Source organism: Ixodes scapularis, unplaced genomic scaffold, assembly GCF_016920785.2.
Source record: "Ixodes scapularis isolate PalLabHiFi unplaced genomic scaffold, ASM1692078v2 PGA_scaffold6__148_contigs__length_123643588, whole genome shotgun sequence".
Taxonomy (NCBI): domain Eukaryota; kingdom Metazoa; phylum Arthropoda; class Arachnida; order Ixodida; family Ixodidae; genus Ixodes; species Ixodes scapularis.
Genome location: NW_024609881.1, coordinates 119558791 through 119630879, shown reverse-complemented (window position 1 = coordinate 119630879; position 72089 = coordinate 119558791). Strand labels below are relative to the sequence as shown.

At 45.9% G+C, this 72089-nt stretch overlaps 2 protein-coding genes and 1 pseudogene across 2 annotated transcripts; 2 read left to right on the top strand and 1 right to left on the bottom strand.

The window, feature by feature from the left end:
- Nucleotides 1–16146: 16146 nt before the first annotated feature.
- On the bottom strand, nt 16147–22267 carry LOC120844545 (myoneurin-like). Its single transcript, XM_040216372.3, has 2 exons — nt 22130–22267; nt 16147–17943 (listed from the first exon to the last, which is right to left on the bottom strand). Exon 2 carries the CDS (start codon nt 17923–17925, stop codon nt 16345–16347), a length of 1581 nt encoding a protein of 526 aa, XP_040072306.3. The 5' UTR covers nt 17926–17943; nt 22130–22267; the 3' UTR covers nt 16147–16344.
- A 13036-nt stretch (nt 22268–35303) lies between these two features.
- On the top strand, nt 35304–36584 carry LOC115311120 (annotated as a pseudogene).
- A 21257-nt stretch (nt 36585–57841) lies between these two features.
- LOC115328235 (beta-1,3-galactosyltransferase 5-like) lies at nt 57842–60872 on the top strand. The gene is made up of 2 exons (XM_040216365.1): nt 57842–57871; nt 59805–60872. The coding sequence occupies exons 1-2, from the start codon at nt 57842–57844 to the stop codon at nt 60870–60872; spliced, it is 1098 nt and encodes a 365-aa protein (XP_040072299.1).
- Nucleotides 60873–72089: the final 11217 nt, after the last annotated feature.

Genomic DNA, 72089 nt, shown 5'->3' with positions numbered 1-72089 from the left:
TAGCCTGGAATCTACAGCCTGCACCACGCAGTAGTGATACGCATGCCAGTACGATGCTTTCTAGATCGAAATGGGCAGGGTTTCGGACTGAACCCAGGATCCCAGGGTTCTGCAGCGCAAGCTTTCGTTCCACGTGCTCCAAATGGTGTGCGCTTGCCCAGTCGGCCACCGACCCCCAACGCAAGGCAACGCAATGCACTTCTGTTGTAAACTCAGCATTCCGCTTACGAATGAAATGCGCAGTTTCCCTAGAGGCTTTCATTCCACGTGAGTGGCAACACAATTGCTAAAGGCCAGCCCATAAATGCAGTCTGTGTCAAAAACAATCCTAGCAGCAATAAGTTGATATTATATTGCTAACCTTACCATGAACAGCCTTGGTAGTCTTTCATGAAGCCAGGACTTCAGCAGGGGAGACTGTCATTTTGTGTCATCTCAGGTCACTCACATCAGGATGGCGAAAGTGAATGCCAACATCTAATTGGGAAAGGCTGCAGTAAGTACAAAGATGAGAACACAGATTAGAATATATGATAAAAAATATCTGGACCAACTTGAAAAAGTGCACAAAAAGACAAGGACGAAAATACAGGAACACGTAGGACGCAGATTGGTGTACAATCGCAACTCGATTGATTGTACACAAAAAAAAAATATGATGATGAGAGAAATCAGAAAGGCTGTACTCGGAGAATATGAGCTTCAGGAACCGGGATGTGAGGCAAAGATGTCAGGTAGATTGTTTTACAGACACTCTAGAACTAGCAACAGCCTTTCCATGTAGTAAAGCGGTGAGTTCATTCTGATTGAACATCTTGGAAAATAGTTCTCAAAAAACAAGGAATAAAGGCTAGGAATACATACGAGTGCAGACTCCCAACACACATACATTAGAAAAAAAAAAATGCGTTAGGAGCTTTAACGAAAGTTCGAACAGGTCCAAGTGGGCCGTGCTAATTCACCCATGTGCATAATAATGTAAAAACAATTTCCTCGGCAGCTCAGGTAACCGACGGATGTGCGGACACCATTGGTTGCCCCATACTGCGAATAAGAAAGGCCTAAAATAATTATCTTCTATGTTTTTTTAGTATCTGCTAATTATTGACGTTTTTCCTAAGGATGACATACAAGAGTAGTGTAAACAGTGCATAGGTATGTGACAATCCATTGTAGATTTTAGAGAGAGATTGAGCTCTCTTTATGTACTAGCCATCTATCCGTTACTTTCACTAACATAAAAAATATGTTTGTTTTTTAATCGGCTCTTGCTAACAGGTAAATCAGCGCGTTCCACTTGGGCCTGTGCTCGAGCCCTTCCGCATTTATATTTCTCCCTTCTCTGATTTATGAGAGTTCAGTTTGCGCTTGCATGAGGTCTATGTGTAACTTTCCCTGTCTCCTTGATTTTTTTGCGAACTATTTTTCAAGATGTTTCATTAGTACCAGCTCACCACCTTACTACAATCATGCAACAACTAAAAACGATTACAACTTGCACCATTCGCTAAAGGCAATACCAAACGAAAAAACAGGGATTTGGTGAGGTATGTCTAACACTATATACTTACACTGAAAAAAATATAGATACCAAAAACTGGCGAGACACGACCTTAATTCAGGACATGCTTGTAAATTTCCCTAGAAGCTTGTAATTAATACTTGATGGCCTCTAAAAAGCAGCAGTAGGAAAAGAATAAATGCTTCACCATTTAAAGCAGCCTGAGTGTTTCTGGAGCTGCGAAATTTGTTGCACGTGCGTTGGATCATACAAAACACGTGTACAGCAAATGATATTTAGAGCTCGACATTTCGCGAGGAATAAGTGCCGGCGTCAAAAATTATTTCGCGGGCACAAATATTTGCGATCGGAAGTGGTATGCTATGCATTAATAACCATGGGGTGAATTCATTGCGGCACCAATTTTTGGCAATTCTTTTCTTATTACGAATCGCGAAAATGAAATCGTTTGGAGACGACTGGACGGTGGAAGCTACGGGCTTGCTCGATCAATCAATCGCTGCTTTTTGTCGGGTCCAGCTCTCCGCATGCAAGGGCGTCGGCGATGGAGAGGCACCGCACCGCGCGCTTTTAGACATTCTAGTTTACCAGTAAACAACACGGCAGAGGGAGGCAATCAACCCCACCCCCTCCTCTTCCGCCTTTGACCCCTCCCCCCCCCTCCGTCTCCCAGAGTTCCGCCGCTACTGATGAACCTTGAGAGTACAGGCTCTGCATCGGAAAAAAAAGAAAAACAGCCTCGCGTAACGCCGTTCGCGCACAATTAATAATACTGGTAAAAGCAAGCGATCTACAGACAATAACAAGCTTTCTGAACGCAGGAAATAAGCTAGCCCTAACGAACAAAGAAACAAACTTACTTCGGTTCCCGTGCCATGATCTTGGCTGTTGAGCCGATTTGACGAAGTTCCACTTCTCACAGTCGCTTCCGTCTTTTTCGGACACGTTTGAAACTAAGACAAACTTCACGCATCACGACTAATCGAGAAATTTAACCGTTAGCCGGTCGTGAACGTAGGCATTCAAACGCACACGGCCGATACAGCCGGCAAACCGTGCGAAACATAGGCTGTTGATTCGATGAGATTGTTTTCGTAGCTTCAAAACGTTTCAAATAAAATGATAAGCAAACCGCACTATAAAACTCATAAAAGACACAGCAATAATAAATTAGTGCAGACGTCATTGTTGCCATAATATTATGAATAAGTCCTGAACACGTAGAAAAATAATAAATACAAAACCAATTGTACAACGGTTCAAAACGAATTCAACATACATGTATCCTTCCAGAAAGCACACTTGGACAGCCGGGCGTCATTAGCCTAGTTTGCTAACGCGCTATCTTGCAGAGCGTGCAGACGTTGGTTCGAATCCCCGACACACTCTTTTCTTATGTTTTTTTTTGTATTAGTTTTTAATATTTTAAATATTTTTTTACCTTTTGGTATTAGTTTTTATTACTTTAAATATTTTTTTTCTCGCCTACTTGTGTTAGTTTTTATTATTTCTAATATTTTTTTTTTCTTTTTCTCACTTTCTTGTATTAATTTTTATATTTTTAAATATTTTTTTTTCTCATCTTTCTGTTTTAGATTTTATTAATTTAAATATTTTCTATGTTTTTGCAGTCGTCGCCGCCGTTCTTTAGGGTAATAATCACGGAGAAGGTGAAAACAAAAAGTGCGAGCCTAAGTTTGAATCGTTGCAAAGCACAAACCGTGGCCCTCTTGTTTTGCCGGGATAATTCACTCCCGGCAAAACAAGTCCTTTCAAAGAAGAAAGAAATGTAATAACAATGAGCATGTTGCGAGCAAAATGGGAAAAATGTGTAAGTGGAAAAACTGCCACAGTAATGCAGCCGAAGTTTGTCTGAAAGCGGCCATCTTCACCCACTGTCGAATCAAAAATACCGTCATTTTAAGGCAGTAATTTAGCTGAGCTCATAGCGCGCTACGTATTAAGCACATCTCTTAATATTCTGACTTCCGGAAAGTAGTATTTAATTTGTTTTGGTAGATCTGTGCCGTCCCCCGCATGCCGCCAGGTTTTATTTATACAGGTTGCGCTCCGCAGTTTTACTTTTTTATCAGGCCTAGACACGTTTTTATTCCTGAGATTCAAGTGCAGCACGGATAATTAAACTAGCTTTCAGAAATGGCATCGTTCAACGTTGTAACAATTATTTTTCGTAACCGTCAAGGGGTCACATTCACAAACCCGGCAGTGTGAACATCCACAATGCAGTGGTGTTTCTCGCTTTTTTGCGTTAAAAAAAGAAGTTTTTATATTCGCGTTCCTCTGGAACGGTATGTCGTATAACGTAAGTTATCAAAGCGACAGATATCGTTTGGCTATGGGAACATTCGAAATATTTCTGTTAGATAATCGTAACTACCACAGAAAGCAGTTGATTCCTGTCTGAAATAGCATATTTTCGCACTCAATTTCGTAGCGTCATAAGCAATAAACACATCTCTTACTTTTCTAGTCTCTGGAAAGTAATGTTTATTTTTGTTTTTGTAACTCAAAGCGCGTGCTCAATCATGCCACGTTTTTTTGTTTTTTTTTCTTCATTTTTAGGCTCCATTACACCGTTTTTATTTTTTTATCAGGGCCAAACACCTGCGTATACCACCGGACCTTAAGTATAATACATCAAATTGAACTAGCTTCCTGAAAAAAAGTAATGTTCGGCGTTGTAAAATTTATTTTTCGTGGCGTAGGCGGTCACATTCTCAAATCCTCAGCAGCTAATTTACTTCACCGTATTGTTTTTTCTTGCGTTTTCGCGATAAAACACGTCAGTCTTGCCATGCTGGGATAAAATACCCTAGCGTCGGCAGTCATTTGGGAAGGATTGATCAACGCAAACATTTTCACTCGCTATCCATGAATTGCCACAGTTTGTCAGAATCTCAATGATTTGACTTCATAGTGAAAAAGGCGAAAAAAATAAAACGATGCCGGTCAGTAAACGGATCTTCCATGACGGGGCTCGCCAGCTTGAACACCAAAGCGCCGATGCCGGCCAGTCACTGAACTTCCATGTAAATACTGGCCATCAAAGGATATATTAGCTTTCACTTCACAAAATAATTTTAATTTTTGTGATTGTTTTCTGTTCAGATAAATTCTGGATCACGGTTAATATGAAACATACACTTAACGCCAATGTCAAACCGGTCACATTGTTTTTTCTTTCTGTGTTACTCAAAATTGTAACTAGCGACGTTTCAGACTAAATGAATACCAGGTTTTCTTTTCCGCCAGCTCTGCATGACGGTCAATTTACCTCGTTTCTTCATACTGGCTACTGAATGTCAGGAACAATGGTGGTTTTGATAGAACCGAATTGGATGGACATCTTTAGTTATTACACTGAAGGCGACACGTACTGACACATGTAACGATGTAGGAGTGTGATAGATTTAGAAATATACCTTTTTTTTATTATAAGCACGACTACTGATTCCAACCAAGTATCCTTAATCCTAAAGTTAGATTGAACGGAAATTGTATTACCAGATGCACCACTCGCTGAAAGTAACTCTGTCAAATTGCCATAATATTTCAAGATCCGTCCTCCAAGTCATACCTGAGAATTTTTTTTTTTTATTTTTCGGCTAATAATGGTTAAAACCAGTTACCGGTAAATACTTTACGGTCACGCTTACGGTTACGTTTTTTTTTTTTTTTTTTTTTAAATTTCAAATAACAATTTTGTTCCTGTTACGGTTACTGAAAATTTTCGTTCCTAAATGGTTTTCGGTTTCGGTTACGGTTTAAATCCCTGCTTTGCGTACCTATATTGATAAAAGCCCCTGAAATTGCCTGCATGTGCACCATAATAGAATGTTCAGCATGAAGGCATAAACAAGGAGACCGCAGGAAAGCTGTCAAAGATACTGAAATGACACTTTCCGATTGTGTGTACATCTAGCTGTGGCATCGAATTAGTTCTTGTTTTGTTTGTTTTTATGTGGAGAAAATTATATAAAAAAGGTTATTTGACAGTTATCAAGCGATTATTTAAAAAATAATTAAAAAATAACAAAACGTAGTTTAAGCATAATAATGAACAAGTATTGCAGAGTGCATAAAAATGCTAGATGGAATCAGATGGCGATGACTTGCACAAAAACCGCCGTAATGTCGCCTTTTTGGCGCCGCATATCAGCTGGCTGTCTTCTGCGGTCTGAGCTTTGATCGACGCAGCAGCCCGTACGTACGGTATCGGGATGGATTGTTTGCAACTTGATATTTCAACCATACGCTTGAAAGTCTTCGGCATCAGGCGGCCGATCCGATTTTTTTTCGAACAAGATATGGCAAAGTATGGTTTGTGAAAAGCGGATATTTTCAGTCTAGACTTTGTCCAATTTGTTTTTTAACCGAATTTGACAAGGAATGGTTTGTTCGAACCGCATATTCTGTGTCTGGAATTCCTTCAATTGTACTTTGAACCGGACTCCAAAAATCACGGTTTGTTCGAACCAATTAGGAAAATCACGGTTTGTGTGAACCGGAATTTGACTGTCTGGAATTCCTCCAATTTGACTTTGAAGCGGATTGGGAAAATCACGGTTTGTGCGAACTGGAATCTGTCTGTCCGGAATTCCTCCAATTTGACTTTGAACCGGATTAGAAAATTCACGGTTAGAACGAACCGGAATTTGCCTGTCCGGAATTCCTCCACTTTGACTTTGAACCGGATTAGGAAAATCACGGTATGAGCGAACCGGAATTCGCCTTTCCGGAATTCCTCCAATTTGACTTTGAACCGGATTTGAAAATTCACGGTTTGTGCGAACCGGAAGCCGCCTGTCCGGTGTGACTCCGGTTTGATCTTAGTCCGGATTTCACTTTCCGGACTGATTTCAAACCATTATTTTTGCTAGGGAAGGCCATTCTTCCCGCATCCCTCTGTCTTCTCTCCAGGAAGGCCCTTGTTTGCGATGAGAGGACGAGTACGCCATTTGCGTACGTGAGTCCCGGAACGATGGCCATCTTCCATAGACCCCTCACCACCTCGAACCTGTTGAACGTCCAGGTGATCTTCTTCGCCAGGACTCCTTTCCCCCTTATCGCTCCCAATCTCTTCTTCCGTTCATGGACCTTCAGGTAGTCGGGCTCCGCAGTCAGGGTCACTCCCAAGTATTTGACTGTGTTTCGTCTTGTCAACCTCCCTCCCTGCAGGTGCCACCGTTGTTCCTCTGGTTCCCGATTCGGTCCATCTCGGTCTTCCCAGGCTAGGACCGCACTCTTCCTCTGGTTGAAACGAAGTCTAAAATGCGTGGCGAGCTCCCCGCATATGTTCAGAAGCACCTGGAGGTCCTCAGGCGAGCCGGCAAGGAGCACCACATCATCGGCGTAAATGAGGGCCGGTATTCTCTGCCGCTTCCAGGCTCCCTCCACTCTGTATAATAGGTCGAAGCCCACACCCGACTGCTCCAGCGCTTTCTCCAACGGTGCCACATACAACATAAATAGCAAGGTGGATAGTGGACATCCTTGCCTCAGGCCCCTGGGTACTGGTAGACGCCTGGTCATGTGGCCCTCCCACTCAATCCGCACTGAGACCCCAGCATACAGTGCCTGCAGCAGATTCACATCTGCCTCGTTTATTCCTAGCCCTCGAAGTCAACTCCAGAGTATGTTCCGGTCCACCGTGTCGTATGCCTTGGAAATGTCCAGGAAAGCTGCGTAAAGTGGTCTGCCCTCCTGGACTGCCACTTCGATGCATTGTGTTACCACAAATAGGTTGTCTTCTATGCATCTTCCTGTTCGAAAACCGTTTTGCAGCTCTCCCAGCACTTCCGTTTCCTCGGCCCATTTCTGCAGTCTCGTTCTGATAATCTGAGTGCACATTCTGTAAAGCACTGATGTGATGCTAATCGGCCGGTAGTTACCGAGATCAGCCTTTTCGCCTTTTCCCTTGTACAAGAGCTTCATTCTTGTTTCTTTCCATGTCTCCGGTACTTGGGCATCCGCGAGGATCTCTGTGAGGTTTTCTGCCACCAAGGCTCGCATTCTAGGTCCCAGACCCTGAATAAGTGACATGGGGATTTCGTCTCTTCCCATTGCAGTCTTTGCGTCGACCCTCCGTGCCGCTCTTGATAGCTCCCCATCTGTGGGTCTTACTCTAAGCTCTGCCGGCGGCCCCTGGTCCTTATTGTCCACCTCAGGGATTTCCTGATCTCCCTCCACAGACATTGGTTCTTCTGCCCCGATCATGTTCCCATACCATTCTTCTATGAGGGGGATGCATTGTATACCCAACATCTCTGCTCCGGTTTCCGGCTGTTTCAATATCTGGGTGTGGTTCGTTGACCTGGCCTCCCACCGTAGTCTCCTCCAGAAGCGCTGTGGTGCACTCTTTCCCGTTCTCCGAAGTTCCTCCATAAATCGTCGATCACAACGTTGTATACTGGCCTGGATACATGCCGCTGCCTTCTGCTTGCAGCTTCTGAAGAGATCCCAGGCTCTGTTGACTTCCTCTCGCCTGCCCCTCTTTACGATTCCGCGGTGGTATCGGCTCGCCTCTCTTCTTCTCTTCACCGCCGTGTCCACCTCGTGGTTCCACCAAGCTTTCGGTCTTCGCTTCCGTCGGGGTCGTGACCGGATCTGCTCCTTCAGGGCCTTTTTCATTGCATTTTCCATGTCTTCATATCCCTTGAGAGGTATGTTCAAGCCCTCCAGTGCTGTTGCTATCTTCTCTATCTCCCTCTCTGTTGGGTGTCCTGTTCTATGCTCCTGTTTCCCCTTTTCTGTTCTGTCCACATGTGTCTCAAAGATCAACCTGAGGCGGTTGTGGTCGCTCCCCAGGTTGCCCAAGCCATCCTCATCTATTTTCATGCTCGTCAGCCTGTCATATATTCCAGGTGAGAGTAGACCATAGTCTATGCTTGAGCATTGATCCCTTGCTGTCCATGTGACGGTTCCCTCACATTTCTACTCTAGGTTGCTTACCACCAGGTTGTTTCGTCTAGCTAGGCTCATCAGTCGCCTGCCATTGGCGTCCATCTTTCCATCTAGCTCCTCCAGATGCCCGTTAAAGTCTCCCAACACATTCACCTCGTGCTGCCCTGCAGCTCTTGTATGTCTTGCATTAGGCATTCATAAATTTTCTGGTTCATTTCTTCTTGGCTCCCTGACCAAAAATACACCACTGCCATAACCACCGGTCTACCCATCTGCTTTCCCAGCATCCACATGTGCTCTTTACATTCAGGGGTCCTTCTGGTCCATTGTTGCGTTGTGATCCAGAGGCACCCAATGCCCCCTCCTCTTCTGTCCTCCGTTGTTCGGTTGCAGCCCTCCCACACAAAGTCTTGGTCATGAGGTGGTACCTCTTCCCCCCTAAGGTGAGTTTCCACCACCCCAAACAGGGCTATCCGCTCTTGCCGCATGTGGTTGTATATCTCTTCCCATTTCCCTTCTGTTCGACCCCCTGTATGTTCAAAAAAGCAAGATTGATTTTCTCCCTGCGTTTACGTCCTCTTCTATGTCTCTTTTTTCTGGTGCCTTTACCAAACGACTTCAAACTCACTCTCCTTAGTCTCCCTTGCTCCGCAGCCTTTCCTGGCCCCTCTGCCCCAGGCTCGTCGCGTCCTTCATCTACCCGCTTTTCAGCTGTTCCATCAAGGCTCTCAGCAGCCCTTCCAGTTGATCTCGTTTGCCTTCTTTTCTCCTCGGTGTTTTGGGCCCCCTTGGGGTCTCTAAAAAAGCCCGAAACCTTGCACTCATTCTCGTCATCACATGTTCTGCCGCCTCCTTCGAATACTGTGTCCCTTGCAGCCACCCTGGTCTATTCCACATTCCCGTCACTGGGACGAAATCCACTCGTGGGCCCATCTCTCTGCATAGTCTCCTCAGGCTGTCGTTAAGTTCCGTTGCTCTCTGTAAGGTCTCTTGCCCTCTTGTTTGTATCATAGGTACCGCACATATTGTATAGCAGTGCCATTGTGACTTCTCCAGCAGTTCTTTCAGTTGGATCCTTGTCGTTTCGATCGTGCTGGTGACCTCCTGTCCACTCATGACATCCTCCATGCCTGCGTGTATGACTACGAGGGCTCTTTTTCTTTCATCTAGTTCTTTCAGATCTCTTGCTTGCTCCAGTGTTTGTCCCAAAGTTGCCCTTGACTTGAACCACGTCTTCATTCTAGCATCCTTCACCTCCTCCTCCAGTACGGGCTTTAGTTTCTCCGCATTGGCATTGCCTAGCAGGAAGGCTATTTTTGTCCTTGCCCCTGTGTTGTCCGTCTTTTCTCTGTCCGTGCTAGTCACTTCCTCAGCTTTTGTCTTTTCTTCGTTTTCTACCCTACTTGCTTTCTCCCCATTCTGGTCTATCACTTCGCTGTCCCCGTCTATCACCTCCTGGGTTTCATTTCCCACCTGGGAGTTTCTTCGACCTCTCGGAGGTGCCATCATACCCTCTTGCCTGACCTGGCCTGTCTCCTGTATCCTCCCTTCCCCTTCTTGCGTCATGTGCGGGCTCGGGGGCCTCCTTTCCTTCCTCGTCTCACCTTGGATTGTCTCTAGTGTGTTGATGAGCTCTGCAACTTGTTTTTCTAGCTTCTCCCTTTTCGCTTTTTCTGCTGTCCTCAAAGTTTTCTCCTCTTCAAAAAGCGTCTTGAGACACTCCTCTCGTTCTCTCCATTCTTCCTTTGCCTTAATCAGGGCATTCTCTAAAATCTCCTGTAGTACCTCAATTTTGATGCACAGCGCGCATCTGTAGCGGCTTGCCTCTGCCTCCTCGAGTGCTTCGAATGACGTCGCCTCTAGATCTACCCATCGGTCGCATCCCTCGCACTTTACCATCCCTCCACCGTCATTCTCGGTCGTATTCGCTTGTTTCGTTGTCTCCTACAGCCTACAGCCCTCGGCCTCGGGTACTTCGACTGTGCGAGATTGTAACACGCTGACGCCACCAAGTGGCAAGACTCGTAACTACGGTACGCATGGCCCTCCGAGGCATGATGACGTCAAGACCACTGTGGTCAAGACTAGAGTAACTGTATAGGCTCTGCTTGCAGAGCCAGAGTATCGCGTTCCTTTTCCTTTCGCCGCCATCTCCGTATTGGCGGAGGAGTGGTCACGTGGGCAGAACTGGATCCGATCTTCGTGCGGGAAAGCGGCATTCCAGAGCGCCGAGCTTCGGGGGAACATATTTTCCGCTTTGAGTTCGCCAAATATAGACCCTAGACTAAAATCGAACGAACCGAAAGCTTTTTCAACTGGGTACAATACAATCCTGTTTTTTTTTTTTTTTATATAACGCGAGCGCTGTTTTAGGACATCCGTTTCCAAGGTATGCGAAGCAGACGACACGGACGACGATCGCGTTGCTCGCGTCTGCGGCTCTCGCGGAGTGATACGCGATACGGGACCGGCACATCCGGCCATCTTGGCGAGTCGGCGAGCTCTCGTGCGAAAGCGAGGGGACGGCGTTTTCGTCAGCCGCTGCGTCGTTTACCGCAATGAATTGACGACTTCACTTCACACGCGACCCGCAGGATCCGCGGGTGCGATTTGTGCAATCGAGACGGAAACAGGAAACGACGGGAAAACGATGACGGCGCCTGCGCGGCTCGTCGCCGCACGCCGCACTATTTTCCTTACGCAGCGCGCCGCAGCACGCCACAGCACGCCGCCTCGCGTCTGCGCCTTCGCGTCCCCTGCAAAAACCGACCGTGGCTTCCCGCAGTGCTTGGCTCCAGAATGGCACCATTGCGGTACTCTGCTCCGCAAGCGGAGCATATACAGTTACTCTAGTCAAGACCATAGAGTTAAGACCAAACCAGATCTCCCGAGATGCATCGCGCTCTTCGACGGCTGATTTCGAAGCGCTCGCCGAAATCCAGGCATTTAGAACGAAAAATACAGCCATCCGCTTGAAATATGACTATGCGATTATCAATTACAGGTTAATCTGATTCCACTTGACTTATCCCTAGGTGTTTCCTGTATATTTTAAGTTTCGATTCAGTATCCCTTTAAAGGAAGTCGATTCGCAGGACTCCGCAATATTTGACATCACCTCATTGGCATGGATCGCGCGGGAACTTCAAATTCGGCATTTTCAATTTCTTTTTTTTTTTACTTTACAAAGATTGAATTTCTAAATTTCGAATTTTGAGTGTATTGTCCGGGCATGGTTTTCGATCGTTTCGGATAATAACACAAAAAAAAAAAAAAAAATGATTTTGATGTGTCAGTGCTTTTTTAAGTGTCCGGACTGTATGCGCACATTGTGAAATTAACTTCCAAAAAAAGAAAATATTGAGAGCAATATGTCCGTAGAGTGTAGATAGACGCATTCCAAGATTCCGGAACGAACTTCTATTTTGGACGTCAAGCCCCGAAATGAAAGCAAGTCTTGAAATCGCTTAATCGAGTGCCGCGTATTCAACAATCTTGTTTTTTTCTTTTTTTTTCGCCGCATGCGCCCTATTTAGGCACTTAAAATAAATGTTTCCCGGCAGTTCGGCATCCCTTTAAAAGGATACTACAACAACATTTCGGAACTTATTTTTGATCTATGTGTGTTCAAAGGAGCAGTATCACAACGGACTCATCAATATCTTGTGAAAAAAGACATGAAAAGGAACTTTAAAACAAATAAAACGATTAGCTAAAAGCACCGAGTGGATGTAGCTAAAGCCTCGTCTGTAATGCATGTCTGGAAACCTTGACAGGTAGTGACGATAACTGATTTGCCTCAGGGCAGAGCCTCAGGGGGGTAAAGGTCGGTGAGGAGGAGTGGCAAATCCCGTGCGCCGATACCCGGGGTCCCGAGTGAACGATCGCAAAAGAGAGCGACCGAACACGAGAGAAAGAAAGCAACGTTGCCATGGCAAACGCGAAGAGTGAAAACTCTCAGCAATATAAACAGTGATAATTTAACGTTGTAAACTAAATTCTGAGCAATTCTAACGCTTATAAAAAGCAATAAAGTCATTACGCTGCATTAACTTCCCTTCTGTCGAAATCTCGGAATCTGGTGGTTGCGCAGTTTCGTATTCCTCAACCGCGCCCAGCCGCGCCCCACCGGCGAAGCCGGGTCTATGGTTTAGTTTGGCGTTAACGCGAGGCCGCACATCTGCGCGCTATGCAAAAAGAAAGCTTCGAAAGGAACGCGAATATCTTTCCACCGGTAAGTTCGTGGATTGTTGAAGTTCACGAAACTGCTCTGATGATGTAACCGTGTTTGGGACCCCGAGGGTCTACCTGCATGATCCGCCGCTTGCGGCAGCCAGAATGTATGGGAAAATGGCGGACCTTTTCCTCTAGAGTTAGTATGTATGATCTCTATGGATTTGCCTAGAACTATACATGCTTAGAACCTGACGTCATCCCGACAGCTCTACGGCCAGAACAAGAGAAGAGGGGAGGGAGGAACACCCCCTCTTGTGAGCAAGTGTCGCCATCTATCGTTGCATAGAACAAATGTTTATACTACTGCTGCTGCTGCCACCTGTTGTACATTTTGATAAATAAATAGTTGTCAAAAAAACTCGCTGCGGTGGGTGGTCGTAGCTAGTCGTAGCGAGATGATCTTCACTTCAAGCAAGAAATCCTGTTATACCATAGTCAAGATATGTGTGCAAGTGTTTGACGACGTGGGCTCTCTCACGTTGGTGCAGTTGTCATCAAGAAAGGTGCATATCAACAATGTTGCGTGTTTGAGACAAACTATGACGCATACTTATCTAAACCTAAATTTATCGGTCTGCGGCTACAAACATTTTCGTTGACGTTGCTTAGATGATGATTGTAACCATTCAGGCCTCGCATTAAATGGTGTTGCGACTCTTCGGTTGTATATGAAAACCTATTTTTGCCCTAATAAAAGACATTTCCAAAAGGACATGTGTCTTCTGCTGATACATATCTTCCCTCATTCCTGCTTGTAGGTTTCACTGACGATGTTTCCCGGATGGGAGACGAAACGTTTGATTAACTTGTTAATCTTGTTGAGTAAAGTCGGAGCAGTTTTTTTGATCATTATGATTCCCGGCTTTTGGAATATTTTTGCAAATAAATAGTTGTTATACCCAACACTCTAAACAGGAGTCTCTTTTGTGTGTCCCAAACGTCGCTATTCTCCCTCTACAAGATTATAGAAGATTAACCAGTCACTCATAACTCACACAAAAGCAGCTTTGCGGTTAGTTGTAGATCGCTGGCATGCTTCGACTGCTTCGGTGGCTGGAACAGCTAGGGCATCCTGACGACGTCCGCCTCGCTGCAGCTTCGCTCATCTTGAAACAAAATTAGTCACAATTTCATCGAATGTGACATGGTCTCCGCTGGCTGCTCTCAGAGCGCTTGCCAGAGTGGGCCGTTTATAACGAAAAATACAGCCATCAGGCTCAAAAACCAAACACACAATTGTCATTTATATTCAACTTATTTCTGAACACGACAGGTATACTTCAAATTTCGTTGAAGTATCCCTTTAAAGGGCAACTCCGCTTCATTTTTGATATTTAGAAAACTATGCAGCCCTCTTCAATATCCTATAGGAAAACCACATGTAAAATATTGCGATCTAATTCCGTCTGTATATTTAATAAAGTGGTCAGCAAACGTTCAAATCAGCCAAGTCACCGAAATCTGCCAACTCTAGCGTGCGACGTGAGGCGCAATCATCAGCGCAGTCAATGCCATGGAGTTGGAGCAGCCAACATTGAGCCACTACGTCAGAGGCATGTTACGTCATTCTCACGTTTTGCTTGTTTTTACTTCTCGGAGCGAAATTGAACGATGACGTCATGAGTTTCTCCTCCCGGTGTTGGCTCAACGGCGTCCGCGTGATCACCGTAACGCGGATGCGGTAGTTTGTGCTGCCCTGCGCGCTTATCGCTCTGTCTATGCTAGATCGCACTTGTTCCTCACGTCCGGTTCCTCAGCTCCGACTCTCTCCCAGGCCATCACCGTTCACGCCAAGCGAAGCGACCTGCCCGCGTCACGTGTCCTGTAACTCGCCCCCACGACTGTCACAAGACAATGTGGTTCGACATGACGTGGCCATGACTCTGACGACACAAGACCAATGTTGTCTGACGCAACCAAAGTTTCGGTTTCGGTATCTCCTGATGTTTAAATTAAGATTACAAAATATAGAATATTCCACATTTCGTGAATCCCAAGACACAGAGCTGTTTAATAGCGCTTTGTCAAATGGTATCCCATGTAAGCTTAAATTTTTCGCAATTGAACGGAGTTGCTCTTTAAAGGGATATTACAACAAAAATTTCGGCGCTTATTTTATGGCCTATATGTGTTAAAAGGAGTAGTATCACATCGAACACACCAATATCTGGTTAAAAAAAGTCACGAAAAGAAATTTTAAAACGAATTAAACGATTAGCAAAGAGCACCTGGTGGATGTCGCTAACGCCTCGTTTGTAATGCTCGTCTAAGAACCTTGACAGCTAGTGACGGAGGTTGTCTCGTCTCCGGCCACGACGAGAGAAGGGGGGAAGGAGGAACTCCCCTCTTCCCGAGAATGCCTTTTGTGTGTCGCAGAAGTCGGTATTGTCCCCCTAGAAGATTACAGAAGATTAACCCGTCACTCAAAATTCGTACAAAAGCAGCCGCTTCGGTGGCTGGAACGACTAGGCCACCCTCACGACGTCAGCCTCGCCGTAGCTTTGCTCGTCCTGAGACGACCTACGTCACGATTACGTTGGCTGTCACGTGGTCTCCGCTGGGCCTTCTCCGAGCGCTTGCCAGAGTGGGCCGTTTATAACGAAAAATACATCCACCCAGGCTCAAAATACAAACGTGCGATTGTCATTTACGGATATTGTGGATCATATTCAACCTATTTTTGAACACGACGGGAATATTTCAAATTTCGTTGAAGTATCCCTTTAAAGGGGTACTCTGGCGGTTGTTTTAACTACTCCAACTAAATATATTTCCGGAATCACTGGTCTTTGCCTTTTCCGGTATGCTACTTAATATCGGGAAATTCAGAATAGTTGTTGAGAAATGGCTGAGTGAATGATGACAAACCCAATGTTCAGATATACCCGCGCTTTTGAGTGCCGCGAGGTCGGGGGAAGGCAGGTTTGCGGGTCGAGCGTGGAGCCTAAAAATGGAGTATGCCAAGCATTTGTTTCGTGCTGCCGCATGGGCGCTACAGTGAGTATCCGAAGCATTTATTAACACCATGAAGCTGCTTGTAATCAGTTGGGAACAAAGTCTACATTCCAAAAAGTGAACTCCTGCCTTCCGCTGACCTCACTTTTTCATTGTTACTGTTAGAGACTTTCACATCAATAAACACTGTGAGGACCAAAATTGTAAATTCACTGACTTTGTGAAAAAACGTTCGGCAGTTAAGACTGATTATGTGTAGGAAAGCAAAAGCATTCCTACACGCAGCGCATTCCTACAAGTAGTGCGCCACGTCTTCCTTTCGCACACGACGGTGACATCACACCCCCCCCCCCCCCCCCACTGCACAGGCACGACGGCTTCCATGACGAAGCATTATGTTGCTGCGCTTCTCTTTGTTTTATTTCTGAGGCGCGTCCGCTTTGACCTTGAGCGCACCCGCCGGCTTCCATGACGAAGCATCTGCGTTGCTGTGCTTTTCTTTGAGTTTTATTGGAAATTTAGGTGCCGTTTCGCTCAGCCAATGGAAATTTCGGTGCCGCTTTTCGCTGCTACAGACAACGGCTTCGGTGCAAGAGACAATTAATTCATTAAAAATTTACTTTGGCCCGATATTTGGGTCACCATTCCAGTGATGTTGGCGAGTTGAGCAAATTTTGAGGCGGGGACTACGAGGCTGCAAGGCTCAGTCAAGCCGGCAGGTGCGCCACAACAAAGCCCAGGTGTTTCCCGACGAGCCTCCGGAGGTCGTCCCAGATACCGAGCAGGATCTCAAAGTTCTCCCGGCAGGCCAGGACACCCGACGGCAAAGCGAGCGCGTCTCCCAGCGTCTTGAGGACCTGCGTCACCCGGGCAAAGACCCGGCCGTCCAGCGGCGGGGACAGGAGGTTGCAGACGGACGCGAAGCCCGCCAGCCAGTCGTAGTAGGCCTGGCTCCCGAAGTCGGGGAAGCTCGCAAAGTCCGCATCGCCACAGGACCCATCCGGGAGGGATGGGTCCTGCGCAAGGGCGATTTTGGGAACCTCCGTCGCGTCGTCCAGGGACCGACGGAGGACATCTGTCACACCTCCCGGCACAGCCTCGAGTCTGTCAGCCACCGTCGTCGTGCTGTCTCCTTTCAGAGAATCGCCCGAGCACGCTTTCGTTGGGTCGAGGGAGTCGGCTTCCGGAAGCTTGCCGGCGGGTTGGGGTGGTGCTGGTAGCTCGCCGGACGACGGAGGGCAGTCGTCGTCTGCAAGCTCGACGGACTGCCTCGGCAGCGGGAGGCCACGAGACGCCAGATTGCGGGACGCCGAAAGTTCGTTGGTCGACTCGCCGGACATCCGCAGATTGTCGCCACTCGCGAGCTTTTCAGACGATATTTCTACCAACGGAGGACTACCGGGCTCCAGAAGTGCACCGACTGGCTCATCTGACGGTTGAACACCGTCCGTTAGTTCACTTAATGCGGAGAGGCGATTGCATTTTGGAAATTCAACGTTTGATTCATGAGGCAGGGCCAGACTATTTAAAGCTCGGATCTCGCCGGTTGTTTCGAGGGAGGCGGGATGACCATTTGAGACTTCGCCCCGATGGAGCAGCGATGTGCCACGAGTCTCGAGTTCGGGCTGCCGTTCTTCCAACACCGAGGGTTTGCAGACTTCCCGAAGCCTGTTATCAATTTCGTCCGACAGCACTGCTACTCCGCAAGACAAATCGAAGATGGCACTCGCGCAAACTCCTGACACTTTTTCGCTTACCGTCGTAACCGCTTCTGGACCGCTCGGCACGACGGCCGTACCGTCGGTGGCTCTCCCGGTGCTCGACGTGCCGGGGCATAGCTCCGAAACCGTCGAGTCGCCATGCATCCTGGTCACGTGACCCCTGAGCTTGGACGTCCTCTTAAAAGTGGTCCCACACATCGTGCAGACGTAGCACTGCATCGGGTCGTGCTCACGTTGGTGCCGGTTCCTGCTGGACCGGTCCGAAAAGGTTCGCTCGCAGACGGCACACCGGAATCGGCACTCCGTCGAGTGGACCAGCCGGTGCCGTTTGAGGTCCGAGCCCTGCAGGAACCCGCGGTTGCAGACTTGGCAGACGAAGCTGCGCTCGTGCGGATGGTCGTGCGTCGCGGAGTGTGCGCGGAGGTAGTCGGGGCGGGAGAACTCCCGTCCGCAGATGGCGCAGGGGTGGCGCGGCCGCGGCGCATCCGGGTTGTGGGTGCGTAGATGGCGCCACAGGCCCGTGTTCTGGCGGAACTGCCGGCCGCAGGTGGGGCACACGTAGAGCATCTTGTTCTCGTGACGAGCCTGGGCCCAGGGAGGAAGGGCGATAGAATCCCTGCAAACTTTGATTCCGAGGAGCAATCGACGCCATGTACAAAATGGCGCTCTAAAGTATGAGACAACTCTAAGGTTGCACAAAAGCTCCATGTTTTAAAGCATAGCCATAAAAACATATTTGGAAAGTGCATTCATTACGCGGGGTAAAATATTTGCATTTACACACTTTGAGCAAATGTCATTTTAGGTACCAATATGGCAAGGCAGGGTACTGTGGCACGTCTCCACTGGCAGAGGCGCACCCATGGCTGGTCGTGGGTGCGCCACAGTAACCATGCTCTATAAACTGCAAACCTTTTTTTAGGGCGCTTTTGACGTGCCTTTTGCCGAAGAAAAAGCACCCTACGAAGCACACTCAGCACGGAGAGCGACGCGACTATTCTTATGCTAAACCATTTCACGACCTCACTGGGCGCGTTAAGTCCGTGCTCCGGAGCGCGAGAGTTTGGCGCTCCTTTCACTAAACAGACAGGAGTGCCACCGAAGACTGACACTCGAGCGTGCTCTTCGTGCACCGACAATTTCTCAGAGCGCGAGTGACTTCTTCGCGCTCCGTGACATCACGTAAACGAACAAGATGGCTGCGCTGGGATCCGGTCAAAATGGTCCCGGTCAAAATGGTCCCGGACAAAATGGTCCCGGACAAAATGGCCCCGGACAAAATGGTCCCGGACAGAATGGTCCCAACTGCCATTCCGGACAAAATGGTCCCTATGTGGTATTATTTATTTGCTGTTTGCAGGTTTTTTTTTGTGTATTTTCTACTCTTGATGGATATTAGCAGCGGCTTGTAACTCTGTGCACAAAGTATGTGCAAGGGCTCCGTCCCTTGAACGACTTTTTGAGGGGTTGGGTCATATGAATACATTTTCGTATTAGGCCTTCGCTTCAGCAGCGTCGACTTCTTGTCTCTTAAGTGATCTATGCAATAAATACGCTCATAGTTGTGAAATCAATTATTGATTTCTTTAATATACAATGTTCAGACAGAGCGATGCTGTTTCTGAAAAATAGAACACGGTGGTACAACAGGCTCATTTAAAAAAACCACTTCAAGAACATGTAGTACGTGTATGATAATGATTTTCATTCCGCATATCGTTTTGAAGCTTGGCAGCGCTAATTTGAAATCAGGTTCTGGCGATAGAAAGATATTGATCACACACGTGGAATATATCGGTAGAAATCAAGAACCTTTTAGAAATAGAGCTACAAAGTATAGAAAGAAGGGATTTAAAATTTGTTTCAAATGATTATAATGAAAATGTTGATATTATCCTCGAACGTGTGTCAAAATAAAAGTACCAAACCATTTTGTCCTATTAACAACGCTCAAAGTATTGATAAATTCTCCTGGGACCATTTTGTCCAGGTTTGCACTTGGGACCTTTTTGTCCGGGACCATTTTGTCCGCGACCATTTTGACCGGGACCATTTTGCCCTACACCCGGCTGCGCTGCTGTTGAGACCGTCGAGACGAAAGGCGTAGCCGGACCGCTGCCCCTTTTCAGTTGATTAGTGCTTAATCCAGCAGGTAAAAACGATTTGATTTGAATGCCAAGACAGCAATTAGCGTTCCGAAAAAGGTTTGTTCGTGCATCTCGCCTGAAAAAAATTCATCTATCCAATGGTAGAGTGCCGATAGCACAGCGACAGAAAATTTGTCGAAATGAGGAAACATTCGGACCGCTGCCCCTTTTATAATGCTTAGCCCAACGAATAAAGATACTTCGATTGGAAAGCCCAAAACATCAGTGAGCGTTGAGGAAAAGGTTTGTTCGTGCATCTCGCCTGAAAACGAATTGATCTATCGAACAAGCGTGCCGATAGCTCAGCGACAGAAAGGTTGTGGTGAAAAGACAGTCGGATCGCTGCACTCTTTTAGAGTGCATAGCCCAGCCGCGGCGAATAAAGATACTTAGATTGGAAAGCCGAAACACCAGTTAGCTTTCCGGCTAAGGTTTGTTCATGCATACACCTTAAAAACAAATTGACGTGCTATCGAACGACAGTGTTCCGGTATCGGCGTAGCTTCCATCTCGCTGCGGCACGAAACCAACGGAACTAGGGAATCTCTGACAAATTTGAGGGATTCCTGCGTCGACGAGCGAGTTGAAGAATGTTGTCGTTAAATCGGAACAGCATGCATGGTCAATAAATAGATTGGCCAATTTGGTAGCCTTCCACATAAGTGCACGAAGCGAGTGTTAAAACCTTTCAGGAATATTAAAACGTTCGTAGAAACTTCATAACGTCGCCGTCTCTTTTGCTTTAGACTCTGCCGCTCCACACGGGCCTAATTATTTGTATTTGAAATATTTTCGGCTTCTGCCACCCGTAGGTATCTACGGTCGGAACTTGGAAGGAGCTCGTGTGGCCCGTCGATAGTTTCTGGCCGTGTTCCAAAACTTATTCGATCTAACTCTAGGGTAAAGGTGGTTATCGAAAACCTACCCGCATCCAGCGTTTTTCTATTTTTTTGTCACGTGACATAATCTGCCAGGGTAACTCGGATCCTTTCGAGTAGGTTTGGAACGCAGCGTCGGTGTGTCGCACTCCTGCGCGCTATACGTCGTTTAGTTGCTGCGCTCGGAGTATGAAACTCGGCGCGTCGGAGTAGAAGTAAAGGAGCGCCGACTTAACCAACACCACCAAGACAGAAGTCCTCCACACGCGTCATCGTAGTCAGATCGATCGAGGCGAGAGATTGGGCACGAGTGCTGCGTCAGTGTTCGGCTGCGGCTCGTGGCCAATCAGCGCGTCGAAGGTCGGGCTCGGGTCCAATAGCCGACCGAGCGCGATCCGACTGTGATGACGTTTCAGAGAGGAAGAGGAAACCATGTGGAGGCCTTCTGTCTAGGTGGTGTTGACTTAACGCGCCCAATGTCCAAAAGCGGACCACAGACGACGGCGTGTTTGTTGATGGACGAAGCACATCCAGGGCTGGGCAATTCCTAGACCCCAGCTTCGCTAGGCGTGCGCTACACGCGGTCTCACGGTTGATCACTTCCGCAACCACGCAACTGCAGCCATTACGAGAGCGGCTTGGCTTGTCTTGACTTGGCCTGGCTGCTTGGCGGCAAAAGAAAATTAATTTCAAGACTCGCGGAGCCGAAAGTTAAGAGCGCATTCATTACACGAAAAAAAGTAAAAAGTCCAAATATTGATGCCCATTGTGGGGTTCATTATGCGAGTAAATACGGTATTTTGCTGCTCGTTCCCAATTTTCACCGAGAGAGGGTTCTCCCTGGAAAGAACATTTGACATCTGCATGCACGCGAAAAGGTGGCATGGCCTCAACGAGAAGGTTTGCTAGCTGACAAATAAATTCCTAAAAGTGACGACTTCTCTATTGTTTTTGATGATGAGCCCTACCATCTCTCTGATGACTCATTGTTTTTAACAGTGAAAGCAACGAGCAACACCTGGAGGCTGAGTGAATGTTTCCTTTCTTTTCTGTGAAAATCGCCTATTTTAAGAATTTTCTGCAGTGTTTTATGAAAAACAACTCTGTATGGAATAGGTTGTCTTCGAGGAACCGATCGCTCCTTATAGTTGCTGACAGGCTAAGAGTCTTGGCACACAAAATGCCGTAGAGGCGGCGACCTCTCCGCTAAAGTGGAAAGTGGGAGAGCTTCCCCCGATCTTTTAGCCTGTCGCCCACCACAGACAAGCAGGCGTCTGGCAGCCACCATGTCTCTGCTCGGGCGAACGAACCCGTGCGAGTGCAGGCTCGCCAAAGCTATATACTTTCGCACGCAAGCTGCAGATGCTTGCAGGCATGAGGCACCAGTTGCCCTCGCACTTGTCCGTACGTCCCACGCATTAAAGGACTTTCGAGATAGAGATTGCTGCCAGATTTTTAGCCTGCCGTCATCACTGCGGCCTCTATCTATTCACTTACTTACACGAGCAACCCGCAGCACCGAAGCATCATGGCGGGTACGGCCCAGGATTCATAACGAAAAACTCGTTTGTGGAACCTCACCGGATGATAAATCGGTAAAAGCACTCCTCGATCGTGCGAGGAAAAAAAAACGTTTCTCGCAGTAGGTGCACAGGATATCTGTTTGATTTTCATTAAGTCGGGCAAAAGGAAGCAAGGACGCTGGGTGGCGATTCGCCAATTACCGCCGTGGTTTTCGTTCCGTACCTGGTGTTCGGCCAGTGCCAGGCGACTGGAAAATGTGCGCCGACAACTGGAGCACTGCAGCGGGCATGGCCGAGAGGCTCCACCTAAGCGGAAGAGAAGACGGGCCAAATGTTTCCTCTAGCTTGGATGAAAAACGTCGACTGGTGCGTTTAGCGCCCCATTCTGCCATTCTGCCCAAGTGGCAACGAATGACGTCGCAAAAGCCGGAGTGTCACGTTGTCAGATGTCCCGATCCTGGCGGTACTGGCAAAAAGTAGGAGTGAATGCGGCACCGTATCAGAGGCCCGCAGGTGCAGACTTTGAGGGTGCTTGGGGCTGGAGCTCCATGCGCTTCGTACGAGCAGCTGCGAAGCGGCACGTTTTTGGAAGACACATCCTCATTCATTTATTACCGAGGAAGAAGAGACTATAATTCCTGACATAATACAACAAGCAATTTTGCATCTTTCATCGTAATGAAAGGCGCAATTCTGCCGAAAAACACTTACCTCCCGTGGCCTTTTTGCCCCAAAATATTTTTACAGTTAGAGCGTCTAGATTCTTTTTACTTTGTACTAAAAACGAGTTTATTTTTGCGAGCTCGATACTTTGCGTCTTTATGAAAAATGTGAATTTCGGGAATATTTCGTGGGAACAAAATCTCGCAAGTAGGAGTGGTCAGAGCCGTTTATACTGAGCGAGGTGGGGCCAATGGGTGCAGCTTGTTGCCTGCTAAAACCAGCGGATTTCGCGATAACACAAAATGGCGTTGCTGGTTTGTCTCGTTTATTCCTGAGAAATCGCATAGAGTTCCTATGAGTCAGAGCCACAAAATGGCAGGCAGAAGTAGTCCTCTCCTGGTTGTCAGACAACGCCGCTGTGATTGTCGGGCTGTCAAAATCTCCTCAAGAAGTCCAAACTCTCTCAGTGTAAACGGCCACGTATTTGTAACTATGGAGACGGTATATTTGCACAATGCATCGTTCTACACATTTTTCGAGTCACGAATTACGCTAAAATTTGCTTTTCCCGTAACTTAAGTTATTTACAGCCGTTAAAAATATTTGCGAGAATTGGCTCACTCCTCGAAAAACCGCGCAATTAAGTATCTCGAAACAGATCTATACTCTGTTTCATAGTTAGTGCGCCACGCTGTCAATGCTACTGGCGCGAGCGCGCCGCTTCATCTATGGTTTTGTTTGCGCGAGGACGCGTGCAAATGATCAACGAGATCAAGCCCCATGCTCGCACCAAAAGCTTTGAGAGCGTTGCACACTAAGTATGAAACGGAGGATAGCAGGCACCAATCTCTCAACGTACAAATTGTGAGCGCCAAGAATTCCCACGGGGAGTCCCGTTGCGAAACAACCCCGGAGCTGGCCATGCATGCGACCACGTTCCGAGATATACGTGGGTGTGGACGGTGTCGCCAGGTAAAGTCCTCGCCTCGGTTGCAAGCGGCGCCACCCGACGACTCTTGAAACATGGCAGCCTGTTGCAGGCCTGGGTTCCCACGCTTCTCTACAGGAGCTTGTTTTTAAAGTCGATTTCTGGCTGTGCAACGTCACCTAGAGCGCTACTGCTGTGCACGTCGCTTAGACGCAGCTTTGTCATTCACCCTAGCCTCAATTGCGGCAAGAACAGTTTTACGTCCAAGCGGAGAGATTTTCGGCACGACAATCGAGGCATCAATATCGCAGAAAACGTGCGTGAAAAGGCGCCCGGCAACGGGACACTCATTTTGTTTTTGTCTCTTTTCCTCGGTCAGGCCATTTGGCCCGTGGAGACGCCGTCCGAAGAGGCCACTGGGGCGCCAACAGGACTTCATCCGGCCGATCGCGTCGGGGCGTTTGCCACGCCGTGTGTCCACACACCCGTTTATATCTCGCACCGTGCACGCAATCAACGGCGCACCTACCCGGGTGGGCAAACTGGTGCCCGGTCCTCTTCAGCCCAGAGTCAAACGTCTGTCCGCACGTCTCGCAGGGAAACCTCTCGGCGCCCCTTCTGGACGGACCTGATGTTCCGCTCCCCGCCCCTTCGCCTGGACGGAGAACAAAGGCCATCGTGATAATGCAATTAATGCAAAGGTGCGAGCGAGCTGGACAAGAATGACAAAAATAATCCCCGGAGAAGGGGAACAAGGGGGTCAAGGGACAAACACGACCGGCAACACGTGTTGCCGGTCGCCACAGCTGTATCCACCGACTTTCACTGGCACACGAATGGAAGGACGACTGTAGTGGCTAAACCCTACGAGCCATATCCACCAGTCATGACTAACTAGCGCCGTATTAAAGTAAGTAGCGCGTATGAGTAGTCACGAACCAAGAAACAAATCGGTGACTAAGCAGCGACTAGTTCCAGGGTGTTCACGAGCATGAATCCAGCGGGTGACTGATTATCTACTCAAAGGTAAAGAAAGCGGAATAGACCATTCGCTTTATTACCCAAGCATCAAGGAGAGTGCAGGGATTGGTGTTCCCTGCGTCACTCGCGCACGCCTTCCCCGTATAAGAGATTCGAAGTAAATAACCGAAATATAGCGTTGACGAACGCGCGTGCAAGATACCGTTTGTTTTAGGCTTTTGCTTTAGAACAGTTACTACTGCCGAGGCGAGCACGCGCGGCGCCTGGAACACCAATCCCTGCATCCTCCTTGATGCTTGGGTAATATAGCAAGAGGTCTATTGACATAAAAAGATACGTAACGCATGAGCATTACTTCAACGCCACTACGTAAATGGGAATATTATCGTACAAAAACTAATATATCGATGTTTATTAGCAAAAATAAAATGTTACACTAATGAGAAGCTGACTGTCTGGGAAACAGTTTTTCAAAGGAAAAAAAGAGACTAGAAAGAGAAAACATGGAAGCCGCACTGCCAGCAACATACGCAAATATGAAAGTCGCCGTAAATGCTGGCGCTTTTGGCATCCGGCGCCTTGCCGAGACTGCCTTAGCGCCATCTCTGAACACGTCTATTCCCACAATATTTGTTGCTCCGATTCTTTCTGGATCTGTGTCCCGGGGTTCCCAGACAGTGAGTGCTGAATTAGCGCCAGTGGTCAACGACGATACGAGTCGGACAAGACGCAGAGCCGCTAGCCGCCTGAGAACACCGGCTAAACTAGCTGTACCCCCCCGACTAAGATTTTTTGATCGCCTTCTGAGTCACTCTAGGTGACTAATGCGCGAAAAATCCATCCGATCCGACGTCCGAACCAACAGTCCGAATGCCGCTCCGAATTGCCGCATGCGACAGTTTGAGACACACGCTTCCGACCTTACATGCGACACGACGATCCGTTCGGTTCCGCCCAGGACCCAGGAGATCCAAGCGTTTCAGCGGAACCCGGAGGTCATCCCTGGTCTGGTTGATGGTTCAACTCGCACGAGCGAAATTACGAGCTCGTTCTCAATAGCGCGTACATTCTTTGCTGGGGCCATCTTTCTCGAATGGGCCAGCGGGATCAACGCGTCCGGCTTCCCCTCGCCTGTCCCATTATTGCGTTCGCTTGGTCCCGCCAGACTCAGTGGGTCATCATGACGTTCGCGCTAGCTGTGCTGTCATTGGCTGGACGCATCCGACAATCCGTCCACCGTGCGAAACTATCTGGCGCAAAGGACGCACGTCGGATCGCCGATCCGACGCCTGAAGCGACCAAATTTTTCGGATCAGGCAGTCGTACTGCCGGATCGGACGTCGGATCGGATGGTTTTTTCGCCCATGTGTCTCGCGCTTAAGCCCCGAGTGACACGGTCGGTGAATATTGGGTGCTTGCTCAGCTGCGATCACCGCCTGCCACGTAATCATTTTAATCGACGACCGTTGGCAGTTAAACAGGTGCTAGTCACGTCTGGTGAACACGGCCGTAACTGTCGGACACCAGACCGCACTGAGGTTGCCCCAAACCAATCGTTGGGCGCTTCAAAGGCGAGTCGTCTACGGCACGGTTGGCAGAGTGAAACTCTGGCACCTCCACATGCTCAAATTTCACGTGATTTATGTTTGTTGCCCATGGGGCTGTAAGTTTGGCTCAAACTTCATCAAACTCACTTAGGAGGTTAAAACGGGCGAAAGCTACCACCCTTTATAAAGGAGACAGCCGTTATTATTGATACAACATCCAGAACTATCAGGCGATCTACAGACGACGGCGCAGGATGGCGGCGGCCAGGAGCCGGACTTGCAAACCTCGAAAGTTACGTCGACTCCTCCAGCCATGCAGTACACATAGGGCTTTATTTTTGTCGGAATTACGTTGTTCGGTTTTGGAAGATAAATTTTCCTCTTCTTCTCTTTCCTTTCATAAAATCCGTGCTGAATACGACATCCACGCCACATGTGCAAAAAAATATGGCGTGGATGTCGTATTCAGCACGGATTTTAGGTTAGATAGATTGACACCTTTTGAAACGGCTCAGAGGGGCTGTCAGAAGGCGCATAGGGAAAAGTCGGTGCCGTGTAGCGTAGGCGTGGTGTATGAGGTTCCTTTGCCGTGTGGTTTTAAGTATGCAGGCCAAACCTCTCGGTGTTTAAACGATCGTTTAACAGAACACAAAAGGAATGTTAAAAATAATGCAGCAAATTCGGAGTTGGCTAAGCATCTGGAGGAGTGTAGAAACTGCACAACGGATTGGTCTGGAACGGATGTAGTTGTTAAGGAAAGGCACGATGTTAAAAGGGTGGTAAGAGAAACAATTAGGATTAGATCGTTGGGAAATTGCATTAGTCAACCTTCTATGCAAATAGGGAACCGCTGCAAGCAATTTTTACAATTTTAAGTGCTTTTCTTTTTTTTCTTCTTTTCTTTCTTCTTTTTTTTTTTTTTTTTAGTTAGTCATTCTGAAAGGCTTCTTTGGTGTGTATTGTCTGTGGTGTGTACCGGTGTGTATTGTCTGTTTTCTACAATTTTGGAGGTGACCAGTTTTGAGTGGGATGTTGTTGTGGGCTGTTGTCCTGTTTATTGTGAGGACACAAAAGAGTTGCTTGGGGCTTTGTGAGGCATATCTTCTGCTAGAACCTTTTCACTTGGAAACGTTGGGAGTGTCCGCTTCTTTTGTGATACAGTGGAACTTGTAAAGTCACGGTGCAAAGGACAAGTCGTATGTGATTGGTTGTTGACGACCAAAACTAACTATATAAGAGGAAGTTGTTGAAATAAACGTGTAGCTGAGTTTGAAACCTGTCTGTTTTTTCTGTTTCTTCTGCTCTTCAAAAAAAAAAACAAAAAAAAAAACAGTCTCAGGGTAAACGACGAAATGGTTGAAAAAGCATTACTCTCTCCGTGTTTTGTTGATTCCAAGCGAATGCAACACGCTAACAGCATATTTGATGAGAATGTATATAAATGCCGGTAAAAGCTTTGTCACTACCAAGGAACGGCGTGTTTTTGCTTTATATCAACATTTCATTGGTTTAACTGACCAGACAATTACTGCGACATTCCATCTTCGTGCCAAGCGATTTTCTAGCCTGACCAAATGCTAAATAACAATTTGTCGCTCTGCTGACATGATAGCCTCTTTTTCAGTTCTGTCTTTGCTGAGTTAATATTGAAGTTTATTATTGATGTAGAGAAATCTATTAACACTTTTAATGTTACCCACACGTTATGACTAAAATCAAATTTCTTTGTTTTCTTTCACCTGCTACATTGAAGGAAAACACATAAAGTGCATTTTCGTGAATTTGGCTTAAGTAATACATCTTCTTGATAACAAAGACAATTTAATTACCATCAGCGTTTAAGAATCCTCGAATATAGCAGTTGCCTCCAATCAACACAATATGGTCAAGGTGTTCGTAGCCTTTACGCTTACATTGTGTCATCTTGATGCTCGCGTACCTGAACTTTTTTTACTGATTTCTAGATCTGGACAATAATTGTGTTTAGATAGCGCACCTTGTTCAAAGCTCGTTAAATAAATTGTTTTTCTTTTGCTCAGGCTGATCGCCGAGAAACCCGAATGCACCGGCATGTCGCCTTCACCCACCGGTACCAACTCCTCAAGTTGTATATTCAGGAAACGTTATTTGCATTAAAAGAAGCTTTTAATAAACATTTGGATGAATATATTTTGTGTTCGTATATAATTCTTAGTTTATCAATCATCGCAAATAACTTTAATAATGGCATGTTTACATAGACTTTGAAATCGAATAAACTAAGAAACTGCCGATGTAATAAATATAGGAATTTTCTCAGCGGAAGTCACAGAATTTATTGTAGAGTTCACAGGTCTCTTGCACGACCTTCTTGAGATCTTGATTGCTTACAGTGGAGGGGCATTTGTGAATCAACTTCCCGGAGATATCCTTTAGTACAGTCACACCAGCTAAAAAAGCGCACAATTTGGACGCGTTTCCCGGTTTTGATTTCTAATTGAAGCGCATCTTTGCGCCCGTGGTCCTGCCCCAAGGTGGTCGCGGCGCGAAACCACCACCTCGCGTCCCTCGTATCATCTAGGGAAATTGGGCGTCTCTGGGGAGCAGGACCGCGGGAGCAGAGATGCGCTCCGATAAGAAATCGAAACCTGGAAACGCGTCCACGTTGAGCGGTTTTACGGAACGCCGTAATATACTGCCTCTGCGTTATATGCTTCTAAATATAGTTGATTTGGTGATTTGCGATGCCGCAGAGTAAATTTGTAATTGGAGCCATATGTATATTTTTATTAATTAAAAAGTTAATTACCGAATTTTCATTATTAGTCGACTGATCGTTGCGATCAGCCCCCTATGTTGTGTCCTCCTCGCAGTATAACTCACCTGCACAAACCGCATTAGTGCAACTTTCACGGCTTTTTAATAGAATTTTGTTAAGTAAAAAAAAAACACCTTGTATATATGCACACTTTCAATAGAACACTTAGATAAAACCATTATCGCGAAATCAACGCCCGCCGCTGTTGAGATATCCCGAGCACGGTCACGGTGTCATGCATCGTGCCGTCGCGGTGGCGTCTGCGGTGTCTTCTCTGTTCCTGGATGGGCTTCTGACGCCGGACGGACGAAGAGGCGCAAGAAAGAGGGCACTGATAAAGCCCATCTATACGGAAAGCAGCGCCATTGAAAAATAATCGGACAGATTTTCACCCTCTAGAAAAATGCACCTCCTGCTCTTCAGTTCCCCTATCCACTGTCACTGATTGGCCGAGCTTCCGTCCGGTTTCGGTTTGCCACTTCCGTCTGCCATTTGTGCCCTCCCATGTCGCAGCCTCGCATTCTGCGACGGTGTGCATGCGTATAAATACTACGTTGCTGACCTCCTGTCGAAGCTTCTTTTTTATCGGTAGGGCGGATGTCTCGTGTCTTGCTTTTAGAGATGTCATAGAACTTCATCTATAACGTGGCGTTACTAAATCACTTGCGCGCGTCTACTAAACGCTCATTCAGTTTTTTTATTTCTTTTTTTTTTTTATCAAGTTCTCACTTCGGCGTGCAAAGGCAGAAACAAAAAGGCACAAAAGCGATGATATCTGCTGTCGACTCTTTTGGAAACAAGCGTATGATTACGGCTTTGCATTTGATAACAGAAACGTGTGCACCTTGGCTTCTATGTCTGCAGAGTAGGAAATAAGATTAGGACAATCCGTCTCGTACTTCCAATTTATTGTATCAATGTACATAAAGCGGAAGATTGCATCTGATCTCGAGCCGAATGATCCGAGCCGACACACAGCCGAAGCATCAACAAAACTCGCGTGCCTGATCCAGACGCAACCAGACGCCACGGAAAGACATACCCAGTAGCCAAGACGTCAGAGACACCGGCAACTCATATCCTAGAAAAAACACGAAGTCTTCGAGTCGAAGTCACGAGAAAACCACCGATGTAGCAAGTGTTTGCCAGCAGTCAGTGGCGTACTAACTTGTTTTTGAGTGGGGGGGGGGGGGGGGGGGGGGCAAAACACATGCCTTGCCCCCCACTCTGAAAACTGGGGAGGGGGGGGGGAAAGCGCCCCCCTTCCCCCCCCCCCCGGTTGGTACGCCCATGCCAGGAGTCACCTGTCGCGGCGCGCGTCGAAATGAAAGAGGGACAAACTTGCGGAGAGGAGGAAAGAGCGAGATATTCTCGAGGGACAAAGGGCTTTGAGAAACATTCTCCTTGATCCGCACGCTGAGCTGCTCAAGAAGATGGGTAACCACGCATGGGGTGGGAAGCCGACACTGAGCGTCTGTTCGTTGCGGCCGCCCGATACGAAAAGGACAAGTGACTTTTCCAACTCATATATTCTGAAGGGCAACGGGATCTCTCCAAAAGACAGTTAAAGCGATTTCAATGGATGCCATGCTTTCACTGAAAAGGTAGGGACAGACTCACCAACCTCTCAAAGAACTATGACAGGTATCTTAATCCTTTTAGAAAGTCTTGAGAGGTACGTCAGTCCCCTTAAAGGAACCATGAAACGATTTTGAAATCGAAAGTCATCCACCGCACGTCGTAAAAGGTGCGAAAAGAAACACAAAAAAAGGGAGCAAAAACAAAAATTCTTCGCCATAGAACTTTTAAAAGAAAACTGGACTTTTTTGGACCTTCCTTCCTTCGAAAGCTTTCTGGCTTTTCACAGGGATGCATCCGCAAAATCGCAGCGCGTCATCCAAATCCACGTCACCTATTTGGTAAGAGCCTACCTCACCAGCACTGCGATGATAAACAATAAATAGCCGGCGAATGTTTTCTACAAGTTTTGTTAAAGAATATTCAGATGCGCATTTTGTCGCATAATTAGAGATGTGACGAATATTGCCGAATTTGATAATGCTCAGAGTCAAGCGCCATCTATCGTGTGGTAAACGAAGCAAGAGAAAGACCCTACTGCGCCTGCGCAGTCGATCCCCGAGCGTCTTCTGCTGAACGGGTTTACGCTTTCTTCTTGGAGCAGACTTTCGTTTTCTGGCTGCTCGAGTAGTGTTTACGTTGTTTGTGATCGATCGCTCGATGGCTATGCCGTAAGGCTGCGGTGTACCGAAGTGCCCGAATTACAGTTCCTGCAGTTCGGTGGTTAAAAAGAAGCAGTCGCAGTTTCACCGCTTGCTTGTCGATGAACCACGTTGTCGCAGAATTCGACCATTTTTCTCTATTTTGGAGTTTTCGTGAGGGAACGCATCCGGTTCTCGGTCGCTCCTTGCGCCGCGGGTTGAGCGGGAGAGCTGGGGCCATCGGCTGGGTGCTGTTTCGCTTCCCCCGCTAATTAGGAACTGCGGGAGAGGTTCCGTCTCGAGGAAGGGTCGGTGGAATGTTTTGTCCCTAACTCGGGCGGTTTCTTCTTTTTTTTTTTCTTCTTTTTTTGTTGTTTTGACAAGAAAAGAAATAGAAAAGTGACGACCTCGGCTTGGTTTCGATCCGAGTCAAGACAGTGTATGCCGAGACTGGACCGGTGGGTAGACGCGACACGAAAGTTGGGTGCGACAGCGGGTGCGGCGGAACGCGGGAAGAGCTCGGAGCTGCTCTGCAGGCCCCCCAAGTGTGTGTGCTCGTGGATGAGTGCGGTGCCGAGGAGCATCGCACGGAGCATCCAAGCACACACAGACTTCCCCGTTTCGACCAGCGTCGCAATGGCCCCACGTCAAGGCCCGTTCACACTCTTGCAGCCGAGTACGACTGAGAGAGGAGCCTTGTTTAAAACCTCTTAAAATTTCTTAGGAGGAGAGAACGCACTGGCACGCTGGCGCCATCTATGCGGTGACCCTGGAACTGCATTTCACAAGAGCGAAGGTTTTGCGGTATTTTCGACGTCAAATGTGCGTAAAACCCATGAGAAAGGCTCGTTTATAACGTTGACAAAAGGTTTTCGAGCAAAGAAAGAAAGGAAAATGCGCGAGAGGAATAGAAAATATGTCGGACCACCAAGTTTGCACTGCTACCCAACAGATGGCGCCAGTGTGTCCTCTCGTTGTTAGAGGTTTTGAGGAACCCAGTTTTAAGAGGTCGCATGAGTGCGAACGGACCTACACCCACACCCGCAACATATCTAATTGAATTTCGCTTAGCTACGATGTATCCATGGCTATGGGTACATCGTAGCTAAGCATCGTAGAACAATGTTCGCAAATTCGTGTCGAGGGTCGTTCGACGTCGTTCACCTCCTTCGTTTTCCGTGAATGTCGAGCAGAAAAGCTTGAATGGCAGGCACTTACCAGTCTTATTTCTCTCAATGGAAGATAGCACAGGTAATCAGCACGCATAAAAAGAAATTAAGTGGAAACTTTCAAGAGAGGCCAGAAAACGTCGAATGTAAAACCGCACAAACGTAGGTAGAGAACCGCGCTGAGCGGGTCTTCACAGTCCAAGAGAGTGGCAGAAAATTTCTTGCTGATAGAGGGCGCGAGAGTCGCACCAGCCGCATCATCATCAGCAACATGGCGGCGGCCTAGGAGCGTTTTTAGGAAACGTGTATAGGTTCGTAGGTTTCCGCATAGCTTTCTTTGAATGCGAATGCTCTTTTTATGTTTTGCAGCTTTAGTGCCGCAGCTGCTGCGCGTTATATGGGTGCGCCGGTCAACGAAGGTTAGAGTTGAGTTCTCCGCATCTGTTCATAAAGCGAGACTCCTGTGTAACCGGGAAAGCGGTATAGACAGCACGGCAAACAGAGCTTTCAATGGAAGATGTAGTCGCTCATCGCACTTGATATTGGAAGAAATTGTACATGTCATCAAGCAGAAGGTAAGGTTTCTATGTTCCACTTCGTTCCACTTGAAGAAAACAACAACAAAACCAACATAAACGTGCGCTGCTTAAGTTAAACACTGCGTTTACTGCTACAGGGTTGGTCGAGCTACACATTGAAGGCTTCTACCTAAAAAAAACTTCTGATTTGTGAAGGTTAGTATTGTTTTAGTATACAAAGTAACGTGCTTTACCTTTTACTGACCATGCTGCGTATCAGTCAAGCATTAAAAGTGCTCTACTGACTTAGTAACACTTAAATAGAGCAAGAAATTCAGCGTTTGTTGCCAAGAAGAAACGGTTTAACTGCCGATAATAAATGTAACTTTACATTGGCACCCATTGGATGCAAGTTAAGCTAGTGCCGGTTAAATCCGGAAGCGAGTAAAGCCGCCCAGAATTCCAATGTTTTTTTGTGTGTCTGTGAACTGCGATATTTAGTAAGGGCTGCTCCGCTCGTATTTCGCTGCTTAAAATTATCGTTGTAACATCTCCATTCACAATAACCGACGTCGATTAGTTTTGCCTACTACCTCGGATCCAGTTTTTAATGGCAGCGTGTTTTAACTCCAGTTGCACAGCACGTAGAGCCAGAATCTCAAGTTCAGGGGTTTGGCAGTTGCTGCTGCTGGACTGCGAGCGGGTCCCCAGCTCTGCGGCGCTCAAAGACAAAGCGCTGACACCCCGGCCAAAGGAAAATCAAAGTAAAGGCATATCAGAGTTCGACACGACACCTTGCACCCCTGGTCTTACTCCGTATGCGCAACCTCTGCTGGCCCATCACCAGGCTGCGCAGCATGAACCGAAAACCACGTGGATGGTTGACTGTATTCCAACCTATCTTGATAGTGAATGTAAATGTTCACTGCATGAGCCATATTGAATAATTTTTTGGTAAATGAGAGTGCAACGACGCTGAACATGCTAGGCATTGGATCAATTGCTCACATTCCTATGAAGGCGCCTGGGTTACACTAAATTATTCTATCACTTGGCATTCGGGTTCAGCTTCATTTCAATTAAGAGTAAAATAAGATTTCTTTTTCATATTTCGAAATTAATAGAAATGAAGTTACCGATTGTTTTTCCAAACTAAAAGGTGGTGGTTTTCTGAACCAAACTAACATAGGAAGCTCCGCACTTATATGTTGCGAGATTTGACTGAGGATACATTAATAATGTTGGAAGTAAATCCGTCAAATTATGCTCTAATGTGACCTCCAAGTAGATGGAAATATTTTTAAAAGCCACGCGTTACGGTTAGAGAAGTAAACAGTCGAAGTAATCAAGAATCTACTAAAGGGTCAGTAGTACGTTTTTTCTAAATATCTGAGCTGCAGGAATTTGCTCCTTCCTTTTGTGTATATTTAATTGAGTTTATTTGCGTAAATGAGAGTATGCTTGATAGTTAGTTCTATAAAAATACATGTCATGGATGAAGAAAGAATAAACAATTAAAACAGGGACAACACAACTACATCTTTCATTTTCTTTCTTTTTCTTTGAAAGATGTAGTTGTGTTGTCCCTGTTTTAATTGTTTATTCTTTCTTCATCCATGACTTCAACCAACACGCTCTTCTAATAAAAATACACTTCCCAAATTTGTTCGTCGCTTGAAAAACTGGGAAAAAGCCTTTACTTTTCTGCTTACGGTGCTGAGCGCCCTGAACAGTAACATATTACTAATGCGTTTAGTTTTAGATGAATGTCTGTTCAAGGACACGGAACACAACAGTTACAAGCTCTAAGTTTATTACGAAACCATAGTTTTTTTTTTTTAAGAAGGGTCATGCAAAACTTTTAAATATTCGAAACGTAGAAGCGCTCGAAACGAGGACAAAAGAGGCGGACAACACAGAGCGCTGCGTTTTCCTGTCTCCTCCTTTTTCTTCTTCTCAAGCGCTACCATGTTTTTGAATACCTAGTACCAACTCGCCCAATGATCTGTACTGATCAGTTTTATTTAAAAAAAAAGTGCGTTATACAGATACACAAAAAAAATTCAGACTTAAGAAATGCTGACGAGAGATATAAATACAGGCATGCCTCATAATTATGAACATCTCCATCTCTCGACCCCCCCCCCCCCCCCCCCCCCCCCAGGCGCCCATATTGTGAGTCGTCCATTATAATAAGAAAACATCTGTATAACTACTCAGTCTGTTTTCAAAAAAGGTGTCTATATATACTAACGTATTTCTATTAGCCAGGCTCATATCCCAACGAAACGACTGCGAGATTGCAGGGCTGTTGCCGTTAAGGCATATAAATATCTTGTATTTGAGAACACCGGAACGATAAAGTTGAGACCCATTCCTCAAGTAATATTTCTATGGAATGCTTTCCAACAAGGAATAATTTAACTGGAATATAACGTTTATGTTCCTGTGACGATAATAAACCATGGAAAGGGTGAACAAAGGCGACAAAAGACAAACACAAATCTCCAAACGCAGCTGTACCTATAGTAAAGATACACGACATGATCATTTTTCGCTTTCAGGTTCACTGAGGATGGCACATCGAAGATATAGGATATATCGGGGCATATTGTGGATTTTCATTGCTATAACAGCAACGATGACATATATATACAAACTACGACGGCACAAAAACTGTGCACCACCATTCAGCTACGCTGTCCAGCTTCGGAACTTCGCAAACTCCAGCAGTGGAAAGTTCTGGAACCCTGGGGAAGTGTTGCGCTTGGGACACGAGGGGCTGCCTTTCCCAGTGGAAGACACGGATGATCTTCCCACGGCCCACAACACCGTTTCCACTTGCAAGAAGCGGTCCAAATACATATTTTTCGTTAATTCGACGCCTGGGAACTTTTATCGCCGAGCCATCATGCGAAGCTACTTGAGCAATACCAATTTCTCTATGTACTACCGGTGGACCACCGTCTTCTTCGTTGGACTGTCCGCAGACAGCGCTACAGCAAAGCAGGTGGAAGAAGAGGCGGCCCAACATGGCGACGTCGTGGTGTTACCGTTCCAGGACTCCTTCAGAAACCGGACCTACAAGTTTGTCTACGGTATGAAATGGACCATCGAGAACTGTCCGTCCGCGGAGTACGTGGTGAAACTTGATGACGACATGGTGGTCAACGTGTCCATGGCGATGAACTACCTGAGGGCGCATTCCACAGGTGAAAAGTTAGAGTGTCACTGCAACGTGTACAAGAACGCGCTCGTAGTACGAGACGTGAAATCCTAGTGGTATTTATCAGAAAAGACGTATCCCAAGAAGATGTTCCCACCGTACTGTGCCGGAGGTGTCGGCTTGTTTAAGTCCAGTGCACTCCGAGGTCTTTACAATGCCTCATTTTACCTTCCTTTCCACCCAATCGACGATGTGTACGTTACCGGTGACTCGTCCTTGATCGCTGGCGTGAAACTAATTGAAATTAACAAGTTAGTTTCCTTCTCCGGATACGATTGGTTGGGTGTCACGTCGGGAAAAATTATGTTTAGTCAGCTATATTACCCCGAGCTTAGCGAACTGGCGTGGAGAATTATTTCTGAAAGTCTGACACGGAAAAAACGGCAGAAAAGAAAACAAAGAAGACGATTTATTTTTAGACTTCCAGGAACAAAAATGACAAATAAATGATTGAAGCAAGAGTAAGTAAACAGTCGAGTTTGTTGATGCCTAGTGTCCAATGTCACGGCTTCGTCCGTCAACAAGAAAAAAAGCTCATCGACTAAAACCTACGCTTTGAAGGATGCCTTCATGGTCCATAGATTTTTACATTTATGGCGAACTCCAAGTAATATTACGCGGTTTGACTAACCTTTCTGCCGTATTCGGCAAAAAGAAATTTAAAATGAGATGATTGATAATATTGCCAGAAAGACTTGCGCACGAAAAAGGTAGCGGATAATTTTCATTTTTGTGGATAAATTAACCGATTTCGTAGAACTTTATGAACAGATATATAAAGCAATTTTTAGTAGCTCTAAGAACCGCTTACTTCTTTTTGCTATTACGTCGCGTGGCTGGCACGTCTTTTTATCAAACTAATCAGCACGAAGGTTGTCCCGTCCTTTCATTTCCCTAATGTATACGAGCGTAGTTTGAACCTTAGCTCAACGCAAGTACATTCGTGTTAGCTGAAGCGCAAATCTCTCGGAATAATCAGGAATTCGTAGGGATTTGACTCGGCGGCGGTGCACTGTTGAGGTCGGTTGACCCATACAGCGCAGCACTAAGGCAATACAAATGGCGAATACGCGTGGTTCTTTCTGCGCGCTCTCGAGCGCTCCTTCCGGAGCCCGCGAGATCGGGTGGTGGAACGGGAGTGCGGTGGCCTGATCGGCTGATTCTTTCCGAGCAGTGTTGCGGAATGGGCACCTCCATTCCATTGCAATTCAATTCCGGGGAATTAGAGTTTTGATAATTCTATTCCTTTCAACTCCTAGGAATGGGGACACTGGGCCCATTCCCACTCCTGGAATGGCTGAGTCGCTCCATTCCATTCCTCCAATTCCTAAACGTTAAAAGTGTCACTTGACAGCTGCATTACGTTGCAGGGTTGGGCAGAAATATTCAGAAATGTATTTGGAAATACAAATACCGGAATAGATGAAAATAGTTGCTAAGATACTGATACTCAAGTCTCAAATATATCTATAAAAATGTATCCTGATACGTATCGGAAATACATTTTAAAAAGAGGCAAAAAGTCTTTGGAAATACAAATACAAGAATACATTTTAGGGAGGGCAGAAATATAAATACTGATAATGCAATACATTTTTCAAATTTCTTTGAGACGCCAACTGAGATGAGGCTTTAAGTTTGAAGTGGAAGTTTTTTTTTTTTTTGGTCCCGAAATTACTGTTCCCCAAGCTTGGCACTTCGCCTTGAAGGTAGTGGTTCCGGACGAAGAGTCCTAAATGGGTATAAAAAACGTTCCATCAAGGATTGACCGCGGTACCTTCTCTGGCATCCCGTCTGACTGACCAGTGATGCGAAAAGACTTCGACCTCTAAAATAAATTCCATCAAAACATCACCACTTCCTTGCCCAATAAGGGCGCCCCTGTCAGCACTGCATGACGTCCCGGTGGGATGAACCAGTATTCTTGAACCTATAGGTGTTGCCTTGAACATCAAACTTTACCCACGTTGTGAAAGGACAATACATACTTTCGTCGTAGCTGACCTCGTTGAAGACCATGCAGGCAGTTGCATTTGGAATTTTCGAGAAAAGTGGACCACCTGAAGCATCCTGAAGCACATCTGTTATCTTCTGTTACGGTTGAAAAATCGATATGGTGGCGTCCCTGTTGTGACGGTCCCTCCTGCCGACTCTCCACCTCCAACGCATGAATGGCAGTATTCAAGTTTCGCCTAGCATCCTTCAAACAGGGACCTCGTGGATTGGACCTGAGATGGCCGGCACAGGTGCGAGCTCTTCGAGAAACCGCGCGCTCAAGACGAGTCGAAAGTGTACGAAGTCTGGGTCCGCACAGCAAGGCCACATCTGGCCTCCTTCCTGGGTATCGGATCACCAGAGCAGAAGGTCACGTTCACGTCGGCTGATGACGTACCAGCCGTGCAATATTACAGGCGCAGACGCATTCGGATATGTGCTGAACTTCACTAGTGAAAGGCGCCACCGCCGCCCCCCCCCTCCCCCTCCCCCCTCTGATTTTTGCTTTGACGCTTGTTTTTTGTATTGCATTTTTTTCTTTTGCGCATAAGTCTGCTAGGGCCTTACGCGGGTTCGCAGTTTCCCGCTCATTTTATTTCTGAACAACCGACTCCCTGACTGGCTCAGTATAGCTGAACGTAAAAAAGAAATAAGTAAATAAATAAATAAATAAAATATAAAGAACCTGGCCCATTCCATTCCGGGCAAAAGGCATCTAATTCCATTCCCATTCCATTCCCCTGAACGTTGCCGCCATTCCATTCCCATTCCATTCCGGGGTCGCGAAAAAGCGGAATGATTCCGGAATCATTCCAACTCCCGAGTGGCAACTCCGCAACACTGTTTCCGAGTGCGCCCCTCCCTTTTAGAGCGCTCTGTAGCACTCCGTCTGTAGCCGTCGGAGTGGGGAGCGGCGCAGGCGTCACGTGGTGCTTGGACGGGGGTCACGTGGTTTTGTTGACGATAACCGGCAGTGGTCTGCGGTGGTGTGCGGGGTCAGGCATGACGGCGATGGATATCCGGTTCTACAAAGTGCTTGTGCATTCGACGATGCGAGAATTACAACGGACGGGACGACATTCCCTTGTGCCCGTGACAGGAAAACTTGACGTGGGAACTATTCCCCGTGCTTTTTCGAGATCGTCCGTCTCACGGCGGTGAACCCGCTAGGCCGAACCGATGAAGAAACAGTTCGCAGAGCTCGCCGCCGTTTTACTGGGTTTTGTGTACGCTTCAATGAATGTTTAGGTTTGGTAAGGGTGCGCTGAAAGGTCTGTGTCGTAAAATAAAGGGAGAGCCGACTGTAATGCAATGTGATTTGTGTCGCATGGCGATACATGCTATGTCCTGTGGGCGATGCTTGCACGACATTCTGCCGTGAGGAAAACGCGGTTTATTAATTTTTTGATATTGGCCTGTTCTGCCGTGCGCATGACCGATATCGCAGCCAGGGTTGGGCAGTATCGCGATACAAATGTATCGCGATAGTATTTCAGAAATACATTTCGTGTCTGTATTTCTGTATCGCGATACATTTTTTTCACCAGTATCTGTATTCCTGTATTGAAATACATTTGGAATGTTTCTTTGTATTGCGATACAATAAGGATAAAACGTATTTCGTTACATTTCTTGAGAAATACTCCCCCTTCCCCCCCCCCCTCTTCCCTGAAAAAAAAAAAAAAAAAGAAACAAGAACGAACGCATTTTTTTTTTTTTTTTTACTTCTGAGGGCACCAGAGTCAAGGAGATGCTCGGGCATTGCTACTATGCTGACCAAGGTTCCTTTTTATTCTGCAAACTATTTTTCTATGCGTCCTCTTCCCTCTTCTGAGAAGTGTTGCGTAGTCGGGGACTCGAACCAGGTGGCGTGCCAGGAGTGAAGTCAGAGCATCTTAGTGGAGCAGGTCCTTAGCTAGGGATTTCTTGAGTCATTGTTTGGTGGCATTCAATTCCCGCTGCTAACCGTCTCTCTCGTCTTAGCGTACAGAATACACCCAGCCGGCAAAGCTGAGTCACATTTCGTTGCAGCACGAGCCTGGCGGTGGTTGACTTGAAATAGTAGGAAGTCTCATGCTGTGAAGTTCAACACATATCCGAATGCATCTGCGGCTGCGCTCGTAACATTGCACGGCTCAAGGGTACGTCCTCAGCCGACGTGAACGTGACCCGCTGCTCTGGTGATCCGAAACCCAGAAGGAGGCCAGAAGTGGCCTCGCTGTGCCATCCCAGACTACGTACTCCCGCGACTCGTCTCGAGACCGCTGTTTCTCGGACAGCTCGCACCTGTGCCGGCAATATCAGCTCGCGATCCACGAGGTCTCTGTTTGGATAATGCTAGGCAAAACTTGAGGACTGCAATCCGTGCGTCCGTGGCGGAGGGTCGGCAGTAAGGACCTTCAGAACAGGGATGCTACCGTATCGTTTTTTTAACCCTAAACAGAAGATAAGGCATGTTTTGAAGATGCTTCGGGTGGTTCACTATTTTCAAAAATTCCAAATGACACTGCATGCACGATCTTGAACGAGGTAACCTGCAGCGAAAGTACGTATTGTCCTTTCATACAGCAGCGTAGTAAGGTTTCATGTTCAAGGCCACACCTGCAAATAAAGAATACTAGTTCATTCCACCGTGACATCATGTGATCAATGTTGACAGGATTTCCTCTTCAGACAGACAGGATGTCATAGAAGGGACCGCGGTCAGCCCTTGATGGAACGTTTTTTTTTGACCCATTGAAGACTCTTTGTCGTCCGAAACCACTACCTTCAAGGCAAAGTGCCAAGCCTAACGGAAAGTAATTTCGGGATCGAAAACATGTACTTCAAACTTCAAGCTTCATCTCAGTTGGCGTCTCAAAAAAATTGGAAAATGTATTGCAGTATCAGTATTTCTGTATTTGTATTTCTGCCCTCCCTAAAATGTATTACTGTATTTGTATTTCCAAATACTTTTTGCCTCTTTTTAAAATTTATTTCTGGTACGTATCTCGATACATTTTTACAGATATATCTTAGTATCAGTATTTTAGCTACTATTTTAATGTATTCCAGTATTTGTATTTCCAAATACATTTTGGAGTATTTCTGCCCAACCCTGATCGCAGCGCGTTCACTGTTGAAAACCCGATGAGTTGACAACTTTTTCCAAACTTTGGTATTCGATGCGTTTGCGAAGATCGATGGGCAGGTTTCTAATTGTTATTATTTCTTACATATTGATGCGTAGATCAGTTTATATTGCAACACATGTGTTATTCAATCACGTTGCAAGCGTAAATTTTGCTCAATCGTCCATCGCACGCTGTAATTTGTTTTAATCAATTTTCAATGTTAAGAAGTTTTACTATCGTGACTGGTCCGAGAATGTGAAAGCGCTCTAAGCCCAGCAGTTGTTATCGGCTGCAAAGGATCCAGAGTAGCTGTGGCGGCGAAGAGGGGGCGCTCTGTTGAACCAAGATCAAAGGAAAGAGGCGACCACCCGAATTCATCATAAGAAGAGCGCTGATGCTGCGCTGATTTGAGCCAGCGCTGTATCTGCACTTTATCACGAGCATAGTTCAAAGTCAGCACCAAATAAGCAAGGTCAGCGCTATTTCCAGCGCTGACCTTGTGGGATTTGCTAGCTACCAACTAGCACAGGTACCGATAGATCAACCAAAGGGTTGTCTCAACAGCGGCGATATCTCAAAGGAGACGTCAAACCAAGTAGCCCGCGGTCCCCACATCTCCGCGGCAATGTAGACGATGTTTAAGGCTACATTATCGCGGGCCGGTTCGATTAATTACCTCCGTCGGTGCCGATGATCGTCTACTTTGTCTCACTCTCTCGAATATAGCGGAAGAGAAGACACACGTACCAGAGTAAGGACAAAGTCCAAGAGCATTTATTAGAACACTCTTAAAAGGAACTAAAATGTCCCCATCCGAAATGCCCCCCGCGCCGGCAAGGTAAGAAAAGGTTCTTACCTGGCCAGACGCGGGGTTCCGGAGAGCCAAGACCGGGGAAGCATCGGAGAAGTCGCCGACACACGTCCTCTCTCTTTCGCGGTCACCCGGACGAGTCCCTTTCCCGAAAGCGGGAAAACGAGAGGCGAAACCTCCTCGCCTGTCAGCAGTGATCCGCATCCGAGCGGGGGAACGGAAATCGGTCCCCCCGAGAGAGAGAGTGAGAGGAGGGCCTCCCAAGCCAGGCGACCTTCCGCCTCACGAACAGGTCGGAGCTCCCGGCGAAGGAGGCCGAGTGTTCCGACCCGCGGCCGTTATTGCTGCCATCGAGGAAGGGAGACCAAAGGAATTCCCACAACCTTGCACTGCATGTGCCTGTTCGCACATGCCGTGGAGCGCTACAAGCAAAGCGCTGATCTCGCGCTAAGCGCGTGCCGAAGGGAGCCTTCACCAGCTTTGTATCGCACCGTCAAAACTGTTGCTCATGGCGGACGATAAATAGCTGACGACACGTGACCAATGCTACATCAGCGCTTTGCTGCATGCCAGAACCGGCCTTAATAGTGCGGAGGTAGCGCTGTACTGTATGTGTGAACCACTTTATTTTCCCTGAGGTGAATGCTTAGCCCATTGAAGGAGTCGATGGGGTCAAACAAGCAGTTCCAAAAAGGCATGTCACCACGTTCCTCATTTTTGGTGGGTGAGCTACTGTTGGCTGAATTAATCAAGCGGAGTGAGTACCCGTGACATTGCACTTTTGGCACTCCTGCCTTTGTATTCTTGCCTCTCCCTAGTAAGAAACCATTTGCATAAGAAATTTCTTGTGTCCAATAAACAACTAATAATCAATCAAGATATATAAAAAGCACAACATTGGAAAGCCAGAAGTCAAAACTAAAGGCTTAAACTGGCAACAAGTGCAGGCGTGAAATGCCTTTAAAAAAAAGTGAAAGCCGGTTACAACTTCCTCTAACACCGAATTAGAGCGCAGCTCTTGAGGAGGAGGAGGGAAGGGCACTGAGGGGGGGGGGGGTCACGTGACCTTAGGGGGGGTCACCTGACTTCGGGGATGGGGGGTCACGCGACCTCGGGAAGGGGGCGGGGGGGTCACGTGACCTCGAAGAGGGGGGGTCACACGTGACCTGGGGGTCACGTGACCTTACGGTTACGCCGACGGCGACGGCGACGCCAACGCCGCTCAAGCCGGAAAAGGGGCGCCTAAGAGCTGCGCTCTAAAGCATATAAGAACCATATGAGAACTATATAATAAAACTTCTCACAAGTTTCTTATACGGTTTTGATATGTTCGTATATATCTTATATAGTGCTTATATAGTTATGTTATGTGGTTCTTATATGTTGTTATATATCTTGTATGATTCATATGTGTTTATAAAACATTTATTTATTTATTCATAACACCTTGAAGGTCCATTTCTGGACATTACACAAGGGGGGATTGTGTCAAATTACAGTATAGTCAACACTTAAAAGAAGAAAAAAAGTAACAGTACGAACAAGATAGCAATATCACAACTGAAAAACCACTCTAACAAAATTATGTATTATACAAATTGTAGGATTCAAGCAGATATAACGCTTCATTATTTGGGCAAGAGGTTTACTGTAAACGGAAGCTAATTAGCACTTAAAAAATCTAAAACAGCTACTCGGAATGCTGTAGGGTCGGAAAGTGCGGTTATGTGATCAGGAAGAGAATTCCAATGCATGATTGCGCGTGGTAGTGAGGAAATATTGAACGCAGATGTATGACCAAAAATGCGCTTATAACTTCGGCTGTTAGTCAAACGACGAGATGTTCGGTTAGGGGGCTCAAGCAGGGGGGCGATAACGTTAGGGTTAGAATAGCGTGATTTATGAATGATGCATAAAAGGGCAGCGGTCCGACGTATTTCAAGTGGTTGTAAGAGGATAGAGTTTTTAAGAAAGAAGACACTTGCTTGGCGAGAGTAGGTTGATGTTACAAAACGAACTGCACGATTTTGGATGCTTTCAATCTGATTGATAAGATATTTCTGGTGGGGGTTCCATACAGCACAAGCAAATTCGAGTATAGGGCGAACGTATGTCTCGTACGCTAACTTGTGTAGATGGTGGGTGCAGTGAGAAGATTGCGTCGCAAGTATCCCAGTGTTTTAGATGCAGAACTTTTAATGGCGTCAATGTGGTTATACCAGGATAGGTTGTCACAGAGATGAACACCAAGGTATTTGTAAGAGGATGAGAATGAGAGGGGCGAGTTATATAAAAGATATGAATGACGTGATAGCGATTGTTTGCGACTGAAAGCTACTACATTACATTTTGAACCAGTAAGAGACATAAGCCAATTGTCGCACCGAGCACTGATGGAGTTTAGGTCTCTCTAGAGAATTGTGTGATCATCGGGATTAGTGATTTGCCTGTAAACAACACAGTCATCCGCAAAGAGGCAACAGGGATATTTTCCATAGAAATGAGATGTTTCCTTTGGGTTGACAACCCTCTGACTCAGACTGAAGCAATACATAGCAGTATTGTCCTGTATTACATCGTAAAACGATAGGACTAAGCTGTTGCTTTCGCGACATTCCGTCGGTTTCAGATTCAAAGCCGGAAGTACTTTAGAGAGCTTCTTCATTGAATTATAAGCTCTCATTACATGGATTCGATTGTGAGAAGCGTTAAAAGTCCGAGTGGGAAGGGCCGACGCTCTAGCTTTTACTACCACTAGAGCAGCCGGCATGCAGAGCGTCATGGTTGAAAAATACAAGGACAACGGTCCGTTGTCCTTGTATTTAGTCAAAGGTTACATTGGTGGAAAGTGGCATTCTTTGGGGTTCTCACCCTCTCCCCCTTTTTTACTTTTGTATCAAAGTGCCTATATAACCAGATTTCGGAAAATAAAAATTTCAGCTGTGTTAGAGACTTTTTAGTGTTGTGTCGTTTACCCGCAGTCTCGGGTTTTTTTTAACCATGTGCAATGTACACCAGCTCGTTTGCGCCCTTACTTTTTCTTCATGCAGAACGACCATCTCGCGCATATCTCTTCCGCGGAGCGTCTAATTTGAGACCTCTAAATAACCCCAGCAAAATGCAACGCCACGCGAGAATAGCATTTATATTCCTCCAATGATATAACAAATGCAACATCTCCCCAGTGTGCGTGGTTTCGCGTTTAAGCGGTTGCAACGCTCAGATGGGTGCAGCTGGGCATTGAAAACGGGAGGGGGTGGGGGGGGGGGGGGGGGGGGGGGGAGAAGCACGCGGGATACCGCCTCGGAAGCCGCTGACCCTAGTCTCGCCACTGCGCCAGGTCATTCCACCGCGCCGTGGTGCCACACCTCCTAGATAAGAAAGCAGTACGTAGAGTTGAATGAGATGACTTCATCAGAGAAGGCCAACGCTGGGCCCAGATTGGACACGCCGGTTACGTCAACGTTCGGCTCAAAGTTCAAACTCGACTCGAAGCCAAGCGCTGACGCGGCACTCGTTTGCAGTCTGTGTCCCGGGTTCTCTGAGGACGCCATCTCATTCAGCACTAAGCCTATCGTATCTGGTGTTGCGCGGCGCCTGTTCCTCCTTGGCTCCGCTCCTGCTGTGCGCGTGACTTCGACGAAAACCAAGGGGGTCGTTTTCACGAAAACCAGGTGGTGTGTTTCAGTTTGTTAGGTACGGGGAGAGAGGCAAAGGAGGGAGAGGAGGTTGATGGGTGCTGACGTCAGCGCTTCGGGCCAACGGGAGCTTAGTACGCGTCCCCCTCTCCCCTCCTTTTTTCTCTCTCCCTGTGGCTGATAAACGAAAGACATCGTCGAGTTTTCGTCAAAACGAAAGTTTTAAATGTAACGCAATAAAACAATTACCGAGTTTAGTAAGGTAGATAAACATACAACTCAGAGTCCAAGACATTTGTTTTTAATTTCGCATAAAATTATGCCGCAGCGTAAGTCAGTCTTATAGGAAATGAGTGAGACCACCCTAAACTTGTGCTGTCAAATGACCATGATGCCTGAGAAGAGCCTTTCTAGTATTGTATTCCTAAAAAGATATTCCTATACTTTCATAAGATATTTGCCGTCTGCACTCGAAATGCGGATGTGTTTTCATTGCTCGGTATGCTCGTCTGCTTTCAGTCGGTGTACTGCCAGCCATCGATGTTGAAATTATATTTTCCTCGCAGGATCACATCTGCCGTGTGTGGTGGGCAAGGCCCTTAACTACGACCGCAGTCGGCGTCCATGTGTCTGGAAGATGTGCAGCAGTTTCAAGCGCAAAAACGATTGAGCAAATAACCAGACAGAAAGAAAAGTTTCCACAAAATGTAGTCGCCGGTTGCGCTATAGTTTGGTGTCCGTTACAGGTACAAAAAAAGCAGTACAAGATCCCCTCCCCCCTTTGCGAAACCCTCCGCTCTTTTCACTTTAGCAAAGCGAAAGCTGCAGAGGATACGAGTGCCCTTCAACAGAATGCATGTGGTTTACTGGTGAACTACTCAAGGCTTCCTCATCCCCAAGGTAAACTTCTATCCTTCCTATAATCATAGGATAAGATTTGCTAAAATCTGTCATCGGTAGAGGAGCAAGACAGCTACCTGAGAATCAATTCGTAATTGAACCAAAAATCAGCGTTATAACTGAGTATGTATCATGCGCCGGGAGAGAAGCTATTCATATAGATGATAAGTCAGACAACCTTCGATAGTTGTTGCTATCTTATTACGAGGATACATTAAAACAACCATACTATAATATGAGATGCAAACTTTCCTATAACGGCTTCTTACATTTACATATAAAGTATGTCGCCTTGCGCAGAAAGAACGTCTTAATATGATACTGAATGTGTCCATGCAAACAGACTAACCAGAGTTTCACTCATAAGTTCTTAACATTTGACAAAAGCTGCAAAAATTGTAGCTTTGATGAAAATATCGAGCATAAAAAAAAACATGAATGAAGATCTCTTTTTTCTTTACGTATATTAGCACAGACGGGCTATGACCAGAAAGCAACTCATACCTTACTACAGTCTGCTGTGTAATATCTACATAGAAGACGTTGAATCTGTCGGGAACGTGATGTTTGCATTCCTGGGCTTCGAAAGAAACAAAAAGTTTGAATTTCTCACTCTCAGGTACACAGTCGATGACACCGGCGAGATTTCCAAAAAAAAAAAACGATCTTTGTTTTGATAGAAGCTTTAGGAGCACTAGTCGTTGTCCACTGTCCACAGCTGCACAATCTCTAACCCCACCTAGAAACGGCTCGTTTTTGCTCATGCGAAATTTAAAGAACTCCAAAAACAATAAGTTATTGAACCCGGAGGACATACCGCGCAAGAACCACGATAGGCTGCACTCTCCACTAGAAAGCACAAGTCATCTTCCGACCCCACGGACCACTCTACAGTCTCAATCTGCCGGAAAAATCGACGGTTCTTGTTTTTTGTTCACACGGCCGCGGGACACTTTCGTCATCGAGAAATCATGCGCAGCTGTTCGGGAAACAGAACCTTTTCCACGCACTATTGGTGGACCATCGTGTGTTCAACAAACAAGGCTGTTGCAAAGCGAGCATAATAAGAAGCCTACCAACACGGCGACGTCGTGGTGTTACCGGAAAACGATGCCTACCGAAACCCAACTCACAACGTCGGTTACGCCATGAAATAGGCCCTCGGGAATTGCCCGCACGCGAAGCACATCGTGAAGTTAGACGATGACTTTGCAGCCAACATGATAGTAGTAATGAGCTATCTAGAGAAGCTCGTCGGGGCAGACGCGTTGCATATTCACTGCAAGGTCGTCAAGGAAGCGTGCGTCGCCAAAAGCGCAAGTTCAAGGTGGTACTTATCTCAGGAGATGTACCCAAATAAGATGTTTCCGCCGTACTTTGAAAGAAGCGGCGTCATATTCCAAGCTAAGGCGCTGCGAGATCTTTACGAAGCGTCGTTTTTGCTTCCTTTCCGCGCTAGATGACGTGTACGTAACGGCAGAAGCCTCGTTGATAGTTGGGGAATGACTTTTGGTAATGGGGGGTCCAATTGAAACAGCAAAAGGCAGTTGAAAAATAAATATAAAGAAACGCAAAGAAAGAAACACGTCGAACCGGCTGCATGCTACCTTCCAAAAACTCAGAAAGCAAACTTCCTTAAACAGCGTTCAGAACTACCGGGCGATAGGCTTTCCGTGGCAAGGCGCAATTCTTGAGTTCTCCTGGTGGCTTCACTCCTGTTCAGTCTTCTTGATGGCGCCTTCAGTTCTTCCACTGCAGAACAAACTCGCGCAAACAACCCATTTTTTTTATTTTGTTTCTAAGGAATTTCGTTTAACTATACATCAAACACAGATAATAGTTCCTTAGTCCTCAGATATAGTAAGATAAAGCCGCCAATTCACCGCACACAAATTGTGCTCCTCATAAACGCAAAGTGCAGTTACTTTCTTGGTTACTATTGATGTGTCTCCACTCCCCTGGGGGTGGTCACGTGACCTGGGGGGTGTCACGTGACGTCGGGGGGGGGGGGGTCACGTGACCTCGGGGGTCACGTGACTTCAGGGGGTCACGTGACTTTGGGTGTCACGTGACCTTGGGGTGAACTTGGGGGTCACGTGACCTTGGGATGACCTTGGGGGCCACGTGACCTTGGGATGACCTTGGTTACGCCGACGCCGACGCCGACGCCAACGCCGACGCCGACGCCGACGCCGACGCCGACGGCGACGGCGACGCCGACGGCGACGCCAACGCCGCTCAAGCCGGGAACGGGCCCCTAAGAGCTGCACTCTAAAAGGTCTGTTGCTGGCGGGTCGGGAACCAAATTTCGTGCTTAGGTCACAACTTTGGATTAAAAAGGGAAGACCACGAGAGCGAGCATGCGAGTTTGCGAGGTGATTTAGTACGTAGAGAATTGGGTTTCGACTTGTGCGAGCTATACCTCCAGATCGGTGGTCCAATTTTTCGAAGGCGTAAATGATTTCATAAGGAAGCCAGTGATGGAGAATCATTATTAGTAGCCGTGAGCTTTAAGCTGAAGGTGAATAGGCTTGATCCGGGTCAAAATTTTGAAAAATTTTATTGTGATTAAATATCTGGTCCTTCTCGTTGACAGCCGCCGTGGAAGAGAAGTTCTCTTGGCTGATGAAAGAGCACTCATGGGACTTTACAGTGTGGGTCGTTGTTCGGAGCGCTTGCTAAGAACTAGCAACCATTACTCTTTTTGCCAAGTTGGTGTATCTTGACTGGGACTAATGCACAACCATACGCGCTCAACGCGCATTTTCTCCAATCAAAATTATTTTTCTTGGCGGACGAAAGATAGGAGCTAGTCCTCAGCCTGCACTGGAAACACCTGCTATATGTAATAACTGAACACTTTCCAGAAAAGCGTCACACATAACAATCGGCTTTTTATATTACTTAAGGAAATGTCATGATAACAATAGAAAACGGACTGTAGGGCTGCACAGGCCTTAGTGCCAAACAAGTTTTAATGCATGAGCACAGACGTTCCTTCTTTTTCCGTTTTCCAGTGCCATCATGACATTTCCTTAAGTAAAATCGAAAGCCAAGGAAAGCAATTGCTTCAGGCCGGTTGGCCTGAAGCAACTTCGTTCGTAAATTAACCGGAGTAAACTATCTATCCTTGAGAATTTCTTCAATGCAAAAACACATAAAACCGTTTGCCCCCTCAAGGTCATTGTGTCTGAAAAGGGCACGTGGCAAAAGTCCATCTTTATATTCCTTCAAAGAAAAACTAAATCTTCTCGACATAAAATATGCTTATTTGATTAGGAGCTGAGATGATGTCTTGTAATTTGTCTAAGAGCTAAAGAACAGTAGACGCATGGCCTTTTCTATTGACGTTAAGGATCTTTATTATGCCCTACCTCAAGATCGTTTCCTGATGTGCATAGAGGCAGTCTTGGGTAGTAACGCGTTACTAGTAACGCGTTACTGTAACTTCGTTACTTTTTTGGTAACTTGTAACTGTAACGAGTTACTTTTTTAAAATGTAACTTGTAACTGTAGTTCTATTACTTTTTTCTGAGGTAACGATGAAAGTAACGACGTTACTTTTGTCGTTACTTTCCAGTGTTTTATGAATAATATATCACTGAACGAGGGTACAATTTAGATATTCCTTGCACTTTTCAAATCGTCTATTCCGAAATTTCGAGTGTGAAGTAGGCCTTGCAAAAACTTGTGAATACTTTTTTTCTCACGAGTCACGACCCGAATATAGCCACGTGTAGATTTCATGAAAAATAAATCTAGTTATCTTTACGCGCGCGCTTGTACTTTGTGACTGAACACTTACATCTTCGTGTCTTGAAGCACTATATGTGGTTTAATTGTGGCTTTTTTTTTCTTTTTTTTTTTTTTGTGAAAACTTTTTTTAATTGGGTGAATCAACCGTGAAACAACAATACACGCGGAGGGCACTGCGCATGTTTCGTGTTTTGATTGGCGCCAGTACTCCGCAGTGCGCATGTTTCGGATTTTGATTTGCGCCACTACTCTGGCGTGGAAATTTTCAAACACTAATTTCGAGAAGCAACTTCTGGTAAGTTACAATATGAAGTAAAAAGCGTACTTTTTAATTTTATGCAATAAAACTTGGTGAGGGGCGTTTTCTAGTTTTTCCTAATTTTTTGTGTTATAGAAAAGTAACTGAAAGGTAACGTCGTTACTTTTTAAAAGTAACTGTAACTGTAACGAGTTACTTTTTTCTTGCGGTAACTGTAACGGTAACTTCGCTACTTTTTTCTGAAAGTAACTGTAACTGTAACGAATTACTTTTTAAAAGTAACTTACCCAAGACTGCGACACTGTTGCCTCCTTTGGTGTCGTAGCCTTCCAAAATGCAGCAGGGGTGTCTATAAAGGGTTTCCTGGACCTAATATCTACCTACTTGCTTGCTACGTTTGCCACCTGGAATTGCTTAACATATTTACAAAAGGGCGGAGTATTTTTAGGTTCCTGTATAGCTCCAATGCTCAGTGACCTCTTTCTGGCCTTCCACAACAGAATCTTACAGCAAAACCTTGACATTCAAAAATAGTGCGTGTGCTTCGGCACGTGGATGACTACTTGTGTTTCACTAACAGCAACGATAGCATTTTCCCCACCTTGGGGGCCGAAATGCCTTGATCCGTGAAACTTTACCCACGAACTTCCGGTCGAGTATTTGATATAATTCTTAGACCTTCGATTGTTTTTTTTTAAGCAGTCACATCTGCTGGTCTTACGAACCCAGGGCAAAAAGGCCACCACTTAATGATAGTTCTGCACATTCAAAACTTGTTAAAAGAGGCACTGCTAAACATTGCCTAAAAAACTCTCTTAAGCAATCCTGCGTGCACATGACCCATAAAGCATCAAAACGCAAATACCTCAATTGGTTTCAGCAGGATATCCTTTGTCGTTGTTAATTTCAGTATCTAAATGCCTCCTTAGGGAGGTAAAGCAAGTAGAAGCCACAAACCACAGAACAAAAGGACGCACTACAAGGCCTGTCATTGTGCCTTTTATTAACAACCTGCCCCACATGCTTAAGAAGGTAGCCAATAGAGTCAACATCGACGTAGTCTCCTCTGCTCCGCAAAAACTTTCCAACCTATGGAAGCGGGTGAATGGGCCATGTAATCTACCAGAGCGTTGCAACAAAAGCCGCAAGACTAAGTTTGTTTCCAGCGCAGAAGGAGTCATCTCTTCCTTCCCTCTTACCTGCGGGAAGCGTTACGTCGGGCAGACGGGTCGCTGTCTTAACGATAGACTTCGAGAACATAACAACAACGCCTTTAACGCTAACTCAGGTCACCTGGGCATTCATTGCAGAGATTGTGGATGCTCTCTCCTTCTGAACAATTGCACGGTACTGGAACGAAGCACGAACCAACTGACTAGAGAAATTATCGAAGCCGCTAGCATAGACCTGCTAGATGGATTATGTGTTAGTACCCCGTCGATTACCTTATTCCAAAAAGAGTTAGATTATTTGGGAAAACCTACTTAGTGACTTTTACTGTAGCCGGACTTTATTCCTTCCACTTTCAATTTATTTTTATTTTTCTTTTATTTATTTTGTATCTTATTTCCGTGTCTTCCTTTACTTACTTTCTTCTCTCCTTTTCCTCCTTTTTTATCTTTTTCTTTTCACTTCTGTGTTCTTTCTTCGTTAATCTTTATTTTCTTCTTCTTTTTAGTGCGTTAGAGTAAAATATAACGAAGATGATGTTTAATATATCCCAGAGTTGACAGTCAGCGCTGCGTGAGAGTTGTTTCTTTGTGTGTATGTATTTTTATTGTGTGTTGTCTTTTGTGCACTGTGAAGTATTAGCCGAAATATGCGGGGGGGAAGCCCGGGAGTGACGAGCTTGAAAATATGCTAGACCTAAAATGCCGACTGCGTTGTGGGAGTGGGCATGACGGTTACGATGCTAGTGTCACAGCGACGCTTTCTTAGGCCAATTCAGATTATCAGCCTCGTCTTTCGTCGAGCGCTTTCCGTAAATTCAAGCTACTAGCTTTCATGAGTGTTGTTTTGAAAAGTGCACCATCCAGATTTCTTAAAACGTACGGCCGCAATTATCTTGTGCATGCTGAGGTTTTGAAATTCCAAACACAAGAGTACCGAATGCACACTTTTGCGCGGCTTTCATCAGCACAGACCGTTCATTCGATACAATTTTTAAAAAGTCGGTTAATAGGCTTGTCTCTCTCCCTACACCGTAATCTGCAGTAAACACGCTCAACCTGTAAAGGTATTCGATCGCAGCAATTCATGAGCGTTGGTCTTTCTGACCGGCTGGAATTAATTGTATTCCACAAAGCCATGATCTCACTTAAAATCTTGCCTCTGCTTTCTAATTAAAAATCGTTTGTGTTGTAAGGCGGTGAAGTCAATCGGTAAATTTCTACCGATCTAAAACCAATCTGAAGGACTCGAGACATTCTTCGGAAAAGCGAATCTAGAAGATTCTTCCCTATGTTTTTGAACTCCCGTCACACTTCGCACTGACAGAAGAGTCTTCTTCATTATGCTCCAACTCCAACACATTGTAAGCTGTTACCCTTGTTTTCTTCGCTTTCCAGTCAAGTGATTGATTGTCTTTGCTTTGCAAACAATCAGTCCAGGGTGCGCCGTAATATGAAGTTCTTGTCATATAAAGTCATCACACCCGGTGATTTGGGAGGGGAAGCTAGTATTACGGGATGGAGCATGCACAAAATAAGAAGAGCAGTAACATGTCACTTACGTTACCCGACATGAACAACTGCCGTGAATGCAAGGCAATAAACAAAGGAGCGATTTACTTCAATAAATAAAAGGTGACACGTTTAAAAATCTCTGTAACGTGAAATTAGAATGCAGCTCTTGAGGAGGAGGAGGGAAGAGTATGCCCCCCTCGTCTTCCGCACCCTCTCCTCCTCCCCTCTCTCTCTCTTCCTCCTCCTCCTCTGCTAATCGTCCACCCCTTCTCCTCCACTCCTCCTCCTCTCCTCCCTTCTTCTCCCTCCAACTTTCCCATTCCTTCTCCTCTTCCTTATTCCTCCTCTTCTCCCTCCTACTTTCCCGTTCCTCCTCCTCTTCCTTCCTCCTCCTCTCCCCTTTTCCTTCTTGCTTGCTCCTCCCCCTCTTTCTTCCTCCTCCCCTTCTCCCCTCCTTCTTCCATACTCCCCCTTCCTTCCTCATCATCCTCTCCAGTCCTCCTCCACCTACCCTCCTTTCCTCCTCCTCGTCCTCTCCCTTCCACATCCTCCACTCCCCTCCTACCCCTTCCCCCTTCCTATTCCGTACCTTCCCCTCTTCCTCCTCCGCACGTGACGTCAACTTTCCCGCTAAATCTATCAGAGAAACTGAATTCGTTCATAGGTGACATGACATCAAATCTTGTGACGTCATTTTCCCCGCTAAATTTAGCGGAGAAACTGAATTGGTGTTGAGGTCACGTGACGTCAGTTATCCCGCTACATCAAGCCGAGAAACTGAATTCCATAATAAGTGACGTTACACCAAGTCTAGTGACGTCACTTTTCTTGCTAAATTTAGCGGGTAAACTGAATTGATGTTGGGGTCACGAGATGTCAATCTTGCCGCCAAATTCAGAGAGCAATTGAATTGCTGTTGAGGTCATTTGACGTCAATTTCTCCGCTTAATCTAGCGGAGAAACTGAATTTGTTCATAGGTGACCGGACACCAAGTCATATGACGTCATTTTCCCCGATAAATTTAGCGGGGAAACTGGGTTGGTGTTGAGGTCTTGTGGCGTCCATTTTGCCGCTAAATTTAGCGGGGAATCGAATTGCTGTTGAGATCACGTGACGTCAATTTTCCTGTTGAATCTATCGGAGAAACTGAATTTGTTCATAGGTGACGCGACACCCAGTCGTGTGACGTCATGTTCCCCACTAAATTTGGCGGGGAATTGAATTGGTGTTGAGGTTACCTGACGTCAATTTTCCCGCTAAATTTAGCGTGGTTACGCCGAGGCCGACGGTGACGTCGACGCCGTCGCCGCTCAACCTGGAAACGGGCGCCTAAGAGCTACGCTCTAAAAATAAACAACTAAACATATTAAGTATGAACTATTAACGTTAAGTTGTTCAGAAAATTTGGAAAAAAATCTCCTATATGTTCTACACTGCTGCAATGAATCGTAAAGTTGGAAGAGGCAAGTGTACCACGAGCATAGCCTCGCGGTGCGGGAATAAAAGACGACGACGAGCCAGTCGTTCCTATCTCATCCTGGCGTACAGTCCATCATCCGTAGGCGCTCGTAATAGAACGATACATGGTGTCAGAAGTGAAGCAGCGGCCAAGGAGGAAATCGTTAAGACAGTCAAGCAGCAGCAGAAAGACAAGTCGAGATGTCGCTTCTGCAACCAAGCTCACGCGCCAAGGCAATGTCCAGCCTACAGAAAGACATGCTCAAAATGCAGGAAGAAAAATCATTTTGCAGTATGTTGCAAGACTAAGCAGTCTGGCGTACATGACGTTGAAGAAACCAGTGAGGCAAGCAGCGATTTTGATGTGCTTGAGATTTTGTCAACCAGCAGCGTGCATTCGGTCGGCAACCGTGACTGGACCGTGAATACTACGATAGAAGGGAAGCAGGTAGAGCTTAAAGTGGACACCGGTGCACAGGCCAATCTGCTCCCTCGAACATTGTTTATGAAGATCAAACAAAAGCAGCGGCCTCAACACACGACTGCAACTCTGCATAGCTACGGAGGTGGCATCATACAACATCTGGGAAAAGTCCGCCTGTCGGTATCTGTCGGCAGAAAACAAGGTTTCATCGATTTCTTTATAGTAAAGAAGGGCAGGCAAGCCATCATGGGCCTGAAAGCATGCGAGCACTTTGGCCTCGTCAACCGGGTCAACACTGTAGAGCACGAGAACCAGCAGCGCCAACAAGTAGAGCGCGAGTTCCCCGGTCTCTTTCGTGGTCTCGGTTGCACAAAGAGAGCCTACAAGATGGTTCTTCGCGACAACTCCACACCGGTGATCCAGCCAGCACGCCGGGTGGCGCACGCGCTACGTGCGCCTCTGAAGGCAGAGCTCGACCGAATGGAGACAGCAGGTGTCATCGCGAAGGCACCAGAACCGTCCCACTGGGTGAGCCCCTTGGTTATAGTACGAAAGAAAAACAACAACTTAAGATTATGCATGGATCCCCGTCACGTAAACAAAGCACTCAAGCGAGAGCATTTTCAGCTGCCTCGGAGAGAGGAAATTGAAGCAGACTTGGCACATGCCGCATACTTTAGCCGGCTCGACGCCAACAGCGGTTTCCATCAAATACCGTTGGATGACAGTACATCTCGAATATGCACCTTCAGCACTCCTTTTGGTCGCTACAGGTTTCTCAGACTACACTTTGGAATCGCTTCAGCCCCCGAGGTGTTTCAGCGCACTATGAGTTACCTTTTGGATGGACTTCCAGGTGTGCGGGTGTATATTGATGATGTCCTGATTTGGGGCGAAACACGGGAAGAACATGACCAACGATTGCGTGCTGTGCTTCATGCTCTACAAACAGAAGGGTTAACTCTTAACTTGGAGAAGTGCATCTTCGGGGTCACAGAAATCACCTACTTAGGAGATAAAATAAGCGCAGCTGGCATTGAGCCAAATCCAGAACTTGTGAAATGTGTTGCAGCCCTACCAACTCCAACGAGTAAGAAAGAGGTTCAGCAGTTGCTAGGAGCTGTTAACTACTTTGGAAAGTACTTGCCAAACCTGTCAACGCAGACAGAGTCGTTGCGTCAACTTATTCGACAATACACTATTTTTGAATGGCAGAAGGTTCATGAAACTGAGTGGCAACAACTGCGAAAATTGCTCACTGAGGCACCGGTCCTGGCAATTTTTGATCCCTCTCGACCCACCAAAGTCTCAACAGATGCCTCTGCATTTGCTCTCGGTGCTGCCTTGTTCCAGCATGATGGAAAAGATTGGAAAGTGGTGGCGTACTCATCACGAGTACTCACAGACACAGAGCGTAGATATGCTCAGATCGAAAAGGAGGCTCTGGGAATTGTATTTGGGTGCGAAAGATTTACCGAATTCATACTCGGAAGAAAAATATTCGTTGAATCTGACCATCAACCCTTGATCGCTCTTGCAAAGAAAAACTTAGGCGACCTGCCACCAAGGTTGCAACGACTATTTCTTCGTTTGCTTAAGTTCGAATTTGATTTACAGTTTGTCCCTGGAAAGAAGCTGGTGATCGCGGACACACTCTCCCGAATCTCCGGTGGTTCCCAAGCAGAAGACGACACGACCGACGTCGAAATACATGCAAATGCAGTGTTTTCAACACTGGTAGGCAGCCGGACCCTGGGCAGCCTGCAGGCAGCCACAGCAGGCGATCCCGTCCTGCAGGAGGCAATTGCCAGTTTAGAAGCTGGAACTCCAGTTCGGGGTGAGCTGAAGTCCGTTATGACAGAGCTTTCGGTCATCAATGGAGTCTTGTTGAAAGGAAACAAAGTTGTAATACCAGCAGCAATGCGCAAAGAAATACTTACAAGAATACACCAGGGTCACCTAGGCCTCAACAAATGTAAATCAAGAGCAAGGAACTTAGTCTACTGGCCAGGTATGAATGCGGATATTACTGCATTAGTCAGAAAATGCGAGACATGCCAAATTTTCACCTACAGACACCAGGATGAGCCTCTGCATACACGTGAGGTGCCTGGTCATCCTTGGGGTCGGGTTGGGGCTGACTTGTTCGAACTTGGTCGTAAACATTACCTAGTGGTGTATGACGCGTACTCAAATTATCCCGAAGTGGAGGAGCTTCGTGACACAACTGCTAATGGTGTGATCTCCAAACTGTCAGAAATATTTGCACGTCATGGAATACCATTAGAAGTTTGCACAGACGGAGGGCCACAGTTTTCTGCAAAAGACTTCAAAGACTTCTCAACGCGGTATGATTTTATTCATACAGTGTCAAGCCCTGGGTATCCCCGCTCCAATGGCCTCGCGGAGAAAGGCGTCCAGGTGGTGAAGCGGCTACTCCGAAAAGCACAATCAACAAAAGAGGACTTCTGGCTCGGCTTGCTTAGCTACCGTACGGCTCCGCTGGAAGGCGGTCGCTCTCCATCGGAGCTTTTGATGGGTCGTGGTATTCGAAGCCTGCTTCCAGACTTCTCTTCGGATCCAGCACCGCCTGTTCAAAAGCACACCCAGAACCTCAAAAAAGGACGACATCTAGAGCCGCTGCAGCCTGGAGACACCGTCCGTATCCTAAACGATGGAAAATGGGCTACGAAAGCAACTGTCGAGTCCTACGTCGCTCCTAGATCGTACAGCGTCGTCACAGAAGATGGCAGGACGTTCCGTCGCAACAGGCAACATCTCCTGAAAGTTGACGAAGAATATGATTCAAGGACAACAGAAGAAAACGACGACTCGGAATCGGAAGACGATGGGGGACCGCAGTCGCCTGGACCAGACGGTACAGATGAAGAGACAGAGGACCAGGAAGCACCGCAAGCTCAGACGCAGCAGGGGCCCTCATCACGCCGATCGGGCAGAAGCAGACAACCTCCACGGAGACTAAGTTATGATGAGTCGTTCCAGCAAATGCCGTAGTTTTTTTTTTTCTTTCTTCTCTTTTTTTCTCTCTCTTGTCCCTGTTTTTTTTTTTTTATTTTTGACTAGCGTCTTTGTGTCATCTTAATTTTGCACTTTTTTTTTAAATGCAGAGAAAAGAGGATGTACCACGAGCATAGCCTCGCGGTGCGGGAATAAAAGACGACGACGAGCCAGTCGTTCCTATCTCATCCTGGCGTACAGTCCATCATCCGTAGGCGCTCGTAATAGAACGATACAGCAAGTATCAATCGGATATAGTGTTTTTTTTTTTATATTTTCGCATTCAGATTTACAGGGCTGCCAACTCGAGGCAAATTTCCCAGATCGAGGTAATATTCAGGTCTATGTGGGAATAAGGCAAATCTTGCTAGTTTGAGGGAAATTTTGGGCACACTAAATATCTGAAATTCTATAGGTCTTTCATGAATCCTTTTTCTAGATAACATGGAATTTCAGCGGCTTTGCCTACATTTGGGTTATTTCCTTCAGCCGTTTGAGTGTTTCTGATGCAATCATCTGGCAACACTGAGGAGTACTAGGCTAGGTGGCGGAAGATACCACGTAGGGTACAGCCGTTGGCTTCCATTCATTTATCCAACTTTTTGGGCCAAATCAATTTTTATCGCCGCCTGAAAAATTTGGAGGAAGCTACCAGCCAAGTGGAAGATTCTGATGGCGCCGGCTGTGCCCTCTCGAAAGAAAAAAAAAAAGAAAAAAACTTGAATTCAAAAGGAAATACTGCAATGTCTGGAGATAGACTTATCATCACTAATAATATCTCGTGAAGTGCCGTCGCTTTCCGTGTATTCGAGTTTCAGAGCTCTCGCTTGTGCTACACCTTTTGTTTTGGACTGACTATTATAAAAAGCGCTAATGAAGTTATTAAAGCAATATCATGTTCTGATGACGCGCATAACATATAAGCCGAAGATAGGGTTTTATACGTCATTTTGAACCTTCCGGTAACAATCCCCCTCGAGAGATTTGCTTTGGCCACGGTTTTGGCCCGATAAACTAATTTATTGCGAAACCTGCGCAAGGCGTAAAGCTATACGTAGAGCAAGTCGTCTGTTTCTTGCGCAGGGTTTGCGGTGACGTCAGAACGACGCTGAGCTCTGATTGGCTTCGCTTGAAAAGAAAGTGGATAGCCCACACTGGCTTTCTGCTTAAAGATTTACACACTATTTTTTTTTTTAATCAGCCAATAAGAGCTTTGCGTTCCGACATCATCGCAACCCTTGTGCAAGAAGTGGACGAGCATGCGCTCCGCATATAACATATTTCTCACACTAAAAATGTAAGTGATGCAGAAAACAACAAATATTTAGTATTATAATTATTTGGGAAAGCGAGAAACATTTCGGCAGAAATACAAAAATTTCAGGCGTCCTCTGGGGAAATTTCATCTTTCCGCGTTGGCAGCCCTGATATTCAAGTAGAAACATACACGACCGAATTTGGTAGCGTACTACAACTCATAACCGGTGCAGCGGCATCTTTCACCGTGCAACCCAGGGTTCCTGTGTTAGATCCCGGCTCCTGTCCATTTTAATTTGAATGAGGCTCGTAACAGTGTGCATTCGTGTATTCAATCAGAAATGCATGAAGCATGTATTTATTTCATGATCGATGTCGTTGAACGCTCAATAAATTTGTCATCTACCGCGAAAAAAAATAAAAAACGGCCCTTCAAATACACAAATTTCCTTCTTTCTAAACTCCTATATAGAGAGCACTACATATATCGATTTTCGTGTAGGAAATACGCAACGTGAGTCGTTCTTTCTTTTCAGGTTCGCCGGGCTATGGTACTTCAAAGAAGTCGAAAACTGTGCTGCATGTTGGCGGCTGCATTAGGAACAGTGATGTGTATGTATGCTCTACAACTGCACAGGACTTGTGCACCGCCGACACCAAACGTAACCCTCAACGAGAGCAGCGCAAGCTGCAACACCACCAATTTTTGGAACCCAGAGAAAATACTGCGAAACGGTTACGAGGAGCTGTCATTCCCAGTGGAAGACGCAGGTCATCTTCCAGATGCCCACTACACGGTCTCGGTTTGCAAGAAAAAGTCAAGGTACCTGTTTTTTATTCACACGGCACCAGGACACTTTCGTCACCGAGCGATCCTACGCAGCTGCTTGAAGAACGGGACCTTTTCCACGTACTACCGCTGGACGACCGTGTTTTTCGTCGGGCTGTCTTCAGACAACGACACCGCAAAGCAAGTGGAAGAAGAGGCGTCCCAACATGGCGACGTCGTGGTGTTACCCTACAGAGACGCCTACAGAAACCTCACCTACAAATTCGTCTACGGCATGAAATGGGTTATCGAGAACTGTCCGGCGGTGGAGTACATTCTAAAGATGGACGACGACATGGCGGCAAACATTTCAATGCTAATGAATTATCTTAGTACACGTACCCAAGCTCAAAAACCGGAATGTCATTGTTTAGTGTACGAGAACGTGACAGTCATAAGAGACGTAAAGTCCAAGTGGTATATACCTGAAAAGATTTATCCCAACAAGACGTTTCCGCGATACTGCGCCGGAGGAGCGGCCTTCTTTAAAGCTAGCGCTCTACGATCACTCTACGACGCCTCGTTTTCTCTTCCTTTCCATCCTATTGATGATGTCTACGTCACCGGCGACGGGTTTCTAAAGACTGGGGTTCAACTAGTTGATATTAAAAAGTTAGTTGCATATGAGGGAAACGACTGGTGGGGAGTGACGTTGGGAAAGCGGATGTTCAGTCACTTAGCTCATCACGAGCTCCGCGTGTTGGCGTGGAGGCTAACGTCTGAAGGCCTTGCGAAAACTATAAGGGCAGCGTCTGTCAACAAGACAAAAAGCTGATTAAAGGTATAGTGTTAAGATCGCATATGTAACGCGCTCTCTTTCACGCTGAGCGATAACTGAACGCATGTTGTGGGTTGTCTCAATACGTCTGAACGTATCTTAATCCCAAATGTAAGAAACCCATAACTATGCGCATGGTGGAAGATATCTCAGTATCTTTCACTCCGTCGTTATCTCATATGTTAGAAACACAATATATAATGCGCCCAGACGTGTTACCAAGATAATTTGCCCACCAAAAACAATCGTGCGGGAATTTTTTTTAGAGCGCAGCTCTTAGGCGCCTGTTTCCGCCATTCGCGATGTCGCCGTCGCAGTCGGCGTAATCGCCGCGCTAAATTTAACGGGAAATCAAATTGGCGTTGAGGTCACGTGACATCAATTTTCCCTCTAAATCTAGCGGAAAAATTGAATTTGGTCATCGGTGACGTTACATGAAGTCATAGGGCGTCATTTTCTCTGCTAAATTTAGCGGGAAATTGTATTGGTGATGAGGTCACCTAGCATCAATTTTCACGCTAAATTTAGCGGAGAAACTGAATTTGTTAATGGGTGACGTGACACGAAGTCATGTGACGTCGTTTTCTTCGTTGAATTTAGCGGGGAAATTGAATTGATCTTGAGGTCACGTGACGTCATTTTCCCCGCTAAATTTAGTGGAGAAACTGAATTGGTGTTGAGGTTGCGTAACGTCAATTCCCGCCATATTTAGCGGACAATTGAATTGCTGTTGAGGTCACGTGGTGTCAATTTTCCCGCAAAATCTAGCGGAGGAACTGAATTTGTTAATTGCTGACGTGACACGAAGTCATGGGGCGTCATTTTCCCCGTTGAAAATAGAATTAGTCTTGACGTCAAGTGGCGTCAATTTTCCAGCAAAATTTAGTGGGGAAACTGTGGGAGGAGGGGAGGGTAGGGAGCAGGAGGAGGGGGAAGCTACGGAGGTGGCAGATGGGAGGGTGCGCAGGAGGAGGAGGGGGGTACATATGAGGGTGAATGGAGGGTACAGAGGAAGAGGAGAGGAGGAGGGGAATGGAGGAGGAGATCAGGGGGAGGAGGAGAGAGGAGGAGGAGAGAAGGAAGGTAGGGGAAGGGATAGATGGAGGAGGGAGGGTATACCTTCCCCTCCGTACCCTCGTCTCCTCCTCCTCAAGAGGACCTCTCTAATTTCGCATTACAGAGAACTCTAAACTCTTTCATTTTTCCTGAAGAAAACAATTGTGCGAAGGTCAACAAGGATCAACATAGTGATTTATTCTTCACATGGCTTCGGCGTGCTTATTGTGACACTGGGTTCACGAGATCAGGACTGGTTCTTTAGACGTTACAGATACATAACCAGTAGCTTAATGTTGACTTGTTTTTACTTAAGCAGATTCTGAATCAGTAGCAAACTGGATAGTAGGAGAGTAGGATGGATTGCGGGATCAACTCAGCAAACGAGTGTCATAGTCCTCCTGCGCAACAAGCTTAAAATTGAAGAGGTGGCAGCGCATGGGGATGGAAGCTGGGTGTATTGCGCGATGGAGCGTCTGCATTTGGGCTGCGGAATACCTTGACATGACGGACGTATATGGTGAATTCATCAACGTAAGACATTTGGAGCGCCTCTCGTGGAAAAACATATCCGTAAATACGTTTAACTCGTTTGTGAAAGGTTTGACGTTCGTGAGTGCGAAAACATTCCGACATTCTAAGTAGAGTTCGAAATGTCTGATAGCGATGTACTCCTAGATTACAAGAAGCTCGAGGCGGATGGTGCTGTAGTGGCATGTTGTAAGTTCCATCTTTTATATCTAAGAAATGAGGCGCCAAATTTCTTTGCTTAACTGCTGTAAAACTGCGCCAACTGCAGTATTCTAGGCGTCGATCTTGAGGTTGAGCGGGGAATTCAGCCTAAGATGAAATTGCAGAGTGGTGTTGGAAAGTGATTGTTTGGCCAGGTAGAAACCTTGAACAGTTTCCAAGGGCCACTCAAGTGTTGTGGAAGGGGTGTGGACGCCTTTGAGGAGATCCGTCAGCGGTTTGAGTTTCTTAAGTTAATTAAACCAAGAAATTATTAGAACATGCGGAAATACAAAGGCCAGGAGAAGTACTGGACGTCTTCTTTGGTGTCGAGTGGTTTAAGTCCGTGCTGGTCCAGCGGTGGCCAAGGAATCTGTCCAGGTCACACCAAACTCGCACTTGTCTTTATAGATTATGAGGGCGTACCCTACTGAAAAAAATGACATGAATTTTGTTTTGATATGTTTATTGGACACATTTTTCATATCACAACTTATTATTTCATATCAGTTTCATATGCCGCATATCAGTTACACTAGGCTAGGTGGCGCTAGGCACCGCCCAGTTCATGTGCTACGAAAATATATTTATTTATTCACGCCACCATGTAGATACATTACGCATACCACTAGCATCAGTTGAACAACTACATTGAGTGCATACACATACACGGCACAACAAACATGAATACAACAGCACACCCAATAACTACTTCGGAGCTCTGCGTTTCCGCCTTTTATACAGGTCGTTTTGTAAGTACGGAGTTTTTCAGTGACCACCTACGCAATAAATAATATTTTCAGCGTGTTGGATTTTTTTTCAGTAATGTCGATCATACCTCTGAGAGTATATAGAACGGCTCAGGGGACGAATCTCTTAATAAAAATTAAACGCTCATGCCGTAATTATTTGAAAGCCAGTAAATCAAGCCGCTCCACTGCGGTTCCAAGCCACGTGTTTGCTTTCCCGCGCGGCACGTCGTATACTGAAAAACAATTATATGAATTTATTTCTGATATGTTTATTTTACACATTCATATCAGTTGGCATATGTTGCATATCAGTTCTTATATGTCGCATATCAGTTTTTGGGTATTTCATATCAGTTCTTATATCACATGTCAGTTTTTGGATAGTTCATATCAGTTTCATTTGTCGCATATCAGTTTTTGGATATTTCATATCAGTTCTTATATTGATTCATATACGTTTTTTCAGTAGGGTAATCATCAAGGAGTTTGAAAACAAGTTCGAGACCCTCGAGGTGTACTTCTTGGTCAAGAGTGTAAATGAGGAGGATCAACCCTATTGAAAAATATCATTTCTGTGTCCAATAAACACTAATGAATCATATAACATATATAAGAACTATATGAGATATAAAAGAACATAAAGGAACCATATGAGAAGCTTGTAAAAGTTTCTTATATGTTTTATATGTTCTTATATATCTTATATAATTGGTATATAGTTCTAGTATGGTTCTTATATGTTTTATATATCTTATATAATTGTTATATAGTTCTAATATGGTCCTTATATGGTTTTATATATAATGTATGATTCATATGTGTCTATTGGACACAAGATATTTCTCATACAACGGCTTTTTCATTAGGGAAGATTTCCTTAACAAATTTGGAATTGCTAAAGTCTCGCGATCGACAAAACGTTGAAACATCTGGACTGCATTTCGCAAGCCAAAAGGCATTCTCACATACTCAAAAAGACCGAATGGAGGGGCGATGGCTGTTTTAAATATATTGAGTGGTCGCAATGCAATTTGATGGTACACATTTACGGGGTCTATTTTGGAGATAATGGAACCATGAAGAGACGCCGTGAAATCTTCGCTGTGGGGGGTAGGTAACTATCAGATACTCTGATGTTGTTCAAGGCGCTATAATAACCCCAAAAAGTCGGCAATCTCCGGAGTACTTTTCTGCAACATGTGTACATGCGGTGCCCAGGCACTTCACGTTGCGCTGACATTTAAGCGATCCCGATACAAGTGGCTGAAACGAGGAAACACAGGTTGTCCGGTAGTTACAGTTTGGAGGTTGGCGTCATGTTTAATCGGGTGGTCAATTTTCTTAGCACGAGTTAAAGGGATCCTGAGCCAAAAGTGTGAGCTCACAAAGCAAGGCTGGAGCGATAGGCGGGACGCAGCAAAACCAAACAAAATTACTCATACAGCAATATCTCTAACGGGTGTCCGCATTTTTGAAAAAGAAGGGCAGGACTGAAAACCGCCAACGAGACCCACGATATATATGACGTCATGATTCTCATTCCCTCTCCCCTTCGCTTCGTCCATTCGAACTGGTGAACAGAAGCGAGGAGGAAAGAAGCGAAGCCGCTTCCTCTCATTATCAACACTTCTAGGAGGATCTTGACGTCACGGTCCTCGCTTGATCGCGCCCTTCTTTTCCAAAAATACAGCCATCCGTTTGATATACCGATGTATGTGTGTGGTTTTGGAGTTCTTAGCGTACCGCTCAACGCTTCTGCAGCCTTAATTTGCGATATCAAAATTTCGTTTTAACAACCCTTTGAAGGCGGAAAGTCCAGAGTTTACGATTGTATACAGACTCTCTGGTGCGTTCATTGGATAGTGAAAGTGGTGTTCCTAGAACCACGAGGTCTTTTGTAGGGTCTACCAGACGCTGTTTTGGAATGTCAAGAAGGAGTTTGAAATGCCGGAGGAAACCAGCACCCAAGATTGGGCTTGTAACGTCCACTACTAAGAATTGCCAGCAAAAACCTTACTGTTAGCCAATGTTTCTAGTTAAAATTGCTCATCGTAGATAGCAAAGGGTGATTTATATGCAGCATGTAGAGACGAATGTGTTAGTCGGGTTCAATGTGGAAGGAATGATGCAGTCAAAACGCTGCCTGCAGCGCCCGTGTCTAATTGGAAACGCTGCCCAATATCGCGGTTCGTGAAAATATGTCATAACTCTAATCGTCAATTTTAAGGGTAGGTATTGGTGTCGTCCGCAGCAGCACAAAGTGGTGCGCCGATTCTGGCCCTTTTTCTGAATGTTTGATGGTACCAGCACACTCCCAAATGTGAGGAGTATGCTTCAATAACCGCGAACAGTGGCTGGTTTCCGCTTAGTTGATCGAGTACGTATATAGCGTAACGTCAGATACGCGGTTTTGAAGCCCTGCCAACTCCCGATGAAAGACGTGTCGGAGCTGATGCAGCTTCGTGGAGAGGTATTGGGTCGTTAGGCCACAGGGGATCCTGAATAATCTTGGGTCTGTCGGAGCTCTGCTGCCAGTGTTGCGTCGACGCCCATAACTGAGCCGATAAGTTGTTTAGAGGGCGGGCAACTGGAAGTCCTGTGTATTTAATAACACCACAAAAACGTTATTGGGCATTCGCTGTAGAAATAACTCCGCCAAAAGTGATGTTTAGAGTGATGCGGCCCCCTCGCCAAGGAGTTGCTGCAGACTTCGGAGCGATTGGGAGGGTCTGCGGTCACCGATCTCTTCGCGTGTTGGGAGTAGGTGTAGGCGGGGATGCCCGCTTTCTCATGTGCGCGTCACCAGTTCCGGCTTTAAGGTCAACTGGAGGTCTGTCTTAGGCAGTGCGAGAAATCTCGTACTTGAATAGCGATTTCGAACTGAAAAGCGGAGACCACGTGAGGGAACATGAGAATTTGTGAGGTGACATCATACGTAGAAAATTGGTTTTCGACTCGTGCGAACTACACCTCCGTATAATTGGTCCAATCTTGTAGAAGACGTAGATAATTTCATAACATAGCTAATGATGCAGGATCATTATTGGTAAGCCTTGAACTTAAAGCTGAAGGTGTAAGGATTTTGCCCGGGCCACCACTTTTGAATAATTTAATGTTGATTAAATAGCTGGGCCTTTTGTTTGGCAGCCACAGTGGAAGAACGATATCTTTCTTGTATGCTACAATATTATTCACGGGACACCATATCGCTTGTCGTTGTGCCTAGCGCATGGCAAGGACTAGGTAGAACGTATTTTTTGCAAAGCTTTTGCAAAGAAGGGTCTTGTCTGGGAGTAGTGCACGTTTCATACGGGCGCATTTCCCCCAATCATGATCATTGTTTTTGGCTGACGATAGATAGGAGCGGGTTCTGAGCCGGCGCCGCGAACACCGACCAATCATATGGCGTTCCGTGAATACCGTCACACACAGCCAAATTCGAAAGATTTGTCGGATTGCGTTCACTCGCTGAAGCTTCTTGTCTCGTAAACGTTGCAGTTGTGTCACCGCCGCAGCAGGGCTTTCTCAATGCTGTAGCTCTACTTCTACTTATTGTTAGACGTAAACAATCATGTGACCGACCCGACAAACAGCGCCCTTTTTGATAAAATGTTGACGGTACGAGTGTGGCTAAGTAAAAATTGTCACGAGGCTTAACGCGTGATCAGAGACAGTCCGCAGGTATATGCCCGAATCCTGTTCAGTACTTCGATCGGTAATAAAAAGTACTTTTTTTGCATCTACGTTTGAAACATACATCTGTATAGAGTACATATGCTTCCAAGATGCTTGAGGTGCGTCCGCAGTGAATTTTGTCGTAATGTCTGCACGCAAGACCGCGTCTTTTGTAGCTGTATGCAAAGTGAGACCCCCGTTTTTTGCATCTAGCAACGCAGTCTACGTACGACGTTTTTGTAAGGTATGACCGAAGTGTACTTCAGGAAATATGAAGCGGCAAAGCAATTGAGAAAACTGATAGCTGAAATATGCGGGGAGGGCTCGGCGAGTGACGGGGCAGAAAGTATGCTGAACCTAAAATGCAGAGTGCGTTTTGACACTGACGTTTAACGGTGATGGTGTCACAAAGCGGACGATTTTCTCGTGTCTATAGACATTATTAATCTCGTCATTCGTCGAGCGCCTTCAGTAGATTGCAGCGAGAAACTCTCACACTCGCTTTTCGAGAGATCGAACCCTCCATATTTGTTAAAGCATGCGGCCACATACTTTTTTTTTTTTGTTTGGGGGGGGGGGGGGGGGATTTTGATGTTTTGAAATTTCAAATACACGAGTATCGAATGCCCATTTTGGCGTGGTTTTTGCCAGCGCAGATAGTGCACTCGGTAATAGTTTTCGAAAATCAGTTCATAGGTCTGTCTTTCTCCCCACCATTTAAGCTACAGCAAACTCGCACAAGCTGTAAAAGGATTCGATCACAAAAATTCATGGGCTTTGGTTTTTCCGTGGAAGTTAGTTAGTTATATTAAACAAAGCCATGTTCTTACTATGAGGCTTGCCTTTGCTTTCTTATTGCAAATCTTTTTGCCGTAAATGTATGAAGAAAATATATAAATATTGCGCATTTTAAACCAATCTGAAGTACTAGAGACCTTAATCGGAAACGCCACTCTACAATTTTCTCCACTGTGTTTTCATGACTTCCCCTAACCCATCGCTCTGACTGAAAGGTTATTTTCATTGCGCTCCAACTTGAGCACATTGTTAGCCGCTCCCCTTGTTGTCTTTTCCGCCTTCCAGTCAACAAGGAACTATTTTTTTCGTTCTTTCGCGAACAATGAGTCCACAGTTTGCTGTATTATGAAGTCGTTGTCATATTATAAAGTCACCGCAGCCGAGGGTTTGGGACGGGAAGCTGGCAATACGAGTTGGAGCGTTCACAAAATAAAGACAGCAGTAGCATGTTACATTGTTACATTCCTTGGACAACTGCTATGAGTGCAATCCAATAAACAAAAGAGCGACTTACATTAATAAGAAATATTATGTGAACTATGAACTATTAACGTTTATCTTTTTAGGAAGTTCGGAGAATATCTCCCATATGTCAACACCGTTGCTATATATCTTAACGATGGATGAGGCAAGTACTAATTGGATATATTTTTTTACATAATCTCGTATTCAGAAGCAGACACGTGGACGATAGAATTTAATGGCCCGTGGAGTGGAATTGGTCACCGTAAAATCCAGGGATCCTGTGTAAGATCCCCGCTCCTGTCCATCTTAATTTGGATGAGGCTCGTAACAGTGTGCATTTGTCTATTGAATCATAAATGCGTGAAGCATGTTTTAATTTCATGATAGAAGCCGTTGAACGCTGCATAGATTTTTCATCTAGACCGTAATAATAAAACGACCCTTAGGACAGCCAATATTCCAGCTCTATGAAATCTAATGAAGCATATTACATTTTCTATATTTTGTAAAGAAAATATTCGATGTGATCATTGTTTTTCTTCCAGGTTCACAGCTATGGTACTTTCAAGAGGTCGAAAACTGTGCTACGTCTTGGTGGCTCCATTAGGAACAGTGGTGTGAATCTATTCTATACAGCTGCACAGGACCTGCACACCGCCGTCCGGAACGTCACTCCAAAACAGAGCAGCGCAATTGCAGCACCGCCGAATTTTGGAACCCGGGTTCCAGAATTTGGTGGTGTTTCCGGGTTCCTGGAACGCGGGAACTTATTGGGATACCGGGACGTCGGGAATACGGGATGTTAACATCCCGTATTCCCGACGTCCCGTTATCCCAATAAGTTTCCGGTACTGGCCGGATTCCGGCATGGGGCTCGGCCCGATGTTGTCCTTTGGGGCGTTTCCGGTTCCGGCCGGTGTCAGTATCCCGGAAGGCCAATTCCGCCCCCTCCCCAACCCGACGTGTTCTGCTACTTGGGGAGACCACGGCTTTGCGCTGGACAATAGCGCTCTCGGCCAACAAAATATTTTTACGCGGTTCACCTGCCCGAACAGGGCCATATCTTGATGAGAACTAATTCTTACCTACCCGCCAATGGCAAGAGATGTCACACGATCATGTTGGTGCTCGTTTTGAGTGCTTATTTATTCGCGGATAGATATCAGGTTTCGTGGTACGAGGATGAATTGGCACTTCCAAGTGAAGCACGCGTCGTGAATTGCGTCCCATCTTAAATAGCGGAAGCTCCCGATGCAACTTTTTTTTCTATCGTTTCACCCGCAGCATAGGGTGCGTAAAAGACGATTCACCTTTTTTCGGTTCTAGAAGCAGACGACGCGACGGCGTCTTGTTTTCAGCGGTGTATGACACTGTCTAGAAGTTAAACCCTCCCTCTTTACTCACGTTGCAGACGACATGTCTGCTAAAAAATATCAGCTCCTTCATTGCAAGCGGGCCGAGATCTCAATCTTACCAAACACCAAAATATGGACATTGGCACAATATTTCAAGGTACAAACACAAACTGCACAGCACGGCGCCGAAGCAAACTTGCTGCACATAAAAACAAGCCTCTAAGCTGTCCGTCGAAGCTCTCCAGAGTAGAACCGCACCGCGGCCGTTCTCGGCAGCATGCAATGCTTTCCCGCAGCGTTACGCAAAAGATTTGCGACCAGTAGCGTATTAAAGAACTTGGTCAGTACTGTAAATGTGCATTTATCACTACGAAGATTAATTTGGAGCTCGCTAAATTGAGCAACTGTACGCAAGCCGATGTGGTCAAGCATGCTAACACAGAGCAGATAAAAAACGTGTGCTAGCACATCATCAGGAGTTTAGATAAAAAGGAACACTACAAAATAATACTTAGTGCATTTCTCCAAAATTGATGCTCTGAACGAAGGTGCTTGGCCCGCTTGCACACGAGACAGGATGTCCGCCCCAGACATTTTGCTTGGCCACACGCAGTGGTTCCTACCCACGTCGAACCACGACAGACGGACAGGCGCCGCCGTTATGTCGTCATTCTCTTCGATGAATTCTACTCCTCCTCACTAGAATGAAAGACGTCGTCAGACATGACCAGAGTGTCGAACCGAATGTTTTATCGGTTCGGTTGCGGTTTGTATTCACGGTTTTCGGTTCAGTTCCGAAAGTAATGGTTCGAACTGGTCGGAGCCGTCACGGCTATCGGTTCAGTTCCGGTTTATTTCCGGGGAGCAAAAAGTAACGGTTCGAACTGGTTCGGAACCGCTAAGTCAGAATATATTTTTTGCGTTCTTTTGGCAGAGGCACTATTTCAAAGTGGGACGTGTAACTATATAGCTTTTTATCATTCGTAGAATCTACTTTTATTTTAAAGATTTAAAAATAAATTGCATTAATTAAATTTGTTGAAACACTGGAATAAAATCTAGATTAACATGCATAACTCAACATCTGATTTCTTTACCTCCAGTCGCGTATATATTGCCTGAATCGAAAGCTTATCAGTCTGGTAGGTTGCCTCAAGTACCCGTGATTGGTACGAATATACGCCGCAGTATTAAAAATAGGATCCTGCTGTGCTCTTGAACTTAGGAAATAATTACAGTGCATAAAGTCATGAAATGAACTCGTCCTCGCGATATATATCCTGAAGTCTAGTTTACAAAATACGTTTCACAATGTATATGATAACGACGCGACTGAGCTAAAAGCAATAATATTTTCAAAATATCAGGAACGTTTTAGGACAAAACATTTTAATCTACTTTTTATAAAAACACGCTGCGGAAAAAACATCGCTTGCTTTCCTTACCAATGTTATTTACACTCAGCACCATCATGTAGGCGAATAATCATACAGAAAATAGCGACATTCGTACTCAGATCGGATCTGGCCTAAAGCAGCGCGTACCGATGTGAACATTTTCGACATTGCTTGGCGTTTGATGTTTGTAGTTGACAAGAAACCGGTCAATTCAATTTGCAAGTAAGCATCACCCTTAATAATTTTTTTGATGAAACAATGTGGTATTTCATACTTTACTCGAAATTCAAGCTTCTTAATTGGACACTTTCTGTCGGGCTGAGTGCTCAATCGTCATAATTCCAGCATGCGCCACTGTGTACTTTGTTTTCGTCCAACCCACAGGCACATGAAATCGTTGCTCATCGCTTGAAAGCGGCAAAATATGTTTGTATATGTTTTTGAAGTTTAATATGGGCGTCAGGAACTCATACGGTATTTAAATCAGCTTCAAAATAGAAATTGCGTTTAAGGTTCTCCCAAATCAGTTATAGACGTGCCGTGCCTATTGATGATAAAAACGCCGGAAAAGATTTGCAGAGCATATTTAGATGATGTGGGGTGCATTTACTTATAATTTATATCTTTTATTATATCGTTTATTTATGTTGTCAAATATTCAAGCAGAAATCTTTTTTTTATTGTCATAAATAAATATGACTGCATTAAGTTCACATATCCGCTTGAGACCGACACGGGAGGATGATACTCGAAAATACGCCATCTTTTGAGTCAGCCGAAATGTGCTTTTTTGTTCGCTGTTTGGCAGTGCGAAACACCACTTCGTGGGGCGTCCCAAAAAGGACTTTTTACTCACATAATCGGTCCGAAGGCAAATGCACTAAATTTGCAAAAAGTGATATAATAAATGGCATTCTTCTAAATTCCACCATACAAGACGTTTTACTGCAAAATGAAGAATATTTATAGACGCACGTTTTAAACGTA

What these genes read in the sequence shown, in the direction of transcription:
- LOC120844545 (XM_040216372.3), bottom strand. Translation starts at nt 17,925, where the DNA reads ATGCTCTACGTGTGCCCCACCTGCGGCCGGCAGTTCCGCCAGAACACG.
- LOC115328235 (XM_040216365.1), top strand. Translation starts at nt 57,842, where the DNA reads ATGGGGGACCGCAGTCGCCTGGACCAGACG. An exon ending in GCAGTCGCCTGGACCAGACG is followed by an intron (nt 57,872 to 59,804) that starts GTACAGATGAAG and finishes CTTTCTTTTCAG; the next exon opens with GTTCGCCGGGCTATGGTACT.